General features: G+C 35.0%; 1 protein-coding gene across 2 annotated transcripts; it reads right to left on the bottom strand.

The window, feature by feature from the left end:
* Positions 1 to 6,440: 6,440 nt before the first annotated feature.
* On the bottom strand, positions 6,441 to 48,388 carry LOC140790646 (ABC transporter D family member 1). Of its 2 annotated transcripts, XM_073140808.1 has the most exons (26): positions 48,248 to 48,388; positions 46,123 to 46,319; positions 37,625 to 37,910; positions 34,263 to 34,487; positions 25,181 to 25,378; positions 24,606 to 25,060; positions 22,974 to 23,112; positions 22,808 to 22,886; positions 21,787 to 22,025; positions 21,342 to 21,646; positions 21,146 to 21,257; positions 20,914 to 21,072; positions 17,270 to 17,369; positions 17,081 to 17,189; positions 16,201 to 16,291; positions 14,258 to 14,382; positions 14,005 to 14,154; positions 13,762 to 13,834; positions 12,564 to 12,744; positions 12,320 to 12,478; positions 10,046 to 10,207; positions 9,756 to 9,962; positions 7,586 to 7,740; positions 7,414 to 7,466; positions 7,249 to 7,327; positions 6,441 to 7,150 (listed from the first exon to the last, which is right to left on the bottom strand). In XM_073140808.1, the coding sequence occupies exons 2-26, from the start codon at positions 46,182 to 46,184 to the stop codon at positions 7,064 to 7,066; spliced, it is 3,990 nt and encodes a 1,329-aa protein (XP_072996909.1). In that variant the 5' UTR covers positions 46,185 to 46,319; positions 48,248 to 48,388; the 3' UTR covers positions 6,441 to 7,063. The 2 variants fall into 2 exon arrangements, with proteins under 2 accessions (XP_072996909.1, XP_072996911.1); XM_073140810.1 differs by lacking the exons at positions 6,441 to 7,150; positions 7,249 to 7,327; positions 7,414 to 7,466; positions 7,586 to 7,740 and adding an exon at positions 8,299 to 8,431.
* Positions 48,389 to 63,133: the final 14,745 nt, after the last annotated feature.

Genomic DNA, 63,133 nt, shown 5'->3' with positions numbered 1-63,133 from the left:
GCCCCAATTGGTTTACGCTGCCATATTTAGAGCCTTATGTTTTTGCTCCATCCTCACGGCCTTCTCAAAAGCCTCCTCAAGAGTAGTAAGACATAGAGCACGAACATCCACTTATATCTCCTCTCGCAGCCCTGAAATAAATGTGCTCATCAATGTCTGTTCAAGCCAACGTGGCTCATAACGACTACTAACTCTCTCAAACTCAGCTTGGTACTCCGATACGGTCATCCTCTGAATCATCTTGCTTAATGTGGCAGCAAAATCTTCATATGTCACTGTCCTAAATCTGCGTGTAATCCTCCTACAAAAATTAGCCCATCTAGTAAATCCACCACCATGAAGAATCGATCTATACTAATGCAATGCCGTTCCTTGGAGGTGAAAGCTTGCCATCTAGACTTTTGCATCTTTCGCTGTATCTTGACAATCAAAATATTGTTCAACTTGAAACACCCAATCCGTTGGATCACCACCTTGGAATTTTGGGAAGTCTAAGTGTGCGGTTCTCCCCTGAATAGCATTGTCGGGTTTGCGAAAGATCCTTGGTTCAGGTTTAAACATTTGTGCATGTTGATCACCTTCTCTAAATCCTTGAGCACGTCTATCACCATCTCCATATGATCCTCATAGTGTCATTCCTCCTTATCGACGAAGCGCACCGGTGCCGCACGCCTCTCGGGTTCCACCACCGCCGGTCTTGAGTTTTGCAACAGAGGTGGGGAATGATGTGTAGTCATAGGTAAGAGGGGATCATTGACACTCACATGATGCACCTGGACTTGTGGGGCATCAGTTTGATGAGGTCCCACCGCTAGTCCTTATTGAAACTCTGATCACCGTCGAGGAGATAATGAATCAAATCGGTTCGTGACATATTCCTTGAAATTATTATGATCTTTTTGAATTGAGTCAACTCTATGCATCCATATATGGAACATGCTCCTAAGTTCATCCATATTCACACTCATGGACGTTGGTTGGCTCGGTCCTACCGTGGTCGCTCCAAAGAAATCGGCCTCACGGTTAGGGTTATCGTGGATTGAGTCTTCCATTGTCGGTGTGCTCTCCATAGGTCTCCTTGTTGATGTCATCTTCCTTGTTTCAACCATTAACGGAGGTTTGAGGTTTGCTGGCTCTGATACCAAATGATAGGCTCTAATACTACTCTGATACCAAATGATAGGCTCTGATACCAATGATATGCTCTGAATACTAATGATAATCTCTGATACCAAATTGATAATCTCTGATACCAAATGACCTATGGTGTGCTCTCCATAGGTCTCCTTGTTGATGTCATCTTCCTTGTTTCAACCATTAACGGAGGTTTGAGGTTTGCTGGCTCTGATACCAAATGATAGGCTCTAATACTACTCTGATACCAAATGATAGGCTCTGATGCTAATGATAAGCTCTGAATACTAATGATAATCTCTGATACCAAATTGATAATCCCTGATACCAAATTGATAAGATCTAGACCCAAAGATAGGCTACGTAATGATTCCTTCAAGATTTGGATGTACTATACGAATCAGTCCGCACAACTATAGGAAAATATTCGTTAGATATTCTTCGGTAGTCAAAAAATTACGAAACCAATTGGGTTAGATCCGTAACTTCCTGATCTACAACTTTTGTATTATGCCCTTTGTAGATTCGAACTGTAGCAGTGACAAAAATACGGAATAACATGAGTGATGGTGGTGGTGACGGGTGGAGTGGATGTTAGGGTTATGGATGGATGATGATTATAGGACTGTTAATTCTATTATAGTTTGTGAAATGTTAATTTTTAATGAAGTAAAAAAATTAAGGATATAAATTATTTTAGGTAAGAGGGCATCATTGACACTCACACGATGCACCTGGACCTGTGGGGTATCAGTTCGATGAGGTCCCACTGCCGGTCCTTCTTGAAACTCTAATCGCCGTCGAGGAGATAACGAATCGAATCAGTTCATAACATATTCATTGAAATCATTGCGATCCTTTTAAATTGAGTCAACTTTATGCATCAATGTATGGAACATGCCCCTAAATTCATCCATATTCGCACTCATGGATGTTGGTTGACTCGGTCCTGCCGTGGTTGCTCTGAAGGAATCGGCCTCACGATTAGGGTCATCGTGGATTGAGTCTTCCATTGTCGATGTGCTCTCCATAGGTCTCCTTGTTGATGTCATCTTCCTTATTTTGACCATTAATAGAGGTTTGAGGTTCGCCTGCTCTGATACCACTTGATAAGATTTGAAACCAAAGATAGGCCACGCAATGATTCCTTCAAGATCTGGATGTATTATAGGAATCAGTCCGTGCAATCGTGGGAAACTATTCTTCAAATATTCTTCGGTAGTCAAAAAATTATGAAACTAAGTAAATTAGATTTACGCCCTTCACCTATTCGAACTGCAACTAGGACGAAAATACGGAATAACGTGGGTGATGGCGGTGGTGACAGGTGGAGTGGATGTTAGGGTTATGGATGGGTATGGAGATGAAGGAGGATTGTGGATGTGGTTAAAGGATGTAGACTAAGGGAACGAAGTGGTCACCATCCCAAAGAAGAGGGGTGGCTTGACAGTCGAGGGAGATTAGAAGTTAGGAGAAACCTTGCCAACGGTAGAGGTGGAATGATGGTAAAGAAGGAGAAGGGAAATTATGGTAGATAGATGATAGAGAGGCAAGAAATTAATATTCCAATATGATTATAAAATTTGGCTGCCATCCACATATACATAGAGGCTAGCCAACAAGTCCTAAAATAATAAGTAGCCCTAATTCTAGAGGATTCCCACTGATCGCATTCGAACATGCCCGATCGCATTCGAACGCACAAAAGACGTTCTCTGTATGTGCGAATGCGATGTAGGCGTTCTAACGCACTATATGTGTTCTCTGTATTTGCGAACCTGATACTAGCGTTCGCAAGGGCATTCGAACGCGACTCACCTGCGTTTGAACACAACTTACATGAATTTTATTTTAATAAAAATAAACAACTAATGCAGAAATAAAAGATCCTAACTAAATGTATCATCAGTTCAAAATACCAATCTATATCCAGCAACTATTAACATATAATCAAGAACATCAACATAGCATTATATAACTAATAAAGTTCCAAGTATTTACTAATCCATCATACTAGATCGTAAAAAATACATACACATAATTCAGGTAAATCCACAAAAATACTCTCTATGAACTAGAAAACTACTAAAATCAATCTCCCAAAATATTTAATGCTAATGTGATATGCCAATAAAGCAACTGAAACCAATCAAATCATATGATAGCTAGATATTCAACAATACCACTATATCATGTCCTATTCCAAAACACCTAAACTTGCCCAAATATATCCCTTCTTAGATTAACTACAATCATATAACAACGTAATGCCATAATCACCTTTGATAAATACAATACGACCTATTTAAGTAAGTTATCTTCAACCTACTGAATGTATACTTTAATACCTAAACATGCTCAACGGAACATCTCTCAATACTAACACTAACACTGGGTAGAACGGTAATACATATTATTTAAGAATATTTGAAATACTTAACTCATGTTTCTTTTTCTAAATCAATTATGTCACTAACCTATATATATTCACCATCATTTGATGTCATCATAGAATTTAGGCAACAATATCTCTTATTTAAAAGTGCATTGCTCATATTCTTAAACTATTATATAATTAAGCAAATCAATATAAGAGATTACACCTATTCATATAAGACCACTAAATCACAGTTTTTATCCAACCTCATTAGTATATCTTACCTTTTACCTTATAGATCAATTCACATCCTCAACTTTTCAATTCATTAAGAAATCAAATTTTAATAAACTATAATGGAATTATCAATTATGCAATCATTATCTTTTAATCAGATATATTTATCTAAATTTCAAATGCAAATTCATGGATCACTAAAATTATTTAGATCAACATCATTATCCTAAAAGAAAATCTGCTCAAAAACTTTCTATAATAGCTTAACAACATATCAATGATTATCTAAATTCTAATATACTACATTCTTCAAAATAATATACAATTTATTAAAACCTACCTACCACTATTAATCATATTGTAATATCAAATAAAATTTATACAACTTTCTGATTCTCTACATTATCTTTATTCTTAGCCAGCAATATTTGAATGGTTAAATTCAAACTACCTATAGGAATATACATAATAGAATTTCTAATGATTTTTCCATCAATGGTTCCTCTCCTCTGCATCCAAACTATTTATTCCCCGATTAACATAGTTCCAATCCAATCACAATCGATTCAATTACGTGATGCTTTTTTTTTTTAAATATCAATGCGCATAGTGTTAAAAATTAGAGTGTATATTTTGCATAGGCGATGTATATAAATTACATAAGTGATACTTGACATTTTTTTAAAATCTCAATGAGTATATTGTTGAATATTATAGCATATCTTTTGCGTAAACGATGCGTAGAAATTATATAGGTGATGCGTGATATTTTTTAAATTAGAGTTTACCTTTTGTATGAGCGATGCGTATAAATTACATAGGAGATATATAGTCTTTTTTTCTAAATCTCGCTATGTATATTATTGAAAATTAAAGCGTATATTTTACATAAGCGACACATATATTACATAGGTGATGCATGACGTTTTTATGACACAATAGTCTTTTTAAGATTTGTTAGGGCTAAATCAGTAAAAAAAAAAAAAGGCCCGAAATTGTAATTTGATAATGGGGGGGGGCCTATTTCTGCTATTTAGAAAACTAAAAGAAGTTTTGCTATAAATCGCCCTTCTTTTCAAATAAAAATGAATCACATTGATATCATATAACAACTAAAAGTTATGCCCGAAATACTAGCACATGGTCAGAATAACTTAACTTTTACATTAAAGAGGAAAAGCTTCTCAATTGATAAATTGATAATTACTGTTTTAACTTGTTCAGTATCATGTAAACACATTTATTTGTTATCATCAAAATTAATTAGTAAACCACATAAGGCTAACATTTAATATTTGTAGTAGGACATTGATGTTGATAACTAGTAAATTTTCACTAAAGCAATATAAGCATAGACTAGGCCTATTTAACCCATTTCTTAGAAGGGTTGACTCAATTATCCAACCTTAATGGTGTATTTGTGGTGGGGTGGTGGTGCAAATGGTGGTGGTAATAGTAGAGATGATGAGATTTAGAAGGTAGAGATAGAGGGATTAATGGTGATGATGGTGTGGATAAATCTGTGATTTATAAAAGGAGGAGAGAGGAGAAGGTCGGCCCTAGGGGTCTAGAGCATAGTCAATGAAGGGAGGAGGACAATGACCTTAGTGGGGTGACCTCCTTAGCTTTAGAGAATGAGAAGGAAGGAGAGCACGAGACGAGAAAGAGATGATAGGTAGGAGAACATAAAAAATAATCAATATTCTTCAATGATCTAAAAGTGGCTACCTTCCATGTATGTATTTGGAGGCTAACCCTACTAACATCAAAATTAATTAAGCTGTAAACCAAACAAATAATTGAAATAACCCTAGTTTGGCTGAATTGGCATCTGGGTGTTCAAACACCAGCGTTCAAACATCATTGGCTGAGCATTCAAATACCATTGGCTAGGCGTTCAAGCGCCTCGATGAAAGTTGTTCTTAGGTTTAGGCATTCGAACGTTGTGGTGATCAAATGCCTCAATGAAGACTACTCTCGAATTGGAACGTTTGAACACCATCGACTGGGCATTCAAATACTTTGACGAAGAACATTCAAACACCATTGGTCAAGCATTTGAACGCCTCAATGAAAGTTGCTCTCATGTTCGATCGTCGTTGGTCGACATTCAGCCACCGGAACCCAAGGCTAGAAGTCCTCCAAAAATATTAAACAACTAATCCTAGATAAGCATACTTAACCCAATGACCTAATATCTCCTGTGAGGTAACCGGATCAAGCCTGAATCACATCATATAATCCATAAAAAAACATAAAAAAATCCAATCCGGTGCAGAAACTGAACCCAAATAATGTTAACTAGTTTTGGACTCACTTATACTACCATGGGAACCCCACTTTCTATAATCATTGCATAAATATAGTGTTTTTTTCTTCACTGTTTCCTTTTTGGGCATACTGTTTTCTTCCTATATTCGGTGTTTCTTTCCTTTTTCGTTGATTCCTTTTTTTTTCTTTTTGTTGAGAGAACATTTATCTCTTTTTCCTTTTTAAGAGTAAGAGGGAATGAGGGTACCGAACTCATAATATTGATCTCACTTGAAATAGCCGTAAGATAGCATTATTTAAACAAGCTGAGACACAACTTGTCACTCTGCCTCAAAACATAAATGTTATCTTGTATTGCAAACTATAATATCTTTTTGAATATCTTTAAAGCAGGAAAGGGCTAACAGAGAGACAAAAAACCGAAAAAATTAAGTACATATTATAAGAAAAATATGATCAGGGCAAAGCCTTCACACAATTCAATAAAAACTGTGAAAAGAGAAGAACAGGAAGATTGGAATCTCGATATTTTGCAATTACAGGAGATTTCTCATGCAATACAGATGGCAACTGCTTTAGTTTCATGTGGCCAAATTCGCCAGCTTATTTTATATACTATAACAAGAAATCAATAAGTCGGATTGATGCATGCAAAAAATTGCACAGTAATGTGTATATGAGTTATGTACAACAACACTACTCAGTCTGCCTATAGCTCGGATATTGTGTTCCATTTTTCTTATATAGACTCGTGATTCCACTTCTTGACCCTTCAGTTTAAGCCATTATTGGTTTAACTGTTTTTCTTCTATCCCAAAAATAGAGACGAATAAAGATCTGCCACTGCAACCAAGAATTTTAAACATGAGGATGCTCCTCTCAGCATGCATCTGGAAACATTATGCATCAGGCTTCACCTTGTTGGTTTATTTAAGTCTAATCTCTAGTTGAATCACAGGAATTACTAGCTTCCTGGAGTGTGGAGACAGAATTGCTCCTGTATGGGCCAGAGTAATCGAACTCCACCAGAAGAATTTTAGCATATTACTGATTGATTGCACATAACTCCCACTTGCCTTCACCATCAATAAGTTTCAACTCCAAAGAATGGAAGGGTATGAGCGCCGGCCGCTATAAGCAAGGTAAAAATGAATAAAAACAACAGAAGATCAGAGTGTGATCAGAATTAGTTGGATTATGAAAATATGATATTTTCTGTCTTTACTTACTTGGGATGATGTAATTACTGTTATACCCATTTTGTTCGCCAGTCTGTACAAATGCTCTTCCACATCAACACTTGTCGCACTGTAACAAAGAAGTGTATCAGGAATAAGAATGGTAGTTAATCCAGAAGAACAATAACATTGGCAGTTTTAAAGTTGGCAGCATACTTAGTGCACTCATCAAGGATACCAAATTTAGGGTGGTGGAAAAACAAACGAGCCTGCAATAATACAATCATCCATATTAGCTTTAAGAATATAATATAGGATAGGAATAAGAAGAGTAGAGAGATGGGTTCCTTGATTTACTCAAGATAACACTAAAGAATTATTTACTGACCATGCCAAGCCTTTGCTGTTCTCCTAAAGACAGGACATCTTCCCAATTAGGAGTAGCATCCCATCCTTCCCTTTCGAGAAGATAAACTAACCGAACATTCTCTAGAATAGTCTTCAGGTGAGCATCCAGGAGATGAGAAGCATCAGACCTTTTACCTATATTAGCATGATAATGTAACTATGAAGCGAAATAAATAAAGACATCTCCAGAACTGCAATAAAAGAAAAAACCATTTAATAGAAATACTTGCATTTGAGTAGTTCTCTCAATATTGTCATTTTCAGAATGGATTAGTTTACCTCTTGTTCTCAGTGATCAAAAAACATAAACTACCTCTTTCTGGAAAAGACAAGCATACCCCTCTTCGTGCCCTTTCTACGCTTATCATCTCGATTCCATGCATATACAGCTCATCACCCTCACCCTAATCTCCCATCTCCCTCTCCGTCTCCTACTTCTCTCCCCATCACTTGAATACTCCAGATGATATAATTTATCAAGTAACATGGTCCATCTCATAAGCAAACCAAAACATGTTGAACAATTTATCCTTGCCAGACCTGATCTTTCTTAACAGACACACGAGAATAAGCTCCCTATATAGGCCAAAATTACAATTTCTGGTTCTACCAGTAGGTAAGTGTGTTATTTCAAGTTCCAGCTGCACGATATCTGAATATCTTGATCTAAGGCATTTGTAGAAGTCAAAAGTCATAACATGTTTGGGTCAAAAATCAACTCCTTACCATGAAACTTCTAGAATTTTTCTGTATATCAAAAGGAGAATACAAACATCTTTACCGCATTTGACATTTTCTACAAGATGCAATGCTTTCAATTACTTCACTGCATAAAAGAAAAAAAAAATCATTTTCTGCAGTGCTTACATTTAGGTGAATGCTTAAAAGAAATGAAGATTTGCCAACCACCTAAAAGTTAAAACCAGAAAACAGACAGTAGATCATGCAGAAACTTAAATTGCCCTGATCAAATATTACAAATATAGCAAGAAAAGTTGCACTGCAAACTTGAAGGCATGAGAAGTGAGGGTGAGACAGCCTTGCACCATCCGACACCTTTGTCCCAATGGAGCCACACCAGGGAAGCAGCATAGGGAAAGAAGACAATGGAGGGAGGAGATGCTATGGAGGCAGGAAAAGAGAGGGATAGAAAGGAAGAGAGGGGTCACAGGACAACATTGAGTGTTTCTTAGTGGAAAAGGAACTTTATGGATCAGATTCAAACCTGACCTAGCACCAATCCAACCCTAGATAAGGAGATCATCATATAAGTTATACACATTGCAGTTAGAAACGCATGAACTATTAATAATTACTTTCTTAAAGAAAGCGGACTTAAAAGGCAAACAGACCATCGTTAGACCAAAGGAATATCCAGGACGCAATGACTTATTGTTTTTTCTGAAGTTCAGATCACCAATTGTTAATCATTGAAATCTGGCCAGAAATCTTTGTGGAATATCATAGAGCTAAATCCTTCAACTACTGGGATAAATTATCAATTGAATCACGATTATTGAGTAGTAGTGTAGGATTAAAATTAGACTCATTAATTTTCAGTTGGAGAAGATTTTCTGCATAAAATTTATATAAAGGCACAACAAAAACCTCGATGGCTTGATTTTTACCATCTTGTTGAGAAAAGGGAGAAAAGAGAAACCTAACATGAGCAAAATATCTTTGTTCATTATAAATCACTCCGCCCCTATCCTAAAAGGAGCTGCACCAACTATTGGATATCCGATATGCACAAAGTACTTCCTAAAATTTCTAACTAAAAACTTGGACTTTTTATCAGAGGCATATTAAGCCCATGCATCATAAGAATTAGGCTCATTGCAAATAAATATTATTGCAACAAAAACCCAGAAAAAAAAATCCAACAGAATACAATACTACTATTTTTCTAGAGAAGCACATATAATTGCTATGCGTATCTATTACACATAGCAATTCTTCTTACTGCTAGTGCAGCCGAAAATGGTTAAATGCTTAATGAGCCAAGGGTTTCAGTCACGAGTGAATAACACAAAATGTTACAAATTTTAAACAACAGACAAAAAAAAGAAAGAGCTGTCATGCACACTGAACCAAACACATTTCAAGTTCCCTTTCATAAATCTACAATCAATTAAGCAATTGTCTTTTACCTGTATTGAACAATGAAGGCATTCTTAGCTCGGCCTCTTCACGTGAAAGAGGGTATATGATTTGATCCCTCAGGGTCCCCAGACTAGTATATGGCCGCTGAGGAACATGGAATACCCCTTCAGAGGGCTTGATGAGTCTTCCAGTAGCAATGGGCCATAAATCTCTAAGGACTCTGAAAATTGAACTCTTCCCACTACCATTAGGACCTTCAAGATCATAAACAACAAAGAAAGTACATAAGATTAATGACATCCAAATGAAGGAAAATAAAAGTGACTGAAAAACTTACCAGTAACAAGCAGACTTTTCCCTCGAACAATATCACATGATAATTGCTTAGCCAATAGCTTCTGAGATGGTGTAATGATATCCACCTCACGAAAGGAAATAATATCTTCAGTAGGTACATCTTTCAATTTGGAGGACAGGGAAGTATCAGATAGATTAACTTCTGCATATTCAAATGAAACAAGGTGAATTATTTGTGATTCCATGATTACATCACAAACAGGTTATAAAAATAAGGCTCAATATGCACAGCACATCACATCAAACAAACAAAGCAGGGTTATAGGTATATCATGTATGCACATCGTTTTTCCTTCTTTCCGTTTCATCTTATACTTTTTCCTTCCTTTCTTTTTTACGTCGTCTGTGCTTCAGTTTTTTGGTGCTTGGGGAGGTGTTGATTGATGTGGTTGTGGCATTGAAAGAATGATAATTCTCTGTTGTTACATGGGATCATACCCATGACAGCATAACCACAAATATAAAGCTACTAGGATCAATCTCTCAAATATTCATGCTTTTATGATTTGCCGACAAAGCAACTAAAACCAATTAATTCATATAGATAACAAGACGTCTAAAAATACTAATTATCCAACCTCACTAGTATATCTTCTCTTTTACTTCAGATATTAATTCATTAAAACCTCATTTACTAGAAGAATAAGATCAATTCTATTATAGACATTCCTCTTTGTTATTCCTAAAATAAAGTCTTTATTCTAGGAATAACTATTCTTATGTTCACTTATATTCAGAAATAAAGATGTAATAATTATTTTTGATGTGATACAAAGTGAATGAAAAGATAGGAAATTGGTGTTTTGTTTTGTATGAAACCATTTGATTTGATATAAAATAAGTTGATAAAATAGATATCAAAAGTAAATTAGTAATTGGGTTAATGTGTGGCATAAGATGTAATTTTAATGAATAGTATTTGTATTCTAGAAAAAAGTTATTATGATATCTAGCTGTTATTCTGAAATAAGGAGTTGTATTCCAAAATAAGAAAAAAGTTATTCCTGAAGTGAACAAGGGCTAATAGATTAAATTTTTACATACTATAATAGAATTATCCATCATATATCATTATCTCCTAGTCATATATCTTCACGTTAAACTTCAAATGCAAATTTGTATATACTACTAAAATTATTAAGATCAACATCATTATTCTAAAAGATTTGCTCAAAAACTTCTAGTCATAATTTAACATGTAAGTCAATAGTTATATAAAAGCTAATATAATCATTTTCTATACATTATTATTTGTTTATCATCTACCAATATAACAACATGCTTAAATATACTACTCTAAAGATAGAGTTTTCGTATTCCCTTTATTTATGTCTGATTAAGTAATGAATCCAACTCCCAAATTATCTATTTGTCATGATAAAGGGTCATATCTATATACTTTGTGAATAACTCTATTCAATTACCTGATAAACAACTAAAATGTCAATATACATGGTCTCTCTATTTAATATTTCTGTTAATAATAACACGTCATATATCTAACTTATGATAACTAGTTTACCTAAATCTGACAAAGTTTAGAAATAATAATCTACTTTATCTTCCAAATAAAGTCCACCATATATACCAAATAATTATATCTCATTATATCATCAAAATCTACAACATCATCAATACCATATAATACTCATAAAAGAATAAGAGTCTGCATATTTATAACTAAGATTCAATATTATTCAAAACATACAATTGATATACTTTAAAATTCGTATTCTCTAAATTAATGCCAAAACTAAAATGGTAGTCAAATACATTCACTCGTACAACATAGATCATGGGATATCAATTAAGTCAACAATTATTACACTATATGATTCATCTCATCTTCATTTTTCCATACACATAAAGGGAACAAGACAACATATATATTGTCACAGTCAACTTGTAACAAAAGGAGAAAATAAACATTATATACTACGGTAAGATTATTTTTACCATGTGCGTGAAGAGAATATCTCCTAAAGACACCTTAAAGAAGAGTACCTAGATGTATCCAATAAGAATATAGCGGAATGGTACTTCCAACTGTATATACTGTATCCTAACCACTTGTAGCACCTGGTTCTTATTAGAATGGTACTCCAAGCACATTTCTGATAGCACTTATGTAAAATGACAACAATAAACATGGAAATGGGCAACTAGAGTATAGGTGCGATAACATTCAAGAGTAATAGGTCACAATTTAAGAAGAGCAATATCTAACTGATGCTTATTATCTAATAAGACTAACCACTTTGGGCAACATGCAGAAGCTCCTCAAGCTCAAAGATACGATTAATACCACCAGAAAGTTCGAGGTATTTCTTATGCAACTCAAGAATATCTCCAAATGCTAGGAAGCTTTGCGACACTACAGATGCTAAGAAGCGCAGGGCATGTGCCAACTCCCCTGAAGAAAATATTAACAAACTTGTGAACTAAAATCCAGATAACAAGTGAAATAGCTAAAAAGCCTTCTATCATAATTGTTCAACCTTGTGTAGAAGTCAAAGCGCGATCACCCTTATGCTCCAAAGCATATAATAAACTAAGTCCCCATGTCACATTGTGTGGAAGTTGCTTTGTAACAAAGTCGTCAAGTATACCATACAGCCACTTCCTTTTCAATAGAAGTGCAGAGTGTTCAAGCAATTTCCTGAACTTTGCCTCAACCATCTGTTTAATATTAAAAGAAAAAGTTAAACGAGTGAAAGTTTGAGATGTACTTATCAAACATCTATGCAACATACAATAGGAAAAAGAAAACATGTGTAACACTCTACGATACCTAATAAATATTTTATGGTTTTAAATAACCAGAACAAACCAAACTTTCTTTGTTAGATACCATCAGCAGAAAAATAATAGAAAAATGTATTGTAGTCTGGAAAAATAATTGAAGTTAGATGGTCAATTCAAATATCACTTAAAACATATGCAAGAAGATCTAATGCTGAAAAAGTAAAGGAATCTTTATAATGGCTGTATGGTATACTTGATGACTTTGTTACAAATAAATAATAATACATCATAGAAGCCAATCCTATATGAAATGAAAGAGTTTTTGCATGTCTACCCTTCTAAAATTTCTTATTTGTGTGTCTCATCCCTTAAAACACGTGATTTTTGCAAAAGTACCCCTTAAAACAATTGTTTTTTTTTGCATGGATACTCTTCAAACCTAACAAACCATTAAGATTTCATCAAGTTAGCTACAAAAAACATAAATAACTTTATGCCTGTAAAAAAACGTAACCTGAGGGCATCCACACAAAAAACATGGGTTTTAAAGGGTATATACATAGATATGAAATTTAGAAGGCTATACACGCAAATAAGGAACTTTGGAGGGGTCTACAAAAAAAAACCATATATAAAAGAATGCACAAAAAAGAGTAAACAAATCAACCATTAAAACACCAGAAAGCAAAAGGTACATTAGAAGATGAAGTGAACAAGAAGAACAAATTCATAAAGTGGAAAAGGACAAAGTTATTCACACGTGAGTAAATTGTTAGAGTCAATAGGATTATTGAGCTATTATATTGTTTGCTCAAATTAGTGGAGCTTAATTGAATGAGTTCCACAAGTAAAATCAACATTCTATTCCATAAGATATAATAGTATATAAATTCCATTGACTATAAAAGGAGCTTGCTACATCTCGAATTTGATCTCCAAGGAAAAACTCACAGCTTTCTCCCGGGAGCCACCACCAAAGAAAGCGACAGATTCAGCATGTGTACGTAACCTCGAATGCATAAACCTAGTAGATTACAGTGCATAATTGATATTCAGTAACCTGAGTAAATAAATAATATATATGTATATATATGTGTATATATATATATATATATATATATATATATATATACATCTATTTTCTAGGAAACACATGGGAAAGAGACCTGCAGAACAGACAGAAGGCAATGATACCTAAAGATTCCTTCAAGCTCTTGTTCTTGACTTGCAAGATCACCAAAATCAGGAGAGACATTTCTTAGAAAACCCAAACCCAACAACATATATGCATAAAGTATAGCAACTCCTCTTCGTCCAGTCAAAAGTTTCATTCTCCATGTAAACCTGCAGAGTATCAACACCATCAACATATGCAAACAAAGATGATATATTGTCCAGAGCCCAAAGTACAGAGGCTAGGTGCTATATGAAACCAACGAAGACACACCAAAGAATATCAACAGACGGCTTCACCATTCCAGTGACCAGCCCAGCAAGATCAGTGGTCAACTTGTCCACATCATGTGTTAATCTTTGGTCTGCATCAATTCCTTTACCTGACATGTTGAATACCTGAAACAACAAAACTTCAACTGCTTTGTCCTCAACTATACCAACAATAATATTTGTTGAAAAGAAAACTAGCAAAAAAGTGTGCAGGTAAGCAAACCGAAACACATGGTTTGATATGAAATTTTCATAGAATAGTTGGTTTGATAATTTGAATGTGGTATCTGAAGATGGCCTACGAACTGAGTTCTAATGAGATGAAAAAGAAGAAATAGCATTTCAAGGTTCTACATGTTTGAGTTAAGGAAACCAGCAGGATCTGGAACCACATAAGAGATCCAGCTATAGGCCACCATGGGATGGAGAGCACAAGAATAAAGCCAAATATCTCTATGTTGACTCTTTCTAATTTTCTTCTCTTCATGCACTGTTAAACAAAGATCCACTTGTCAAGCAACACTAACTAGCCAACACATTTTTTTAGATTTTTCCATGCACGTGCACAGAGAGAGAGAGAGAGAGCTTCTTGTGAGCACTAATCATTATGCTCATGGAACTTCCATATGTAATTGACCCTTGAGTGTTTTATGACAACTAGACAAAAGGTCAACCCCATCTGCTATTCACTATAGGACACATTTAAAGTTCATAATGGACATTGCTCACTTTCTGTCTACTGCATGATAAAGATACGAAGAAAAATCTCCTCTCTAACTCCTATAAAAGAAGCCCTCATTCAAATCTTTCGCCTGTCATTTGTCCTACTTTACTATCATCACCCTACATTCTAAGCCATAAATCAACAGGCTAGCCAATTATCAATTAGCCTATTAAGATTTTATTTCAGGTTCTCTAACACTAAAATTTCACATGAACAGGGAATTACCAACATTAATTCCGTGAAGACATCAAAACCTCCAACTACAGAAAGTAAGAAAAGAGGGAGGGATGGATGAGAGAGAGAGAGAGAGAGAGAGAGAGAGAGAGAGAGAGAGATGGGCTATGTGAAATCAAGAAAAAGCTGAAAACAGGAGAGGAACAAAATTATGAGTGTTCTAGGTTAGTCTTAAGTTAAATAATTAAAGCCAATGGGCTTTTGGCCTGCCAAACCAAAATTTAAACCCATTTAACAAACAAGCTGAGAACCTCAAGTCCTCAACTCTCCCCTTCATTCCCCTTCCTCTCTGCTTCATTCTTCGGTTTTCTACTTTTCTCACATTTGGCACCATGTGCATGGTGGAGGTTGGATGGCTTACAAAGGATTGTGGACAAGTTATACATGACACATGCAAAGTCCTGTGGCTGTGAATATAAAGAAAGTCAATGTATATTAAGTGTAGTATGTGTCCTGAGGCTCTGGTGCCTAAGGATTGTCATGTTCTCCCAAAGGTGTTTTAATCCTTTTTTTTGTTAGGGGCTGCGGAGGGAAAGATAAGAGTGAAGTAGACCCCAAAAGTAGTATCTCGAGTAACCCTTAGAGAGTCCTGTGTGTCACTTATTGCATATTGTATGATACCCAATACAGCCGATACTCCTCATGTATCAAACAATACACCACATGCCCGAACAGCCCTAACACACCCCATCAATTAAACCCTTAATGTAGAGTAATATTAGTTTTAAACTAGAAACAAAATTCCATAAAGTCTTAGTTTCAATTTTCAAATGTTGCTTGTGCAACCTTCTTCTAAATAGCTTCATTTTGAGGTATTTTTCATATAGCACAATCAAAACTCAGAAGTGTATTCAAAAGTTCTCGTCTATTGACTTTTAATTGAAAAAAATAGTTTAGGTAGGTAAACTTTCTAAAGTGAAGAATAAAACACTGGATTTAAGTTAATGCTTTAAGCCTGTAAGTGTTTTAGTCAAAAAGAAGGGTACCTTGTAAAAAGCATTTCTTTTCAGATAATGTTGGAGTAGATGGTGAGTCAAACGAATTCTCCATCCAAGGGCAAGCTTAGCTGTGAGGTGCCTGTAAAGTGTAGACGAGAAAGGTTACTGAAGTCATGAGGTCATACTACTTGACATGATTTTCAATGGAAGGCAGGTTAAAGTTTGTATCACATCTCAAACTATAAATGCCAGTTCAAAATTAACTAGAAGCAATTGTCACTATAATATCCCTTTCCACATAATGAATAACCTAGATAATAGGAGATCAAAGAAAGGAAGTAAACAATTAAATAGATAAAATTGTATTCACAGTGCATCTACAGACGTATCTAAGCAACAATCCTTTGAGCCATTAGCTTTTGCATTTAGAATAAACGCAACATCTCTTTCTCTGCTAACATATTAGATCTTAGGATACCTTAATAAGATTCTATATTATCAACAAATCATATTAATGAAGACAACATCAAGTCTCACTTATGTTCCTAGTCCAACTGCACCTTCAAAATTAGTGAAGTTCCTATGCAACTTCTGGAGTCCTAAGATACAGAACTAGAATCTTTATAAACTATTGTGAGGTTGAGCACTTAAAACGTATGAAGAACACTAGTTTACTAGATGTTTACATAACTTCTCTGCGTATTTCTTTCCTCAAGAAGAGGAGGTGAGGAAGTGTGGTTACACCTTGGTGATATCAGAAGACATTCTTTTCAGTAGAGGACTAACTCAATTGTTACTCTGAAGATGCCATATAGATGACAGTACATTTTATCCTTCTTCTCCAACCCAAGGGACTGCTTCTAAGTAATCCGAGCAAGATAGCGGCATTGACAAGTCAAAGATCACCTACTTGGAAGGAAGTACATACCTTAGGGAGGGTGCCACAATAGCATTTGCAGCACTTTGAAGGATACTTATTCCAGTCAGTCGAATGAAAGCTGATTTATCCTGCTCCAAGACATACTTCACACTAGTGCCTGTAAGGGAGCATAAATTATATCAAATGAAGCAGTTCATTTGATGCCTTTCTTAAGAAGTCTTATAAAAATTAACCAACCATTCAAGGAGGCAATGCGATCTGAAATCCAGGTCCTAGAGAAAACAAGTAGAGCAACTGCAAACAATTGTGCTCCCTGCTTGTCAAGCAGTCTTGGAATCTGGAAATATAGATGAATATGAAACATAAGAATTGGATAAACTACTTGATCAATCAGACTATCACATTCTGATATCAGAGCATATCACTAGGTACTGCTACAAGTTGAATTTTAAAAAAGAAATTACTTAAATAGACAAATGTTGATATCTTAACACAAGTTGACCTATATCGTGCTAGTGAGTTACCAACACCGACATAGGTGGAGTATTTTGAATTTTGATACCCTCTCATGGGCACCCATGCTGACCAATGTCACTAAGTATTGAGTATATCTAACTTCAAAGCATGGATGGTCGTGCTGGTCAGCACGCCTCGTGCCGGCCGGCACCTCCCGTGTCAGTAGTGGCACGGCACTTAACACGGGGTGCGCCACTAGCACACCCCCGTGCTAACCCGTGCCGTCCGACACAACATGTGAAACCCTTTTTTTATTTAAAAAATTCTTATTTTTATTAATCATTATCAAATCAATTTAGTTCCTATTCATATTCAATATTCATATCATATCATATAATAAAAGAATTGCAAAATTTCTATTTGTATGAAGACTAATGTGAGACGTTACAACAAGCAATACTATCCGTGAATGAGTTTTCAAGATTATCGACAATATTTAGTGCAACATTCTTATGTTATTTTTCTATAGGTAAATGAAGTCTTTGATCCTTCTCGTTATATTACGTTCAACTAGATATTAGTTTTAATTATTGAACTCTTATCAATTAATATTATGTGTTTAATTATATTATGGAGAATTCAATCATATTATGGAGTGTTCAATCATTAATATTAGTTCTAATAAATATATATTCAATCATATTATGTGTTGGATAATATTTATACTTAACTGTTGCTTTATCTTTAATAAAATAGGTCATTAATAATCTAAAGATAAAATACTATGATGTAGGTTTTAATATATATATTTAAACTAAAAACCAAAGATTGACATACCAAAGACCCAGAAATATTTTTAAATATCCTAAAAATTTATTAAAAATATTATAAATGCGTGCCAGTGAAACGACCATTGTTGCTTTAAAGAGACCTAATTTGAGGCCTCTCTTATCCCTTTTATTACCCATTTAACTTTTATTGCTCAATCTATATAAATTATATTTTAAATTTTAAGAATCAAAGGAACATTTCGGTTTTCCCTAAGTTATTTGACTCAACTTTAAAAATCTGAAAAAAGGGGAAATCATGTTAGAATCCAATTGGTGTATGATTCACCATTTTATATAATAAATTGTATGTGTTACAATAATATCTAGTGCCAAAAGACTTTAACTTAACCCTTAAAACTGATTTTAAGGCTCTAAAAGGGTTTAAAATTTAAAGATTATGGTTTTTGATATTTGTCACATTAAGGCCATCTAGTGTGCTAGCAACATACTAGCTTGGTAAGGCACATGTTGCGATATGTGCCATGCCATGGTCAACACATCCTGTCCCTCTAATACGACAATCCTTGATTGCAACTCTGCAAATATCAGTGAGTGAAGTACAGAAAAAGTTCAAAATGGCATCCAACTAATTCCAGTATCAACCTAAAGAGGAAAAGTTCACTAAGTAATAAGAGAGTTGATACCTATTTAGTGGGCCCAAGGATAGGCCTATAGTCAGATTTAAGTGGAGCTGCCCTGATTATGGCCATCAACCCTTACTACTACTCAAAGTTGTATGTACTCCACCCCTTTTATTATGTCACCCAGTTATTTGTCTCTCCTATACAACTTCCCAAAAGGCTACGTGCACAACTCACTGAACTCCCTTCTCTCTGCCTCTTTATTTAACATGTACTATCCCTCTCTTTGGTGTACAAGTTTCCCTCCCTAGCTCTCCAATTCTATCCCACATCCTTCCTCTCTTTTTCTTTCTTCTCTACACTTCTCAACCACTAATACTTTCCAACAGCTGCTGTCAAATATTCCACTGCTGTCTGAAGGATCCTTGCAATGGATTGAGTCAATTTTGATGCCTGGAGTTGAAGATGGAGAAGTCGCTTCAAGGAATAAGAATTATATAAACCAATTAGGTTAGAACTAACCTTAAATCCTTTATCTCTGGCTAGTCTCCATAGATTCATTCCTAAACAATTACAGCACAATCCTTGGTAGATATTTTTACTCAATGATGGTCGTGCTAGTCGGCATGCCCCGTGCCGATGGTGGCATGGCACCTGGCACACTCTTGTGCTGAGCCGTGTGACTAGCACAGGTGAGTGCTGGACCGCATGGATTGTGTAAAATTCGAAACGAATTTTATTGATCCAGAACTAGGGGTGAAAACGGATCGGATACGGATCGGATAGTGCTCAACCTATATCCGGATCCATATTTTTAGTCCGGATACGGATTCGGATACGGATATTGGACGGATAGCAAAATTTAAAACTATATCCTAACTAAACGGATACAGATAATTTTCGGATAGAGGATCAGATCTTAAACGGATATTGATTGAATTTAAAATAATTATAATATTTTATTTATATATAATTAACACAAAATTATTAAGAGTTTTATGATAAATGATTTTTTTGTATGTCAAATTTATAAAATTAGAGAAATTAATCTCTATAAATAATATATAATGTATTATTAGTAATAATATTAATATTTACTATTTAAATAAGCAAACTAAAAACTGTAAATCATTTAAAAAAATATGCGGATAAACGGATATCCGTATCCGAATCCGAAAAATATATCCGATCCGTATCTGAATCTGTATCCAAATTTTTTTCAAAAATTCTATCCGTATCCGAATCGGATAGAAATTTTTTATCCGAATCCGATCCGAATCGGGTCAGATAGCGGGTCGGGTCGAAGTTAATCCGACCCGTTTTCACCCCTATCCAGAACATATCCATTAGAATGATAAACCTAAAATATCTATAGAGCTTTTTTTTATCATGTGAAACATATTATGTCATGTGGAGCCCAGTTTTTTAACTTATTTCTATTTCAGTCATATAATAGAGTATTCATTCATATTATGTGTTGAATAATATTTTTATTTGGCTATTGCTATATCTTTAATAAAATAGGTTGTCTGTAAAAATAATCTTAAAATAAAATAATGATGAAATTTTTTACTATATATATTCAAACCAAAAAGCAAAATTGGGCATGCCGAAGAACCAAAAACATCTTTAAATACACTAAAAGTTTTATTAAAAATATCTCAAAAGTGTGCCAATGCATGCCAGTGGCACGCAGGGGCATGCTGGTCGATTGGGGATCGACACGGTACGTGCCCTTAGCATGGCCATTGTTGCTTTTACTATTGATCAATAGTAAAATAATTGATCTATCAATTTATCAATAAAAAAAACTTTGTTTTCAAATCTCTTCCATTCTAGGAGTGAATTTTGGAATAAAATCTTAATTTGAAGTACCTACATACGTCTTATTGGTTTGTTCCAGGAATTGACAATTTGTAGACTAATGCTCACTAATTTTCCTTTAAATAACAGACTCCAGGCAGGTTTGCATAAATTAGCCTCCTAGTAAATTGATCCAAACATAAGAGCTTACCAGCACTTTGAACATTGAAGCTGCTCTGAGAGGTAATGCTCTTGGAGAGCATTGTAGTTGTGGGACTGGGGGCTGTGGAGCTTCACGCTCTATTTTAGGAGATGATGCTATCACCTTTGTCGAATAAGAATGCTCCTTGGATTTTAATAATGTATTTCTCTGCAAAATAAAGCCTGTAAAATCTTCTATGAAGAATCTAGTATATGAGGAGATAAATATACAAATTGCAGACCTTTGTACTGGTAATAAAAGCTCTTTGAACAGTTAACGCGTCACTTCCACGATCAGTTTCAGATGATTTCAACAAATCATATGTTGCTTCAGTAAGAAAAGATGAGCCATCCCTACATTATCAAGACAATATAAGTTCAAAAAGTCAGAAGCTTTGAGAAGAATAAAATTAAATCAAACAGTTCATGGACTACAACCTCTTATACTGAACACTCCACCTTCCCTCGCCATCCAAGGACAAAACTATGTCATGAAATGCAACCAATGCTGGGCGATGGGATATTGTAATGCACGATGTACCCATTGCTTGAACCTTAGCACAGAAACGCTCTTCCATATCTGTTGTGACAGCACTGGTACACTCATCTAGAATAGCAAACTTTGGCCTATGATAGAACAACCTGGCCATCCCTAGTCTTTGTTGCTCACCAAGAGAGAGCTCGTCACCCCAGTTAATTTCCTTTTCAAGAGGATAACGTTCCAGCAAGTAGTCAAGATCAACCTGAAAAATGAACAGTTTAGATATATGGAACTATCCACTTGTTGAAAAAGAGGGAAGAAGAAATAAACTTCAATAATAGAAGAGGAAGCAATATTTAGGACAGGAGTTAGAAGAAACATTAATGAGTACGCGAATTTTACATTTCTCAATAGCTCAACCATCCCATTATATGTAAGTGGTTCAGTCTCTTGATCTGCTGTAAGAGGATAGATGAGTTGGTCTCGAAGTGTTCCAACAGCTGTATATGGTCGCTGGGGGACATAGAATATCTCCTTATTAAGATCAGAGCCAACCCCAGGTTTGACAATGTGACCAGATACCAGTGGCCACAGTCCTCCAAGGACTCTAAAAAGGGAGCTTTTCCCACTTCCATTTGGACCTGAACAAAGTATGAACAGAAATCATTTTCCAACTATGAAACTACACATGTACTTAGCAGATAAAAATCAAGACAAAATACCATCATCTGGCATGGTTAACACTTAACAATAATATAAGTATACCACCCTTATGATCCAAGCAATACACCAAAATGACAGAATGAGCTCTGCAAAGGTACACAGTGAAATGTTTGACAGGAAACTTAAATTTCAAAGATGGCACTGTGGAGCTATAAGATCTATAAGACAGTTCATTGATTTGCAGAGGAACAAATATCAAACATTTAACGCCGAGGCTTCCTACAGTATATCCTCTAAATGTTGACCTCACAGTAGAGCCATGATTATCTAAGCAATAAATGTGGGACAAGATGCCAAAAAAATAACAGTATTAATTTTCATTGTAGCAATCACTTTACTAGTAGTGAAATTCTTGAGAAGACCAACTTGTTCAAATTATGTAACTGGGTTTTTAACTTTTTATTTATATACTTCATAAAACAGAGTAAATCTAGAGGTATCTTACTGTGGCACTGCTTGAATCTAAGCAAACTCATCCTTCAGAGATAGCTGGATAAGCGTGGCCACTGGAAACTCACCTCTCAAAAACAATACCAGGTAATTAACTAATGCTTTCTAAAGGTTGCTCAACATTACAAAAATCCTCCAACTGATTAGGAACTTGGGCTTCAATCTAATATTGAATTCAACAGCTTTGAATCCGTTAGTTAAATGCTAGACAAAGTATCAAAATAAAGAAAAGAAAGGTTAAAATAATTACCAGTAATCAAAAGATTAGAACCCGATTCTACTCGGAGACTCAAATCATCCACTAGGACATTTCCGGTTGGTGTAACTACCTGGAAGAATTTAGTATCAGACTAAGAAAGACAAAGATCAAACAAGAAATAGAAAGAAATAATTGCATCCCTGCTAGTACAACATACCTTGACACCTGCGAACTCTATATAACTTGCTTCGCTTATATAATTTCTACTAGCATTCCTTTTAAGTGACAAATTGTCATGGCCAGAAGATAAGTCTCGTGAGACAGCCAGCAACTCATGAATGCGGTCCGCATAACCACTGTAAAATACAATATCTCCAAATAATGAGCATAATAATGTGGAAAATCAGTAGAATAATACATATCTAAGCAATACAAATAAAAACGATGCAAACCAAACATCACCTTAGCAACCATGCCAAGTAAAATGAAGAAACACAACAGTACTTTATATACTTCAGAGACTGACAATTAGCTCACTGATTCCATAGCAAGCTAGAAAGCAGAGATACGTCCACACTCATACCATGTTAAAATGAAAGTATGAGGAGAGAGAGATATGGGGAGAAAGAAAAAGAGGAAGAAAACCTGAGATAAGGATTTTGCTAGCCAGTACAAAAAAAATTGAATTGTTTGAACTTCCAAATTGTTCGAGTTATCTTTTTGTTGCTCTTGCTAAATCAAACACATGGGTTTGCATCTGACCAAAAAAAAGAAGGCTATCCAATTTGCCCCTACTCAAATATCAGATTCTTCTTGCTTTGTGAAAACAGCATGTTAATTCAGCATGCAAGAAAACCAAAAAATATATCGAATGCAAGCATTCACTCTACTGACACGGAGGCCAATCATCTTTCCCTCAACAATCACAAATTTTTTAGATCATGAACTGTAAAACTGAGCTTCAACATGTAAAAGAATACAAGCTGAAATCCATTTGTCTTCTGATTAAACTCCAGCAAACTTTCATCCTAAAATATTCTCAACTACAAAAATTTTGCCATAACCACATAAAATAATTAAGAACTATTTCCTTTCATTCCTACAATTTTACAAAAAAAAAAACTGCATAAATTTCTTACTAGGCACAATTATACCAGAAATTAATTTATATTAAATATATCTACAAATTTATGCATCTCCATTCAATGTACTACAATTACTCAAGTTGTAACTTCAGCTCTAAATGAAAATATAAGTAATATCCAATCATTCCCACTGTAATCAGATGAAATATAGAGCAGGAGATAAACAAACTTTATGATAATCTAGATGCTCCAAGATGAAAGCCTAAGTGGCCAACTGGAAGTAAATGCAAAGAATATATTTATAAGGCAAGCTGCATTAAGTACTCAATTTCCAAGTGAAAAAATCCTCATGGCCTTTGTGCAAGCTGCTTATCTAGATAATATACTACAACTCTATAATACTAATAACTGAGAAAGAAATAAGAGATATATACTCTACTGGATTACATATGATAACATGCATAATATGGCTTTCAATTCAGAAGGGATGAGACTTCACGACATGAACAATATCAATAATATAAGACACAATTGTGCATCAGGTAACCAAGACAAGAGTTGGGTAATGTTATGTATCAAAATTCTGTGTGCAATGAACAGATACTACATGCTGATATGTGAGATTTTACAATCTTGGTCATGAATTCAGGCATATACAAATAACATGTTACAGTCGAAGGAATCTGATATATATTCTCAATATTTTACTAACATGCAAAAATAGTGGCATAACTTCTCCAGTTCATAATGGATCAAGCAATAACCTGAGACGATTCAACCGTCGCGAACTGATAGAAAGAGTCCCAAGGGATTGAAATAGTGATATTATGACACTTGTATGATAACGAAGATTACTCAACATTTCTGCTCTTCCTAAGGTCGAAGAATCAGGTCTAAGATTGCCAGCAAAAAAGGGCTCAATTATCAGGACAACCCCTACTGTTGCACCAAGATACTTCACGAGAAAATCTTGAATCATTCCAAACCACCAATGCTCATGAAGAACAAGATTTAAATGTCTAATAAGAGATCTGAATTGCTGCTGTATATGAGAGGCTTCTCTCTTCTCACCACCATAAAATGCCACACTTTCGGCATGAGTTCTTAACCGTGTGTGGAGCTGTCGATAATCCCCCTCAAGTTGCTGTTCTTTCGACATCAGTTTCCCAAAAGCAGGAGAGAAGTTTCTAATTGTAGCCCCTGCTCCTATTACATATGCCTGAGAACAATAACTTACTAATGAGTATCTTTGTATCAATGGTATCATACAGAAAAATCAAGAACATCCAGAACTTATATTAAGAATAAAAGTATCTTTCCTTTGAGAGGTACACTTTACCAGTATCCAGAGCACATATTTTGGACTTGCATAAGAACAAAGACGCCAAGTGTATATCAGGCCATCAGCAACTGCAGTAAGATCATCCTGTATAAGTTCACTTAGTTCTGAGCTAAATTTCGGTATATCGCTAGCAATCCGTTGCTCTGGGTTGGTGATTCGGTCATCAACATGTGATATTTTGTAGTACACCATATTCTGCACAGAAGAATATGCAATAGAAAATGTTTTGCACATTGCCAAACTATGCAATAGAAAATGCAATCTTAAGTTGAAGTTACTTAACTCAACTCCAAGAATAAGAAGTCAAATGCAATAGTTTTACAAGAAAACCTATGGAACAATTGATAATTATATTCATTTACTTGGTGACAAGAGTATTACGTCCTTTTAAGGGTCAAATGGAAACTGCCGCCAACATGATAAAATAGAACCTATAACATCCTAATGGAGACATTCAAACAGATATCTGGCAGCAACAACTAGGTCTCAAGCTGCCCAAGTGTCTACCGATGTGCCGATTGAGAAACATCACGGACTTCATTACCATTAGGATCAGCCAATAGGGATTGCTGAAGACAAGCCGATCTTATATAACAAGCCCCCCAATGTACCATCACAAGAGCTAGTTCCTGATTGAGCATTTATCCTTTATAATTAGGATTCCCAATTGTTTCCTAGTTGAACAATGAACACTTAAAGCTTCCCCTAGAGTGATAGACTCTTTATTTGGAGGCTAAGTCCAAGGAAAGTTAATATTTAAGTTCTGAACCAGTTCTAAATCCACATCTGCCTAAACCAGGGCCTCAAGTAGTCTGTGAAGGCTCTGGAGCAATAAAGGCCAGAAGACAAAACAGTAGAAAATTCAGATCTGAAAAATAAAGGTTGATTATAATTTATAACTTTCTTCCATCTCCCACCTACATCCAGGTGGGTAATTCTTCTCTCCTTCCATGCCCAGGTAAAATTAATCTTCCCTTCCCCACAAATTGATCTTCTCTTCTTTTCTCCTTTCCCCAATGAACTCCCACAACTTCGGTGAGTATCTTTTCTTCCATCTCTACACAAATTAATCTTCCCTTCCCCACGGGGCGTGCCGGTCGGCACTTGCCAGGCCGACGACGTACCGACATGTGGCATGAGGGTGCCGCACGGCACCGCTCCTAATGCATCGCCACTCACCATTGACCTCGTTGCCGATCGCCGATCGTCACCCGCCCCCCGCTAATCGCTTCGTGCCCTAGCCATCGAGAGATCGAGTGATCGAGAGAGAGAGAAAGAGAGAGAGAGAGATATCCGGATCCAAACCCGCAACTTAAGTTTTTAACCCTCCCGATCTCTCTCTCTCTCTCTCTCTCTCTCAATCTCTCTTCTCTCTCGATAGCTAGGGCATGAAGCGATCGGCGAGCGATGGCAACGGCGACTACAATGGCAAAGGTGAGTATCCTTTACCTCTTTCTCTCATTCTATTACGGCACGTGCCATGCCGTGCTGTGCCAGCCGGTGGTCGGCACGGTCCGTGCCTGTGGCACGACCATCGTTGAGTAAAAGCATATCTGATGTGGGCATCATCTTCAATTTGACCAAAATAGAATTACTCGAGTCCAATTTTGGTCTAATTGTTGATTTTTAATTCAAATAATCAATTGAATTAGTCAATTGACAAATATGGTAGCCTATATGCGGGGGATGTCCGTATTGAGTTATTACCTAAATTGGGTTAGTCAATTTAGGTAAGGTTTAATCAGTTAGGATCCTATTAGGAAATGAATTCCTATTAGAATCTCAATTGATAGTTATGGTAAGCTTATATGTGGAGGATGTCCACATTGATTTATTACCTAAATTGGATCAATCAATTTAGGTAAGAAAATCAATTAGAGTCCTATTAGGAAATAAGTTTCTATTAGAATCAGCTAGAATTAAGGTTGTTAACCTATTTAAGGGTTATTGCATGAGAAACAAGGACAAGTTGGAATAAGATTTATTTGAGATCTCTCACTTTTCTCCCATATGGTCTTCTTCTTCTCTCTCTCTTTCTTTCTCTCCCTTTCTCCTACTCTGTCTTAAGATTCTTCTCTAATCTCTTCCACTTTCTCTCTAAATCTCTCTTCTTCTTCAACCTCTACTTTTTTGTTGGTTATTGCTGCTGTCCAAAAGATTCCAGTAGTGAAAGAGAATCTTTGGGTGCCCGGACGTGAAGAGGAGGACTTGGTTTCAAAGTAAAGCACTACTATTCCATTTATTAGTAAACCTAAACTCTAAAGTCTTTCCTTACACCATATTTTAGGCCTTTCTACTATCAATGTACCTATTTGAGAGTTGAGGAAGCTACTGCCTTATCTGAGTGGTTTTCTCTCCTTCTATCTAGTAGTGATCCTTTTAATCAATTAACTTCTTATCAGTTATTGCTTACTATATTTTACTTTAGTTACTTGTTGAGTCGATTGTTCTCCAAAACATTGCATTCATACTAGATTTGCATCAATATCATATTTTGATTTTATTCATTCTAATACTAGGAACCTACATCTTTACCTTCTACATGTGGACATTTGTATTATGTGAGTTTCATTGATGACTTCTTTAAATTATACTTTAGTTTATCTCATTAGTCATCGATCTGAGATTCCCCAAATTTATCAAATTTTCACTTTTATGATTCACAATCAATTTCACAAATACATTAAGGTTTATAGGTTTGACTGTGCTCGAGAGTACACTTATGCTTCTATGTGTTCCATTTCTCACTCTCATGACAATTTCTTTTCAACATTCTTGTCCCTACACTCATAAGCAAAATACTGTAGTAGAACGAAAACATCATCTTATTTTAGAGATTAATCATGCTCTTATTCTCAGTTCCTGTCCTTTATTCCTTTTATGAAAATGCTTTCTTGACTCCTGTTAATCTTATCAATCTCATGTTTTCTCCTCTCCTACAAAATCGCTCTCCTCATAAGGTTATTTTCTCTGATAAACTAGATTATAGTAATCTTCATGTCTTTGGATGTACTTTCTTTATTCTGATTCCTGATCATGAGTATAACAAGCTGTCAACTTGATATGTGAGATTTGTTATTTTTGGGTATAGTTTTATACATAAAGGCTATCAATGCTATTATCCTTTTGACTTATCGAATGTGGATTGCTCATCATATCTCTTTTCTAAAGGATATTCCTTTATAACTCTCATGACTCTCAGGATCTCACTTTTCTTGAGCCTCTATATTTGGCATCTTCTTCTCAACCTCCTATTGAGACTATGCCTACTTCATATTCTCTTAAGAAGCCTCTTATTGAATGTCCTAGTGATCCTCTCCTTTGTCATCTCATTACTCAAGTGTACTCTCGACGAGTTTGTTACGCACTCGATTCGTAGCAATCTTTGGACTAGTTCTAGGGAAACCTTGCAAGGGCCGAAAGATCTAGACGTTGGAACCTCTTAAAATTTGAATATGTTGTCGCTCTAGAAGAGAGCTTTCTAAAAAATCTAAGATCACAAGGTTTGGCTAGTTAGATATTGAGATATCGACCGTCCGAACCCCTATTCCAACGATCGAAATCTCCACCACTGGCTACCGTCACTTTCTCGTCCTTTCCAACTTTCAACCACTTTTTTATGGTGAATCAAACTGATAGTTAGCTGTGTACCACATACCAATAGTTTTGATTCTACGGTGGTGGATTTGGAAGTGGGTAGCCGATGGTTGTGGTGGTTTGGCTAAATTGAGTAGTGGTTCGACTAAATTGAGCGATGGTGGTGATGCGATAGAGGATGAGGTAGTGTAGCGGGTCAGTATAAAGATCGATAGGAGGACCGTCTCCTAGGGGGCAGGAGGCGCTAGTCGAACAATAAGGTAAGAAAGGCGACCAAGGTGGTTGGCCAAGTTTGGCTAAAGGTAAGAGGAGGAGAGGAAGACAGAAAGAAGAAGACTTGATAAATCTCAATAATCGACTTGGGTGCACACCACAGCTATTTATTGGTGGCTACCCTGACTTGGTCGACCAACATGGTTCCAACTTAGTCTCAACTCAATTGAACACAAGTCTAAATATATTACAATAATCTAGAGTCTTATTTGAAATACGAAAGAAATAGCTAAATCGGACTAGAAAGCAATAAAATAAATTGCAGGGTCTAATCTAAAATACCCTAAGGAACCTCTTGGGCACCGAACCCAATGCCCCCACACCGCTATTGGGCTCATCCAAGGTGAACTGGTAAAGAGTTATTCCTATACCTCTTTCATCTGCGTCTCCTATTGTTTCATCTTCTGTGCCACTATTTGCATTCTCTCCTCCAGTTGCTACTATCTTTGATCTCAGCATGTGCATCGTCCTCCTCAAAGATATGGATTTAATGATGTTGCATACCATTCTTCTATATTTCACACCTTTCTAACAACTCTACATGCAAATCATGAGCCTAGTTCTTATTAGGAGGTTGTAGTTCATCCTAAGTGGCAGCATACTACAAATGAGGAGTTTTAGGCTTTTGCATGCACTCAGACATGAGATGTTCCTCTACCAAGTGGCATTGAACCTCTTAGTTGTAATTGGGTTTACAAAATCAAGAAATGGCTTGATGAATCTATTAAGCAATACAAAGCTCACCTTATTATTAAAGGTTTCACTGAGTATAGCATTGATTATGAGGAGACATTTTCCCTTATGAATCAAATGAATATTGGCATGTCAACTCCCAAGTCCATTGCTTTTTATTGTGACAACATGAATATTATATTGATTGCAAGCATTTCTATATTCCATGAGAAAACAAAACACATTGAGGTGAACTATCATTTTGTTCGACATTAGTTTCTAGCTAGCACTATTAGTCTTCCTTATATATCTGTGGAGTTGATAGCTTATTTCTTCACTAAGTCACATCCTACTCCACGTTTTAAATATATAGTTGGGAAACTCCTTGTGTTTGATCCACCTTAAGTTTAAACAGGGGCGTTAATGTATATATACTCTTAAATTGTACCTGAGGTGAACACGGGTCAAAATAACTCCAAACCGACTCACTACCCAACCCGATCCGAATCGGATTCAGGTCGAAAAATCCTACCTGACCTGGATACAGATATTGGATATCCGTTTACCACATAATTTATAAATTATATACTTAATGTTGTATACCCTACCTACTAAAAATCCTACTCATTTACCAATTACCCCTCTTCTCTTCATCTCATTACTCTCTATTCCTAGCCCTAGCCGTCGTCGAAATCCCAACATCCTTATGGCCTTACCTTCTTCTTCTAGTCCCGAAATGAAATCGAGACATTCTCTTCTCTTCTCTCCTCTCTCTCTCTCTACTAGACCTCCATCGTGTTTCTTGATGCCTCGATCTATTTGATCCTTCTCTTTCTAATCTAGAGTTTCCTACTAATCTCCTCTCTTTGGGTTGGGCGTCCATAGCCTCTTGAAGAAAACAATACAGCAGTAAGCATGTCTTCTGTTTTAGTTTTTCTTTTAATGTCTATTTACATGAATTCATTAACTTCAGATTTTTCTACCCTCTGTACACCACGAATTGAGTACACCAATTTCAGTTTTTAGATGGATATTGAATATTTATCTTCTGCACAAGGTTGGATGGAATTCATAGGTCTTGTTGTTAATTTGGCTGAACAATTATATTTTCTTTGTTAACCAGTCATCTTGCTCAAACTAGTTTCTGAAGTTGCTTGGGGAGTATCTGCCATGATTTTGTAAACATAACCCATTTCTCTAGAATTGCTGACAGGGAAAATAGCTTAATTTATGAAGTTATCTTATTCTATCAGAGTATGGGAGTATGCAAAATTAAGACCTTAAATGCACCTTATAGAAAACAAGTCAGCTTATTGTATTGCCTCTTTGTCAGGTTCACTGTGAGTTCCTCCCCATCTGAGACAGCTGTTGTCTCCAAAGATGAAATCCGGGAACAAAAGAAGAAAGGAGAGAAAACTGTTATTGAGTTATGATCCTATCTTCATTCAGAGGCACTATTAGGTCTGAGATGCTATCATAAACACCATGACAAGTGAAACATTATGCATCTCACTGAAATCAAATCTGTGATTCTTTTGAACATGCCTTGGTTTCCTCTCTCTCTAATATATATATATGAAACATATTAGTTTAATATGCTTTGGTTTCGATCCGTATTCGATCTTTATTCATATCCGTTTAAGATCCAATTCTTATCTGATTTATATCCATTGTTAGGATATGGTTTTAAGTTTTGTTATCCGTCCAATATTCGTATCCGAATTTGTATCTGGACAAAAGATATGGATACGGATATGGTTTGAGTACTCTCTAATATGTATCCAATCTTAGACAGCTGTTGTCCTCTCATTACTATATATAATGTATTTAGAGTAACAATTTTTGTGCAGGCAAGTCGGACCAATGGCACTACCAGCTCTAGGGTGTGTGTTAACTAGCATGCAGACCCGACATTTTTGATTCCATATTGTGCTTCAATGTCTTATGAGAAAAATACTTTGCATCAACAATGGCTGTGGCAATCGCACGTGCCATGTCGTGCCACCATCGACACGACATGGAGCATGCTAAACGGCATGCCTCAACACACATCTGCGTGCCACTGACACGCATTTATAATATTTTTAATAAAAATTTAGAATATTTAGAGATGTTTTTGGGTGCATGTCAATCTTTAGTTTTTTATTTAAATATATGTATTAAAACCTACACTTTAATAGTTTATCTTTTAATTATTTTTATAAATGACCTATTTTATTAAAGATAAAGCAACAATTAAATATAAATATTATCCAACACATAATATGATTAAATAGATTCATTAAAACTAATATTAATGATCCATAATATGATTGAATACTCAATAATATAATTGAACACATAATAATATTCAATACATAATATTAATTGATAATAGTTTAATAATTAAAACTAATATCTAATTGAAAATAGAATGACAAGGAGGATCAAAGACTTCATTTGCCGACACAAAAATAAAACGAGAATGATGCATTAAATACTTTAGATAATCTTTAATAGTCATCCACTGATAGTATTGCTCGTTGTAACGTCTCACATAGTCTTCATATAAATAGAAATTTTACAATTCTCTTATGATATGATATGGATATTAAACATATACGGGAACGACCGGCATAGGCACACCGTAAGCATATACAGATTATGGATATAAAATATAATAAGGGTGTTATAGCTCTGGTGGGTGTGATTGATATGATGGTAATGATGATGAACTCATACCATCACATGAGCGCACTTCTCCTGATGTCCTGCTACCTATAAACTCAAGCATTTCTCTCATCTAGCTATAATTATGTTGAGCTTGAGACAATCCCTTTCCTTTCCTCTGTCACTCATAAATTATGACTTGTGGTTGTCTAGATCTAACCCCATAGCTTTGATCTTAATTAGATGATAATTGATAGAAATAGAAAAAATTAAAAGAAAAAGACTCCACATTAGCATAATGACCTATATGCAACCGTGCCGGACCGACACGAGTCAACGTGGCATGCATGCCGGTTGACATGGCACGAGGGTGTGCCACTGGCACACCCCGTGCCAAGTGTCGTGCCACTATCGGCACAACCATCCTTACTTTGCATCACTCTTGCAAGATGAATCAAAGCCTCCAGATAGGAATCAATAGAAGATTCACTTAAATTGGTATACTCTACCGAGTAAGTAAATAATTGTAATCACTCGGGAAAAAAGGGGCAATACATGAGGAACTGTCTAGGGCATGGTATATATTGTTGGTATCTATCAACTTAAGACTTTTAGCCCCCGTTCACTTGTGAAATAGGAATAGCCTTCTTATAGAATAAACCTCCTTATTCTGATATAGTAACTAAACAATAATTTAGCTTCTTTTGATATATTAATTCATCATTTTCGTCTTCTTATTCCTTACAACCTTTTTAAATCAATTTAATAATAGCTGAAAATTACTATTTTGCTCCTAGATTAGACAACACCTGATTACTACTACTTTGCATCCAATCAAGGGTATTTTAGTTATTTGGTTTAAATGTCATCAATTCCTAATATAAATTCACTATTCTTTATTATTTTAATATTAATTTTATGTCACATCAAATATAATTATTACTCTTTATATTAGTATTCAACTAAACAATAGAATAGCTTATACCAGTATTAGCTCTCTTCTTTGAGTATTAAAAATTAGAATACTTATTTTAGAATTGGCCTTATTCCACAAGTGAACGAAGCCTTAGATAATTGGTCATCTAACACAATAAAAAACAAACTAAAATCAAAATCCTAGAGTCTTGAGTCCCAATCTAGTTTGAGCCTACTTAGACCAATTGAACTATAGTCTTGAATCCCAAGACCAACACATATTGGTGCATATAATTATTGGAGCATTATTATAAAACTTTCTAGCAAAAATCCCTAGCTATTTACAAGTAATAGGTTCCCATATAGGCTTCAATTTCTTTCTTCCATATCTTTTTCTTATATTATATCTAATTAAGGACTTTTGTATTTTCTATTGCGACTACATACATGTTGCATACACACCGACCTATCACAAATGTTATTTTCTATTATGACCACATACATGTTGCATACACATCTGCGACTACATACATGTTGCATACATGTTGCATACACACCGACCTATCACAAATGTTATTTTCTATTATGACCACATACATGTTGCATACACATCGATCTACTACAAATGTGCCTCCTAAGCACTTGTTTATAACATTTGCTATATATTTATCCCTTGATCACCCACATGCCACAGTCACCTTTCCAAATTACGGTTGATAATGTTATGCCAATTATGAGGATGATCTTAGTTTTGCAGAATTTCAACATACAGGTCATACAATGAGGATCCATTCTTCGCTGTTCATCTTTGTCATGTAAAATTACTTCAATACAAATGTATAGGTCATACAATTTTCTATCATGAAACTTTTGAAGTCTCTCAATAAAATCAGAGAAGTGAGTACCTAATAGACAGAAAAACAAGAGTAACCCAACAACCACAATAAGAAAAAAAAACTACTGCTGGGTTTACCTCAAAATAATCAGAATGTATGAGATCCGTCAAAATTTTCTTGAAACGCAACCCTAAGGATCCTGTTAAATATTTTGAGGTGGAATATATTGTAGACTGAAGAAAGCACAAGAGTAGATTTTCCACAATCAGACGAATAAAGTTTGGTACTCGTCGAAGAAAAGCAGCTCGAAACAAGAATCCCTGAACTCTTGCTAATCTGATGCTCAAGGTAGTACGCAGCACCTACAACAGGTTAGATATTTCACATTATTATTCTAACTTTCTTTCAGGGAGTCACTACATCAAATTGATAAAGGAACATAATAGCATATATTGCAGAAAAGGAGTAAAAATGCAGAAATTGAATGTTGAAACAATTCAGAAGAATATTAATAAGAAAAGGAAGACAAAGTGTCATCCTTAAATTGTAAGGTTTTAGGCAAGATCCTTAGGTACCCTTCATGAACCACTACATCAGCATACAAATACTGGTATTTCTTCAGCTCTTCAGCAACAGCAGCTCAATATTTCTTGCACCCAAAGTGGTGTACTAAATAGTGAGGCCTACAAATATCCATAAGTTTAAAAAGTTTGTAGCTTCAACTAAGGACATGACAAATGAAAAACCAGAATATTGTGTTTAGAAAACCCTAGTGGATTAAACAGTATATAACCTATAAGACAGGCAAAGATTCCCATTTAATATGAGAATCACAGAAGACATCAGTTAACGGGCATGTAAAATCATATGCAACATCGAGATTGGAAGTGTATTGATTATCTTGGAATATATTGTATGCTATTGTAAATAATGAAGATTTTTTTTTATTCCGAGTCTCGGACCATCTCCAACTGAAACCTTTGTTAGAGACTTTTTGATGCAGTATCAGGCATTTCCTATTATCATAGGATTCCTAATCCTTATGGTTTCCTATTTCTCATATGAATCTCATTTTCAAATATTACTTAATTCCCATATGATTCCTAATCTCAAAGGATTTCCTGCATAGATTTCTTATTTCGAGTGTCTTTCCTAATTATTTAGTTTCCTAACATTTGTTAGTTTCCGATCTAGATTGGATTCTTAGGAGTTTTAGGAATTTTATTTACTTTAGGATTATTCTCTATTAAAGAAAAGGTATATGGAGAATACAATATTTTTAGGGAATAAATTGTTAATTCTATTTGACTTCTTTCTCTCCTCTCGACTCTTCTACTTTTGTGGCAATATCATAAAATTTCTTAGTAATTTGGTTAATGTCAATTAGTCAAAATAACATCAGAGTGTTAAATAAAAATTATAGAAAAAAAAGAAAGATCGAGTTACAAAATCCTCAAAGACAGAATGTGAATCACAAAATAAGCTCACAAAATAAGCAAAATATAGGGTGTGAATTGTAAAATTTCCTAAAAATAATCATGTATGATATAATATTTACTATATGTAAATTTTATTAGACTAATTTACACTAATTAGATTAAATTATACTATTATAGTAACATGATTCACACTATTCAGCATTGTGATAACTGATAATACGATCTATCTAATCAATTTGATATTGTGATGAGCAGAGGTACGGGAGACTTGCATAGACATAGAGAGAGAAAGAGACTTAAAAGATGAATGTGTTGCCTTTGGGAAAAAAGAGAATGAACCCAGTGGGTGGTGATGGTGTGAGGGGAATGTGTCGACGAGAATGGTGATCGTGGTGTGGTACGAAAGGGGATATGCACAAGAGAGGTGGTGGTGGTGTGGCATGGAAAGGGATATGCAAGGGAGGAAGATGGGAGGTGGTGGACAAGCAATGAACGAAAGATAGAGGAGAGAGAGACTAGGACGAAACGAGAGGAGTCACCACTGTTCATTCGTCGGCAAGCATGAGAGTCACCACCACCATCTGTTCGAAGAAGACGTGATTTAGGGTTAGGGATTTGCATGAAGCTTTAATTATTATTTTAAACACTACCTAAAACTCGATATTTTACCCCAATCATACCCATTCTGCTACTTCTACTGCATTTTGGGCTGCCTTTGCCTTGGTGACCTGCGAAAACCCACCAACATGACCATAAGGCCTATAAAGGGGAGTCCATGGATCACCCCACTAAGGCAGCCGCCATGCCTTTCCATACCATGAACTCAAATCTCAACTGCTAGTTCACAAGTTTTATATACTGAGCTGGTCAAAGATGGAGTAGACTAGTTCAGAAGCCCACCCAAATAATAATAGCATAAGCCAAGGCCGTTGAATCATGAGTGCTCAAGGTTCCAAAACAAATAAATCAAACAAGTCAAAATTCAAACATAATACCTGAACAGTTGTGTGAATAGCTAACTGAGATAACAATAGGAACTCTTTTACCTAATCCTCATTAAAATCAAGCTTCTCTTTTAATATATGGTTAACGCACATACATTTCAGTTTTCAGATAAGCAACAATTCTATTTGTACAATTAAGTTAGCACTTCCAGGGCAACCAGGGCTCCCATTTGGGTCTGGAGAATTCTATAATGTCCAGTTCGGTCTAACTTGACAACTCAACAAAACAAACTTAAAAGATCAAATATATCTTCATCGAACTGCTATTTTCTTGATTCTATATATAATGACTGATGATCTATTCTCCTTTTCATCATGAGTTCATGAATCATGACAACTATAGTTTGTCTACAAGTGTAAAATAAAGAACACTAGACAAATTGTAGGCAATTGACAAGCTTTTAGAGGATGAAAACAAGTATGGGACAGTCATTTCGAACCAGATGCTTAAGAGATTCATTTCAATGTAGACCCTAGAAAATGAAAAGGATCACAAAGAAAGTTCTCAAACATATTCATGGTATATGACTTAAAAAAATATCAGCAAACTATGCAAGCTTGCAAAGTACAACTTTAAAATCCCAAAATTACAAACAAAAAAAGCGGTTTTTCTTATGCATCGGGAGTTACTCATTCTTTGCATTTTTTCTTAACAAACAACAATTAGTCATTCCAAATATTTCTAGAAATGATTGTATGTATGTTTTCTTGTGAGGTTTGCAAATTTTGGATTGCATAAATTGAAATACTTTATAATGCAAAAAAAAAATTAAGTACATCAGTGGAGTAGTGGACCGCTTTGTTAAATGTAATTATTAAAAACATCAATGGACCACTTTGTTAAAATGAGAGAAGTTAGACATATAAACTATAAATTTATTATAACTTCAAAAAACATTTAGGCACCCACAATAGAACTCCGTAAATCTTAAGTATAAATTGTTTGAGATGTTTCTGACACTAGTATACAAGTTCTAGGAAAAGATTAGGATGAGTGGAAGACCAGAAAAATAAAAATAAAAAATATAATGAAACAATGGAGATAAAGAATCTTACTACTGTTGCTCCTAAGGCTACAAGATTACGCATGCCCATTGGACCCATCTGCTTGAGCAAAATGGCAGCTAGAACATGTAGAGATCTCAATCCACCTCTTCTTTGCTTTGTTGTTCTAACTGATTTACCTTCTATACCATTCTGGCTCAAACTCTCTTCCCCATTATCCGTTGCGCGAAGACCATTAGAAGATTCTTGTCTTGCGGATCTTTTATGCTGGCGTGATTGCATGTACGCAATAGTTCCACCAGCCAATAAGGCAGTCGAGACCAGTGCAAATGTTCTCCTGTTAGTACACCAACATTGTATTTAGGTCTGTTTTTTATGTTCCTTTGGGATAAAGAAGAAACTTTCAACAGCACAGGATGTATGACTCGATGGCCATGAAGTGGATAATGAGAACAAGATTCAATACAAAATAGAGAAAGACATACAAAACAAATGCAAGTGATACATTTTAAAGAGACTTACAAACAAGTTGAAGAAGCTCACTAATGTCGGAAAACAAAATTGTGATGACAACCAGGATTTATCGGTTATAAGCAAACAAGTTGACATGTCAATTTTACCCCTTTCAAGATAAACAATGGGCATCTATCAAATAGATTAGGAATCATAGATTTAGCTTTTTTGCAGTTTAAGAAAAAACCAGAGGACCAGTGAAGCTGACTGAAACCAACTAAAACAGCCAGAAACAGGTGATCTTGCAATTCAAAAATTGGCCTTGGCCAGGCTATGGTTGAACCCAATTGGTTTTGGCTGAAAATTCAAACCATGGTTGGAACTCTTTGCTCGTTAATCAAGAGTTCAAGACAGTAGACCTAGCCTATTAAGTGGTATCTATAAAGAATATATCATATGCAACTGCTTCATCAAATCACACCTTCAATGACTAATATCTTCTTCTACATTAAGAGGGCAAGCTTCACAAAGAAAACCTGATTGGTGCAATTTGGAAGCTAGAGCAATCCAATCAATCAATGGACATTATGGATGCTAATGGAAGACATAAAAACCTTAAGATATGACGCTAGTTTACTAATTCAGGAATAATTTAAGTCAATCAAGAAATTGAGGATTTTTGGAACTAATAATTAGACATTTTCATTTTTCAATTTTATAATTCTGTCTGTAGAAATTAATTTAATTTTTAATTATAGCCATAGAAGTAGGATAATCATTGGAAGTTAAGCCATGTCTTAAGGCTATTTACTAGTCTATATGTAGAAGTATAAGGAAATTTTTCTATAAATTATATATAATTGTTGAATAAAATCATAGTGCAGTGTCCCATCTGTTTTCTCTTCTCCGTTTCTAATTACTTTTTCTTTTGTCGTGAATTACAAATAAATGAAATTTCTATACACAAAAAATAAATAAACCTCCTATTTTGCGTTAATTATATTGTTCACACCCTGCCCTTTGGACATCCACAGTTTAATCATGCCTTCAATTTTATCGCCAGAAAACACCCTTGAGTTATTCTGTCTAACTGAAGGTTACCATGTGTATGGGTAAAAAAAGATTACAAATGTAAATGATAAGTGATAACAGATACAAAAGGCAGGATGCTATTTATAGAATTCCATAAACACTGGCAACAAACTTCTCTTATCCCATCTATTGATCAGATTCCAATTAATCCTATTACACTCAAGCCCTAATAGCATTTAATACGTAAGGTCAGAGCAAATTCTAGATATGTATTATAAGATCAAACAATGATAGTTACTATTCTAAAACCATAAAGAGATCGAGAAAGACACTAGAAGAGCTCACTAACACTAAATAATAAAACCATCCTTTGTGCACAAAGTATCCAAACAATCACAAAGTGGTACAAGAGTTATGTCTTATACTTAATTTTGGATGATAGAAAAAATGCGAGCAAGAAAAAGGCATCAGAAAAATGCAACAACGAGAAGTTACCAGAATCCTCCTTACATGGCGACAATCATTGTTGTCAGTTTATAGTGAATGGCCCTAAACTATGAATATGCCATCCTTAGTTCATGAAGAAAGAAAATAGATCCACATCAAGTTACTAACATAACCTCTTGAATCAAATGATCCAACTCAGCTATTTTATATACATGTATACACATGTCAAACATGTGATATTTTCAACTCTTCAATACATTCTAAATTTCTATCAACAAAAGAGTTTATACAAATCCTCATGAATGTATGTGCATACATTTTCTTAGCTTAATTCACTACTAAGTATAGCGATGAAAATTTGAGAAATTATAAAAAAGCTAACAGGTAACTAGTCATAATTAACAGTCTGTGGTGCTTACTGTTTTTGCCTTTGGAGTTCTGATATCAGATAGTGAAGTAACCTCATATAATTTAGCATACTTGAAGAGTATGCCTTGATGACAAACAATGAGAAAATAATTAATGAGATTTAATTTCATATGCAATTGACTACACACCATTACCGTAGTGAAGTTAAACCTTTCCACTAGATCTTTACTAAATAACTAAATAACTAAATAACTAAATATCTAAATATGATATTGTGTTCAACATATCAATGCAATCATTACTCATATTTTCATTTATTTAGATAAGAAAAATATACGTTTACAAATTTTAAGGGGTAATTTGCACCAAAAACACATTAGATTTTTGTCTCTCTCACTCAGGCCAATTTTCAGTTTTCTTTGCAGATGAGGCATTTTTGCTTTTTTTCTTCTAAATTTGCCCTTCTGTCATTTAGTAACTCATTAAGTGCTGATGGGACACTAAGAATAGAAAGAAGTGACCCATAATTTTTTTTCTCCTTCCACTAGAAATAATTCTATACAAGTCACTTATTCATAGGAAATAAGGTGGTGGAGGAGTGAGAGATAGTAGAAGTAAAAGAAAAATAGAGCAATGAATTTTATAAATTAACTGCAAATTTTGTAAAAAATTTGTGAATTATAGTTAGAAAAAGAAGTAGTGTCTCTCTTACTTCTCCCCAATCTCTTTCTTTTATATCTCACTCCACCACCTTCTTTGTCTTCTTTTTCTTCCACTAGAAACAATTCTACACAAGTCTCTATACAGGGGAAATAAGATGGTAGAGTAGTAAGAAAACTAATGTAATATTTCTTTCCATAATAGAATGAAAGGCTTGTATAAAATTGTTTCGAGTAGAAAAAAAGAATAGAAAGAAGGTGGTGAAGGAATGAGAGATAAAAGAAGTAGAAAAAGAACACATTAGCAAAGTATTAATGATTATAAAATGTCTCCAAAAGTTTGAATACGATAGCATTTCTCTTACTTCTCCTTATCTTCCTCTCTCTGCTTATAATTTGCAATTTTTTTCTTTTACCAATTTTGTAGTTAAATTTACAAAATTTATAAATTAATTGTAAAATACGTTCAAAATAAGGAGGATAAGAAAGAGTAAGTGATATATTAATCTATTCAAACTTTTGGATTCATTTCATAATCATTGATACTTTGCTAATTTACTCTTTTTTTATGTTTCTTTTTTTATCTCACTCCACCACTTTCTTTGTCTTTTTCTTCTTCCACTAGAAATAATTCTATACAATCCTCTCATACAAAAAAAAAAATAAGATGGTGAAGGTGCGAGATAGAAGTAAAAAAAAATAGAGTAACAAATTTGTATACTACCTGCAAATTTTGTAAAATAATTACAAATTACAGTCAAAAAATAAAGTAGACGAGAAGTGAGAGAGATACTACTTAATTCAAACTTTTAGAGATATTTCATAATCATTAAAACATTTCTAATATACTCTTCTTCTATTTCCTTCTTTTATCTCTCACTCCACTACTTTCTTTGTCTTCTTCTTCCACTTAAAATAATTCTCTGCAAGGCTCTTATATAAGGAAAATAAGGTAGTGGAGCAATGAGATAAATAAATAAGCAAAAGAAGAGTACATTAGCAAAATATTATTGATTATGAAATGTCTCCAAAAGTTTGAATAGAGTAGTATCTCTTTTTTCCTCATCAACTTTATTTTTTGACTGTAATTCACAGTTTTTTTACAAACTTCACAATTAATTTATAAAATTTATAAATTAATTATAAAAAATGATAAGAAAAGGGAGGATGGGAATGAGTGAGAGCAATACTACCATATTCAAACTTTTGAAAACATTTCATAATCACCAATACTTCACTAATGTACTCTTTTTCAACTTATTTTTTTATCTCTCACTCCTCCGCCACCTTCTTGATAATCACCAATACTTCAACTTTTGAAAATATATTTTCGTTTTCATAAAATTATGATAAATACTTTTTGATTTCATATAAAATAGATTAACAGAATAGATATCAAGGGTAAAATGGTAATTAGATTTGTGCGTGGTATAAAATAGGATGTCCTATGTCCTATCATCTTCTTCCTCCAACTTAATCACAGAAATGTTGAACTTATATCTTCTTTCACCCTGTTTCTCCAACATTTTTTCTTCTAATATAATCCACAAGCAAACTCCATCTCTTCTTTCTTTTCCATTTCTAATATAATTCAAATTCAAAACACGGAAGCTAGTTTTGACCAATCGCGAGTCGGATCAACCAAAATGGATAGGGATCGACCATGGACCGAAACCAATCCAATGACTGGATTTGGCCAGGTATGAGCCTGGCCGATACCAAATCCATATCAAGTCGAGATCGGCCCCGATATAGATGGATTGGTCGAATACGAGTCATATCGGACCTGAGGACATCAATAATGATGTCCTCGTGGCCCCCCTCTCTTTCTCTGTTTTCTTTATTTTCTCTCATTTCTCTCTTTCTCGCTTTTCTCTCCCATTCTCTACTCCCACCCAACCGATCATCGCCCAAGCAGATCCCCGGTGACCTCAACATCTAACGAGCCCTCCGACGAATCCAACGATAAGAGGGAGAGGGAGGAAGAGAGAGAGAGAGAGAAGGAAGAGATCGAGAGAGAAACTAAAAGGAAAAAAATTAGAAAATTTTGGTGCGAAAGAATTTTAGAGTGTGAGAAAAAGAGAAAAAGAGAAGAAAAAAGAAGGCAGAGAAGAAAAAAATCAGAAAAAAAAAAGTGTGAGGGATGAAGATAGAGAGAGGATTTTATTTTTTAAGTTTTAAATTATTTTATTTTTATTTTGATCCTTGTTTACTTGTTTATGTTTATTGACACTAAAAATTAAAATGGCTCTAATAGAAAAGTCACACAATACCGATATTAAGTGGCAACATTACAGTACTCTTGGGTAAGATAAAAGATATGTCAAATGCAACCGATATGAAAAAGAAATGAGTGGTGGTGTCAACCATTTAAACGAACATTTAGCTAGAAAGCAAGAAAATGTAATAATTTACACTCAAGTGACTGTGGAAGTTAGAAATAGATGTTGGCTCATCTAATAAGTAAAAAATAATAATAATCTATACAACAAAGAGAGTCAATGGTTCATAAACAATTAATGCACAACCCTGAAGACAGATAATAATAACAGTGAGCAAAGTGGGAAAAATGATGAGGACAGACAGATAAGGAGAGAAATGAAAGAGAGTAGAAATACGCACAGGAAAAAAGAAAATATGAGAAAAAGCAGCAGTGGTAGTTTTCAGAATTTTAGATCAGTTCATATACAACGAGAAAGAGAATATGGAAACAGCAGTATTACCCGTAAGACTCATGATGTTACAGTAGAATTTAAAAAAATTGGACCAATGGATGCATATCTTTAAAAAAAATTAGTTGTACAGAAACCACAATCAAAACAGCTCTAAAAAGAATTAAAAATATAAAGAAGCATATTTGTAGGACTATCTCTAAATTTTTTTTACAACCATATTCCTTTTAATGTGATTCATAATCCCTATTATCATAATACGGTGGATGCTATACAATTAGTAGGGCATAATGTTCATCCTCATAGTTCAAATAATATTGCTACTAAATATCTTGAGTCAGAGGTAGATGAGCTTCACACATGTATTGAGACATTTAAAAAATATTAGGATAAATTTGGTTGAACACTAATGTGTAATGAGTGGACTACACAAAGAAAAGATAGAAAATGACTAATTGATTTATTTAAATCATATTTTTGATGAATAAAACCCCTTAACTCTAAGACAGATTATTAGATGATAAAGATGATTCATTATTAGATGAGGTATTGGCAGAGACCACAACGAGAGCAGAGATTGGTATGAGTCATTGGCAACAAGAGATAGTACACCTACCAGTACAGTGATAACCCTGATGATCCTGATGATACACCTAGTGGTCAGATCATCCTTTCTATATTTGTTGAAAAAAGTCAAGGAGGGATAGGGATTAAAGATAGAGAAACTAAGGATATATATACATATCAGCGATGTCGTCATAAGAATGTTGCTCCTTATGATTATGATGCATCAATTATTTATTGTTTGGAGCCATCGTAAAATCTATATGCTGATTATTATCCTCAATATCCTCAGACATAAGATCCATATAGTGATTATTATCTTTCTCAAACACAACAAGATTCATATGATATGTTCTAGTATGATGCAATCACTTTTTGGAGCACCAAGTCCTAGACATCATTATTTACAAACTTATGATTATTATGATGATGAAAACCATAGGAATTTACGAAAGCTAGCTCAGTATTGATTAAATTTTTAAATTAATATAATTTTAAAAAATTTAGGCTTTATATGTGAATAATTTTTTCCTTTTTTTCTTTTTTTTTCTAAATTTTTAAAAAATTTCTTGCATTTTTAAATAATATTTAGGATTTGACATAATTAAAAATTAATCCGATTCGATACAAGCAGCCGATAGGTATTGCTTTGCCGGATAGCCAATCCCAATTCTGATACTGAGTTTCGAAACCTTGATTCAAAACTCATACTCCATCTCTTCCATCATATTATTCTACAGACCAAAGTTCCAAAAATAGGTATGGGGATCGGGATCGGCCATTCGGAAAAACGATAAGTATCTGCTATATTGGTCATATCGGCTGTATCAACCACCCGTATCGGATCAAACTATTTTTTAATCATATAAATTCTAAATATTATTTTAAAATATAGGAAAATTTCTAAAAAAGATAAGAAATAATAATTATTCACATATAAAGTCTAAGAATAAAAAATTACATTAACTTATTAAAAATTTTGACGAATACCGAGTTAGCTCTCCCTTCTCTTTCTCCTTCTCTCTCTTTTCCTCCTTTTATTACTTGTCAAGGCAAATTTATTTTTTTCTAATTTTCTTTCGTTTCTTCTCGCTAACTTCTCTCTCTTATTGCCATAAGGAAAATTTTATTTTTTTATTTCTTCCGTCTCCCTCCTCTTTCTCTCTCTCTCTCTCTCAATCTCTCCCTTCCTCCCTCTCTTACTATCGCAAGGTAATTTTTTTTTCTGATTTATTTTTCATTTCTTCTTTCCCTCTCTTTCCCTTTCAATCTCTTCCTCCCCTTCTCTCTCTCTCTCTATTACTCCCTCAATCTCTTCCTCCCTCTCTCTTTATCTACTGCAGTAACAGAAATTAAAAAAGAGAGAGACGAGAGAGAGTGGAGAAAAGAAAGAGAGGCAGACGCTAGAGGCAGAGAGTAGAAAGAAATGAGAGAGATGGGGCACCAGTAAGAGAAGAAATAAAAAAAATAGAGAGAGAAGAGAGATGGAGTGAGAGAAGAGAGAAGGAGAGCCCGTAAACTATGGCCGATCCCAATCCGTCTCAGCCGATCCCACTCGGGATTGGCTGAAACTTGGAACTATGCTACAGACACAATCCACAATTGAAATTGATCTCATTTTTCTTCTATCTCTCTCATCATTTTGTTTATCTCTTTTGCTTCTATCTTCCAACTTTCATATATTTATCAGCCATAGTTTAAAGGTTAACAATGCAATTACGCTACTTTTATTGACAATGTCAAGTTATTATCAATTTTTAATAGTTGGAGGGGTCAGCAATTTGTAGCAAAAAAATCTTGCCGAGTAATAATCTAGGGGGGCAAAGTGTAATTAAGTCTTTAAGAAAACGCATTTTCCTGGAACACTACACCAAACAACCTCAGATTCCTCTCTCAAAAGGATAATCCGACCTAGATATGCCACATGGAAACATAATTACATCATCCTACTAACCTCCTCTTTATCACCTTTGCCTACTTCCACCAAAATAACAATTATATGTACAAGCTGCCATTAAAAATAAAAATGAGAGCATTAAAACAGACAATTGCAACGTAGCATGAAAAGCCAACATAAACATGTAATGGATAAAAACAGATCTTCATGTTAGGACAAAAAGAAATCCATGGTACTATGAGCCATAATGGATAACTCCAGAAACTACATCAGTCCTTTATTAGTTTATTACTAAGCAGCAGTTGCTTGCTAACACTTCAAGAAAGTCACATGTCACATGGAAAGCATATAACATCACAATTTAAGAGAGCAAAATGTCACTGAAATGTATAATAAGGATACAATAGACTCAACTCAAGACTACATATAAAACACAAAATCTATGGTTTAACTCACCTCCTAGAAGCCAGAAGGTTACGGCCATGCTCCGTTAGTGGCAATAATTGCAGAGAGGGCATATTTGCTAGATGGTCCCTCTAAGCAATGTACAACAATCAACAAGAGTTTTCACCTCTCAACATAGCACAAAAGGTAAGTCGATAGAAATGTTGTTACTCCCAAGCAAGGATTGGCCTTGCACTATTAAAATTGACCTGTTATAGTGCAGTATATCAAGAACATCACATAAATAGCAGATGAAATACGAAATCGGAAAAAAAAAATGGAAATAATACCTCACATCAATGAGACCAAACAAATCAGATATCCTAATGATAGAGGTATAGTACAGGACAATCTAGTTGTTTATCAATCGATTTACTAACAAGTTGAGCAAGACTTAAAATTCAAAACTTCAAATGACTAGACTTTATATAACAATGCAAGCATACTTGTGTTGAACCAAATGTTGCAAGACAATCAACATGAATAGTGATAAATGCAAACAGAGCAATTAATCATACATCCATTAACTATTTCAAAGACACTGATTAAATACTTCATGTAAGAAACCAGTAATATTTCATTGTATACATCATTCGTAAAGATCCGCACTTCTGCAGTACTAATCATATGCACATAATGTCATGCCTGTATCTTATATCTGTCTCCACTCTCCACTCTCCATGCTTCATATGTTATGCTAAAGAGTTAAAGCATATTGATAATACCTAATTAGTTTGGATCAGAGATCAAATAAATCATGTTCACATTTGGGACTCAAAAAACTTATCCATCTTTTCCTTTTCTATTCTTTACATTAGCTCAATATTATGTTAATCTAACAATATTTCATTCGCACATCTATTTCCAATTATTGAAAAGAAATATCAAAAGAGGCAACTAGCGAGTTGTCCAGCCATGCTTGTATTCATACGGCAACAATAGCAATAGATAATAGAGATTTTCATTTCCATTATCATTCCTATTGAAAAGTACAATGAAATGGTTTCCATTATCTTATCTAATGACCTATTCTCTCTTCTTTCTCATATCTTTGTTTTCATAGCCTTGACAATTAAGGAGCTCAACTTTTTAGCTCTTTAGTATCATCCTTCTCTCTCTAATAGTCAATTACCATGGGAAAAGGTAAATAATCACCTCTTTCAGTGGCCTGCACAATCTCTGACATATCTAACATACAAGAACCAGTCTGCAATTTTGACCAAGTTCCTCTATAATCTGTTGTTCCTTTCTTGGCTCTCATCAAATCTTTTATCTAATTGAAATGTGAATTTGGTTAGTTGCACTTTAACTTATTCATCACTAGAAGATGTAGCTTGCCCAAATTTTGGCAAAAGAATTTGTTTAGTTTTTATCCTAAAATCGGTCATATCAACAACCCTTTTCATTTTCATAATATGTTCACCGCTAACTTTTGGACAAGCCCTAATTCCATGCCCACTAATTTTAAACAAATGAGCCTTAATCCTATAATATAATCATTTGTAGACTTGTTGCCAATAGTTGCATCTGAAATTATGATTGTCTCCACCTTCTCCCAATTTCTCCATCTTAGTAACATATTTCCACAAAAGAGCATTATCATCCACAGTCATAGAAGATGCAGTATTTTGACTAGACTCTGTATTTTCAATATTCAGTTTTCTTCGAAAGCAATAAAACTACATTAGTAGAAAAATATCTATTAGTCGCATTTCCTTCAATTTAGAAGATTAACAGAGTTTTTACATCACATATCAAAGATGACAATATCATATTAATCATTAAAGCAATATATATTAGTAGCATTTTCTCTATTCAAACATCACAGTATCTTTTGTCAAAAAAGAAATCACATTATCAGTTTATCACACTAAATAGAATTAATATAGACAACAAAAAATTTAAATTTAAGCCCTGCAAGTATCAAAAAAAAAAAGAAGGAACAAAATGAAAGGCTTTAGCGGAGAGGCAGAGAGGAATCATCGATCACTTGGCCAGTGAGGAAGAATAACATTCAATTTTATTCTAAAAATTCCAGCGGAGATCAGAAGAAATGGAAAAAAAATTTGCTCGCACAGAGAGAGAGGTCTCAAAGAAGCTGCTTGCGGGGAGGGAGGGAGATATATATAAATAGAACCTCGCTGCCCAGTCTCAAAGAAGCTCAGCCGTTCGTCGCCCTCGATTTGCTCAGCCGTTCGCCGCGCTCACCGTCGCCGCACTGTCGTCTTCTGCTGAGAGAGATTTAGGGCCGAGAGGTGGGGGTAGGTTTGAGGTTTTCTGATCGGGGATGAATTGACCCCCGATAATAGTATGCCGTGTCCCGCCCGTCTCTACGTGTACTCTTTTTATTTTTCATTTTTTATTTTTTATTTTTCATTTTTTATTTTTTTCAAATGGTGGCCTCTCACAAAAGGAGATAAATTGCAAAAGCACGAGACTGTCAGCTGTTAAATTATGTTGGCATATATGCAAAACCGAGCCATACTTCCAAAACTTAGGTCAGGTAAGTTAGCTTCCATCTTAAGAATATGTAGCTAATATAATACTATTTAGCGAAGATTTCAGCTAAATGCTTAGCAAGAATTATTGAATCTCATTTTAAGTCACTTACTTTATTATATTTTAAGCAAGGTTTTAAAATTCGATATCGGGATTGAAATCAGTCGCTAGAAAAAAATAATATGTATCGGTTGTATTGGTCGTGTCGACAGTCATATCCAATCGAATTATTTTTTAATTATGTAAATTTTTAAATACTATTTAAACATATATTAATTTTTTTTTAAATTTAGAAAAATAAGAAAATAAAAATTACTCACATATGATCCTACAAACTAAAAAAAATACTAACGCAAAACCATGATGAATGTCAAGCTAAATTTAATAAATTTATATGCTTATATTTAACTGCTACAAAAGTAAGATGAAGAGAGTTTCTCTTCTCTTCACTCGTGTTATAAAATAATAAGAAAAGATAGTTAAAAAGTGTGCAAGAAGGAGAGAAGAGAAATTAAGAAATAAATAAATAAATATAAAAATAAAAAATAATCACCCAAGTTCACTAGAATGTGAAGCAAATGGAGAGGCTCACTAGATGAGTAAAGTGTGAGAGATAGAGTAAAAACTAAAAAATTAAAAAGAATGCAATTAGAAATATCAACTACTAATGTTTTCTAAATCAGATATGTTTTAAATTCGATTTGAATCTTTAAAAAAAAATTAGTTTTAGCTGATCTGGCCTAGATGGGTGAAACTAGCCAATCCCAAACCAAAACTAGTCGCTACACTAGTTTCGAAATGGGATCGGCCGATTTTGGGAACCATGCTTTTAAGTTCATTGATCCTTCTCTAGCACCAACATTAAGGTAAAAAAACAAAGTAGTAACGCCCTTGCCCGGCAACCGACACGTGCACACGATAGAACATACGAGTTTATCACGTATAGATACATATATACTTAACATAATCCATCTCAAAAATAAATCATAGTATCAACCAAATCAACACATTAATATATAAATATTCAAGTCCAAAATAAATATATACTGATAAAGCGCACATAAGCTACGACAAATCATCAATATACAACTAATATAATACTGTCCAATATATACAATATTTCCTATTATACAAAACACATTTTAATATAATAGAATACAAAAATATATGACATCGATTATAACAATCCAACCTTAATAAAATAAAGAAAAACAAAAATTATGGGCATGACGTGAGCCGGCCACTTTTGTCACACTCCCACCACTACTATCGCAGCCAACTAGCTATGGCCAACTGACCATGGTAGGCCTGTCGCCTCTGCAACCCCCGTCGCCACCACAACCCCCCATAGCCTCTCTTTCTCTTCATTGAAAATAAAATTAAAATTGAAATCTCTCCATGATGCTGGGCCAAGCCCAGTATTGATGCAAATAGGGGAAGGAGAAGAAACGAGGAAGAAGAAGAAGAAGAAATAAGGAAAGAAGGGAGGAGCTCACCACCGAGGATTAGTAGGCGGTGACGGTGAGGCTCCATGGTGGTCGACATTGACAAATACGCGCATGTGAGAGAGAGAGAGAGAGAGAGAGAGAGAGAGAGAGAGAGAGAGTTTGAGGAGAGGGAAGGAGATAGAGTTTGACAGGGAGGTGGGGATGAGAAAGACAGAGAAGAGATAGAGAGAGGAGAAGAGAGGTGGTGGGGGAGTCGGTGGGGGTTGCGATGGTTGCTAAGCAGCGGGGCCCACCATAGCCAGTTGGATGCAACAATGACGATGGGACCATGGCACCGACCCCCATGCATCATGCCTCATTCATTGGCACAAGGACGACCACTTTGTGGCTGACTCATGTCGGTTGGGTTGTTACAAAAGCATTGTTACTTTATATAATTTGTACAAAATACCGACCACACTTTTTCTCTGCATAAGTAAGCTTGAGGAAGTTATGATTAATATAAATACTAAATAAGTTATATGATTATGACTGATGTATTAGTTATTTGATACCACTAAAAATAAAAGGAACAAAACTTATCTTCTCCGTTATCTAGGCTTGGGTTCTATCATTCCCTTCTTTATGTAACCTACTATCTAGTTATCCTTCTCTTCTCTCTATTTATTCTTTCTAATTAGTTAATGTTCCACAAGTTTAATTGCTTTCATTACTTATGTCTCTTCTATTTTTGTTACAAACCAAATCTGGACCGATTTGGATGTAAGAAAATTATAAAAATTTTAGTGGTGATAGTCTCATGAGTTAGAGTTTCTAATGACCTTTATTTCATCTAAATCGAAGGTCAGGATGAAAAAATGTAAATAAAAGAGTAGAGCAAAATCAGAACAGGGCAGAACAATAAATATCTGAAGTTGCGGCAGTGATTAAAAGATGGCGAACAACCAAAGGTGGTGGTGGACGGCTGTAAAGTAGGGTGGCTGCTAAGGAATATGGTGACTAGGGTTTGGAAGCTTGAAATGTTCTACGGCTATGATCTGCTCATAGAAAGATAAAAACGATCTAACGACTACGGTGAAAAAAAAAGACGAAATAATAAAATAAATTAACTTAAATAATAAATACCATGATTCATAATAATCAACACATGACTACTCCTATTTATAGGAGTAAAAATTCTTACGGATCAAATCCATATGTGGATTATCCGATTTATTTAAATTTAAAATAATAATAAAAAGCTAACTAACTAAATTAATTTAACTCGACTCGACTAGACTAACTCAATTGACTCTGACTCCCATGGTTGGATCATAACAATTTTATAGCTGGAGATTGACCTTTTGTTATAAAATAATGAGTTCCCATCCCAAAACCTAGTTCTATCCTGCAATTATATATCAATAGTATATCCTGAACAAATGAATTTGTAAGAAAATAATTTAGCATTTATATTTTTTGGAGCATAACACAAATTTTAATTCAACTGAATAGTACTGTAATAAAGTAAGAATAAACTCTGTCAAATTTATACCGAAACAAAAAGGCAGGAGGGTAAAATCTTTTACTTTTTATAGAGTTTTTAGGAGTTAGAATTTGAAACATAAAACTAAATGAATCAAGGAAAAGAAGATCCTCATATCACTGGACTTGTCTTCGTGAAATAATCATGTCAAATCCAATCAAACTGACAGAACTTAGTTATTTCTGGAACTCTGGCTCGAAACCAAATCATTTAGTTAAAGTCGGTCAGACTTTAAATTCTTTGAAAGTTGTTATGGAGTTTGATTGCTCAATAAAGAAGATTCTACCAACACAGCAATTAATGACGCAACGACACCCACTTGATCGATTAGAACTCTTGGACGACTCTACATCTTTCTGATAAGAGCTTTGTAATGTGTGCCCAATTTCCCTAAACTGAGAACCTGATAAATCCGATAAACCTTCCAAGCGGATCTATGTTGATCTAAATATGATCCGATTCGATTATATATATTAGGATGTCCGTCTTTGATAGTGTTCTAATAACTAAGCCATTAATAACTTTTTTATTATTATTTCAGAATAATAGCTAAATATCGTAACAGTCGTATTTAAGAATATTACTATTCAATAAATATATATTAACTTAATTATTAATTTACTGTTGATATTTATCTTATAAATTTATTTTATATTAAATCAAAAAATAATTATAATAATTTTATAAAAGATATATTTTTTTGTTCACTTTATATCATATCAAAAGTAATTATTCCTATGAATAGTTATTTTATAAAATAAATCTCTTATTTTCTCAATCCTATTCCACATAATCCTATTCCACATGTGAATGAGATTGATCCAAAACCTTATATATATAATATCTGTAATATTGACTAACATAGTGAAATAAAAATAAGGTAGAACATGTTTTCGAATTTATTATTATTTTTTGCTCATATAAATTGTTCTTCTATTTTTTTTAATATTTATTCATTATATTATATATCCTAATTCAACAAAAAATAAGCAATTTTATTATTGATCCAGATAAAAAAGGTTTTTTATGTGTATATCTTTGAAAAATCTCAATAATTTTATGTTATGTTAGTTAAATCTCAATAATTTAATAGAAAAAAGAAAAAAATGTATGAAAACTAGACTAAAAAAATAGTTTTGTCTATTTATGTCTAAATTATTCAAATTTTAGCGGTTAATTAACTTTTAAAGTTTTGTCTACTCATACAAAAAACTAGAGTTTTAAAGAATATATATATATATATATAATTGGTGTGTTTCAAAAGGTATACTTATGTAAGTATTAGATTTATAGGGGTATATAAGTAAATATGGAATTTTTCAAAAGTATGTATGTGAAAAAAACCGACGACCAAAAATAGATATCGTTTTGCTACTATCCGATCACCATCCAATCTGGTCTCTTTTTCCAAGATCGACCCAAATGCAAGGTGCAATCAGAGTTTTAATAGATCACGCCTTCTTCGATTCTTGTCTCTCAAAAATAAATAAGTAAATAAGTAAATAAAATCACGATCTCAACTAGAATTGCCCTGTCAAACATGGCTCCAACTTATTCCCCAATCAGACTTAAAAAATACTTCCTCTTGTCCTCGATAATATGATAACTACGATTATCCTGTCAGATGTCAAAGGCTTCCTCAGTTGCCTCCAACTTACTCTTTCTTTGCACCATTGGGAATTATATATATATGAGGTAAGTTTGCTAATGCATAGAGTATGATAGCCAGTGAAAGTTCAGTTGATATATGAATGGATTTCTCTAATCAATTTGATGAAGCTTACATGAAGTTAAGATATAAGATGTGTATCATGGTGGGCTGCGCCTTATTATCCAGCTTATAGCCTAGTCTATATGATAGAATTAATTTCGTAGACCTCGATCTTCAGAGGTAATATGATATTTGAACTGGAACATCTCTAGATTGTACTAAAATATGAGCAATTTTGGTTTGACAGTCTAGATAGAGATGTAACCGGAGTAGGGACGCATGCCTCAGAATATATTTACTAGAATATTGATTGATCAATATAAGATGTTTGTTAGGTGCCGTTTTAGTTTTAAGAAATATGATAGTTGGAGTCACACGATGTGGTTGGTGAATGGTGATACAACATCCTAGGTCAATTTAATGTAACCATTTTCGAACAGAAAGGTATTAACAAAAAATTATTATATTTAATACACAAATAATAAAAAAGAAGAAGACTAAGAAGAAGATCATGTGTATGATGTGTGACATATAGTGCCAATCTACTTTTCCAATTTAACAGTTTCGTCCTAAATTAAGTTTTCTGAACACCTACTTCGCCTCTCACACTCAGCATGATCCCTCTCTAACTATTCCGTGAACCACTTAATTGGGAGACTATTTAATACTACAACCAATTCAGCAGCTCCTTTCCCTGAGCACCAGATTTTTGTTCCTTGTCTGAAAATTGCTCAAGTTCATTGGATTGAAATTGATCTGATAGTTATCTAATATATTGATACGACTCGATCGAATTGGATCCACTCGTAGCATTAGGCTCATTGGGATGAGTTTATTTATCTAGTTTATGTTTGCTTGAGAGAATAAAGTCTTTTGCTAGGGGGCGTTCGAACGCGACCGTTCGAATGTCTGCACGCGTTCGCATGTGATTAGGCGCATTCGAATGTGATCGGGCGCGTTCAAATGCGCCGCGGTAAAAATTATTGGTTTGTTAAGATTGTTTAATTTAGTTGATGAGTCTCTAGGATGAGCCTCTATAAATATATGGAGAAAATTCTAATTGAAGTTGAATCTAATAATTGAAAATGATATTGTGCCTTTATCTCATTCTCTCTTGCTCTAACTATTAATACCTTCTCTCACCTTCTTCCTTCCATCACCCAAGTCTTTTGTCTGCTTCTTCTAACTCCTAATCCCCCTCTTCTACAACAACTTCTCCCTCTTCACACTAAGGAATTAACTTAGCACATGTCTAGCCATTAAAGGGCTATCAAGCTAGGGTTTATCCGACCTTTGGTCATTGTTCGGCCGATATCTCAAGATTTAGCCATCCAAACCCTGCGATCTTAGATTTGTTGGAAATCTCTTTTCAAGGGCGACAACATTCAGAAAGATATATCGGTTAGATTATCTGCAGCTTCCTTCGAAATTCACGTCCTCAATCTAGTCCAGAACCGTTACGAATCGGATCAAACCAGTTCATAACATATATATATATATATATGCATATCGAATACGAATCCGAGTATTTTAAATAAGATTGAGTTTAATATAATCTGGTTTGGAACATAGACTTTAATATAATCTGGTTGGGTATTCATATTTATTATCTCAATCTGTTTATTTATTATGATGTATCAATATATTTATAAAATAATAACCAGTTTATAGATATTAAATTATTTATGAAACAATAACTTGATTACAAACTGAATAATCTATCTAGCTTTTGACAAATCTGTTTATAATACAAATAAATTCAACTATAGATTTGTTCGTAACCTGAATGATTCGTGTTATTCAATAACATAACATATTTAATTAATGAACAAATCGTGTTTATGTTTAATATTCCAACTCATTTAATAAATGGGTTATGTTTTTGGCTTGAATCGGATCCGATGGACCTGACTTTGACCTGATCGCCACCTCTAATTTCTATTCTTTTTAATTTCACAAGTATATAGAAACTAAAATATATTAATTTAGCAATATACTTGTTTATGTAAGACAGATTGTAAAACCAAAAACAAAAAAAAAAAATCTCCCATGCAAAAACCTTATTGGATGTACTGGTAGTCTGGTACCCATTTTATTTTTATTTTCTGTACATCAAAAGGAGAATACAAACAACTTTACTTCACTGCATAAAAGAAAATAAAGAAATGAAGATTTGGCAACCACCTAAAAGTTAAAACCAGAAAACTGACAGTAGATGATGCAAAAACTTGAGTTGCACTGCAAACTTGAAGGCACGAGAAGTGAGGGCGAGGGCGAGGGCGAGACAGCCTTGCACCCTCGACACCTTTTGTCCCAATGGAGCCACACCAGGGAAGCAGCACAGGGAAAGAAGACAATGGAGGGAGGAGAGGCGATGGAGGTAGGAAGAGAGAGGGATAGGAAGGAAGAGAGAGGGGTCACAGGAAAACATCTGAGGGTTTCTCTTAGTGGAAAAGGAACTTTATGGATCAGATTCAAACCTGATCTAGGACCAATCCGACCTATAAAAGGAGATCATCATGTAAGTCATACACATTGCAGTTAGAAATGCATGAACTATTAATAATTACTTTTCTTAAAGAAAGTGGACTTGAAAGGGCAAACAAGCCGTGTCTGAGGTCCATAATAACACAGTTTCTGGTGAAGAACTCCACTTTAAAGCACCACAATTTGTTTTCTTTTTAATACTATCAATTGGTTACTCCAGTTAACTAGAGAGAAAAGATAGATTAACGGAGGACCAAAGGAATATTCAGGAACCCAATGACTCGATTGTTTTTTCTGAAGTTCAAATCACCAACTTTTAATTATTGGAATCTGGCCAGAAATCTTTATGGAATGTCATGGAGCTAAATCCTTCGACTGCTGGGATAAATTATCAATTCAATCACGATTATTGAGTATTAGTGTAGGATTAAAATTAGACTCATTATTTTCAGTTGGAGAAGATTTTCTGCATCAATTTATGTAAAGGCACAACAAAAACCTCGATGGCTTGATTTTTATGATCTCTTCGAGAAAAGGAAGAAAAGAGAAGCCTAATATGAACTAAATTTCTTTGTTCATTATAAATCACTCCGCCCCTATCCTAAAAGTGCTGCACCAACTGTTGGATACGTCATACCACAAAGGCACAAACTACTTCCTAAAATTTGAAACTAAAACCTCATTTTTTTATCAGAGGTTGTTTCGAACTAGATCTAGACCGATTTGGATGTAAGAAAATTATGAAAATTTATATGGTAGTAGACTCGGAAGTTAATGTTCTAATGATTGTAGTTTCACATAAATTAAAGGTCAGAATAAAAAGATATAAATAAAATAATAAAAGAAGATTAGAAAAGGATAGATTGGTAAACATTCAATGTTGTAATGATTATCGGAGGGTGGCGAACGACCAATGATGGTGGTGGATGGTCATATAATAGGGTGGCTCATGGTGGAGGATGGTGGCTAGGGTTTTTTACTTGAATAGGTTCTACGGTTACGATATACTCTTATAAAAATAAAGACGATCTAATAGCTATGATAAAACAATAACTGCAATAATAAAATAACTAAACTTAATTATTTCTTAATGCTTGGATATTGAACAAAGAAATCTAGCCCTTTTATATATATATATCAGGTACAATGAGTCCTACTCAGACTAACCCTAAATGCTTATATGACTCGTATTAGAACTTGTCTTTAGAGGCTTATATGACTTAATTAGACTTGTCTTAGTGGCTTACATTATAAATTAATTAGAAGATAAATAGACTCGATCCATCGAGTCTAATATTCCCGTGATTCGATCTGATCAGACTTGGATCGTATCAATCCACCATGCTTCCAACACCTTGTCATCAAGGTGACTAATCTCTAATGTCCTTGTACTCATATAACTGATCGTGCAAATTAGTGGACTCAGGTTCATCCTCTTCGTGACTACCTAAGAACATGACAAGGGCTGGCTAACACTTGGATTTATGATCGGGGGTAAATCGGCACTGACTTCCCCCTTCCCTTTTTCGTAACAACAAAAATCAAAAGTACGACCAAATCAAGAGTTAGCAAACACAAGCGTTTCCTTCTGTGCTCATCCAAGTCATTGGATACAAAATGGCGCGAGATCATCTAGCAGTTGGGTTGAGCCGTCTACGCGGGCTGAGTTGAGGTAGATGAGGTTTCTTGTGCGCCATGAGCTTGGGCCATTTTTCTTCTCTCCTCTTTGTGAATCTGATTCAATTGATCCAACTTGGACTCCATCAAAACAGCTAAGAAGAAGGCCTCATCAGAAGTGGTGGGCCTTAAAGCCTTGACCTCAACTTGGATATCAGGCCTGAGCCCACTAATGAAGGTACTCTTCAGAGTTGAGTTAGACCAATTAGTGACTCAGTTGTAGATCTGTTCAAACTCTTCCTAGTAAGCTCAAACTATTTTTGATTGAGTCAGCTTAGTCAACATGGTCTGAAAGACCTCACACTGGGTTGGACCAAAGCGAACACAAATCACATCTGCAAAGTCTTGCCAAGACTTGAATGGTTGAGTCTGCTCGGTTGACTAGTACCACCTAATCGCCATGCCTTCCAAGTGGAATAATACTAGCTAGACCTTTTGGTGGTCAGATGTGCCATGGTATGTGAATTTTTTCACAAGATACGTCTAGTCTAGCGAGTCTCCTCTAGAGACTTTTAAAAATTTAAGCTTGACGGTCTGAGCTTGGATTCCAAAATGTAGACTATGATTAATATGACCTCGTGGTCGAGGCTGGTCACGTGGGTGATAGGCCCACGGGTTCGATAATGCAAATCGGGTCAAATCAGATCACATCAAAGGGAGATTGAGCTCAATGGATTGAGTCTAATGATCTTATTTGGTTATTTGGTTTAGTTAGAGTCTTAATAGGTTAGAATTTTATTTAATTAGCTAAATCCAGCTCTTTGTAGTTTCAGAAAAAATATTCACAAAATATTTACAGATATCCGAATAATATCAAACTAGTTGGATAAGATTGCTAACCTCTAGATCTACAACTTTGGTATTCACGACATCTCTAGATTCAGAATCTATCTACAGCAAAATGAAGGGTTAATCCAAAAAAATAACAAAGACCAAGTCTTTAGTCGGCCTCTTCCAGCTTCTAATCACCCTCTTCTACATCAACTTCTCCCCCTTCACACCAAGGAGTAAACCTAGCATCCATCTAGCCATTGGAGGGTTACCAAAATAGGATCTAATTGACTTTTAGCAACTATTTGGTCAATATTTTAAGATCTAACCGTCCGAATCCCATGATCTTAGATTCTATGAAAAGCTCTCTATAAGAACAACAATATATCCAAAATTCAGGAGGATCCGTTAGTTAAATTATTCGCAGATCTCCTTCGAAATTACATGCTTCATCAAGTCTAAAACTATTACGGATCAGATTAAGCCGGTTCGTAACAATTGGTATCAGAGCCAACGTTCCTCGGACAGTCATGGCTACAACAAGATCAAAGATGGCTAAGAAAGTAAGCGATTAAGGCTTAGAAACGAACCACATGGCTATGTCAAGATCTCCCTCCCCCCAAAAGTTCAAGAGGAAGGATAGAGGGCCTCCTGATCTCGCGCAAACCCTGGCGCTTATGGCGCAAATATTATTGGAGATGAAGGCCACCCTTGCTGACATGAATCATCGTCTTAGGCGTACCACTAAGCAACATCGAAGACATGAAGAACACCTCTTACCTAGAGAGGGGAATCGAAGAGGATCGATCCCAGAGGCACCATGGCAACAGCGCGATGAACCTGCACCGAGGGCACCTCCACAACATGACGAAGGATCACCGAGGTATACATTACCATCAAAGGAGACATTGTTTCCCACATCGACAGTTAGGAATCCCAAAGCGGTCGTTAGCCATCACCAATCGCTACTCGAGTAGCTAATTGAGGGCATTGAAGCTTTGAAAGATATCGAGGATCTGATACCTCGACGGCCCGATCCTATGGTCGTGGTGCCCATCAAGTTCCTTATAGATCTAAAGGACAACCTCCTCAGCCCATAAGAAATGTGCCAAAGCCTAAATAGATTAGCCCTTGCACGAGGCCTAGACTAGACTCGAGCCTACATTAGATTATGGGTGAGTTAAATCTTAGCCTTGGACTAATTGGTCGAGCACAAATCAGCAGGCTACATTGTGTTACACTTGGCCGAGCCATGGCCTCCTCCACAAGTCTTGTGCTCTTGGACTCGGCTCTGATATTGGTGGGAACGATTCAGCAAATATGGAAGGTTTGGAAACCACCGTGAACACCTTGAGGACAAGGTGGTCGGAAGCGTGGTGAATTGATAGGAACTGGGTTAGATTGGCTCACATCAAAGAGAGAATGGGCTTAATGGATTAAGTCTAATTATCTTATTTGGTTATTTGATTTAGTTAGAGTCTTAGTAGGTCATGATTTTATTTAATTAGCTAAATCTAACTCTTCGTAGTTTTGAAAAAAATATTCATAGAATATTTTACAGATATCTGAATAATATCAAACTAATTGAATAAGATTGCCAACCTCTAGATCTACAACTTTGGTATTAATGATATCTCTAGATTCAAAATCTATCTACAGCAAACTGAAGGGTTAATATGAGAAGATAAGGAATACTGGTTTAGTTGGTTTGCTAGGGTTTTAACTTGGTTGTTTGGGTCCCTAGGGTGAACCTCTATAAATATGTAGAAGAAACTCTAATTGGAGAATAATCTTGATAATTGAATTGGCTTTGGCCTTTATCTCCTTCTTTATTTTTTCCTAGCCATTGGCACCCTATCCCACCTCCCTTCTTCCATCGTCCAAGTCTTTGATCGGTCTCTTCCAGTTTCTAACCACCCTCTTTTACATCAACTGCTCCCCCTTCACACCAAGGAGTAAAGCTAGCATCCATCTAGCCATTGAAGGGCTACCAAGCTAGGATCTAATTAATATTCGACCGCTGTTTGGTCGATATCTTGAGATCTAATCATCTGAATCCATGATCTTAGATTCGTTGGAAAGCTCTCTACAAGAGCAACAACATATCTAAAATTCAAGAGGATTCGTTGGATAGATTATTCACAGATCCCATTGGAAGTTATGTGCTTTATCAAGTCCAGAACCGTTGTGGATTGGATTAGGCCAGTTTGTAACATTCGACTCATGTCGTGCTCGGTTTGCATGCTAGTCCAGTTCAATCTTATGCTCCGGGTCATGCACATATGTCTCAAACTAGTTTGCACAAGGTCCTTGAATTGGTTCGCCAAAGCTGGCCCTGCCTCGGAAATTGTGCACTTCATCACCTCCATGCAATTTGTCCTAGGGGTGCCGCCATGGGCCGCTGTAGCCTCTATGGCGGTTGGGTAGGGTGGTTGGCTGCCGACAGTTGCCATGCAACAGATCCTCGCGGTGACGGATGGCGGTGGATGGCCAAATTTGAGTTTGATCTATTGCGATTCCAACCATGGCACGTCGCTTGTGGGTCCACCGTTTCTATACAACTACGGAAGAGACCCATGGCCCCATTGCATGGGAGCGATGGCGGTAGGAAACCCTGTCCCTTGTGGCTGCTGCAAGCTTGGATCAATTGCGGGGGTCTCGTGGAAGGGACCGGCCATGGAGTTCGATGCCAATGGGGGCTGGATTGCCGCCGGTAGAATGCTAGAGCTTTTGGTCCTAGTTTCCACCGTGGGTGGGGAAGATGACCCTGCAGTCATTGGTATGGTCAGCTCCGACATGGCAGCGACATTTGGGAGGGTTTGTAGGACCAGAGGAGTCAATATCACGACAAGAGGAGGGGTTAAGGTCACTATTTGGATCGACTTATCCCCACCCTCATGAGTTGGTATTGATGTCCGCGACTAGCCAATTTCTGCAGTGGCCAGTGATGCTGGCGGTGCTGGCCGTCGGGGTGGTCGTGCTGAGTCAGGATGGCTGCTGCCAAGGCTTGAATAGCCTTTTCCTTCCTCTCAGCGCTCTTCTTGATGAATCTAGCTACCTCGTTAGAAAATTCTTTAAAAAATGCCTTCGCCTACACTGGTGGCTCATCGTCGATGGTTGATGGTGGTGGAGGGAGCGTTGAAGAAACTCCCACAGGAATAGAGATGAGATCCTGGTCCTCCATAACCGCCCTTCCTCGTTCTTCTCGCGTGATAGCAATTGTCTAAGGAGTGTCGACTTTGATACCATAGTTACGAACTAGATTTGGATCGATCTGGATGTAAAAAAATTACAAAAATATATATAGTAGGGTGGCTCGTAATGGAGTATGGTGGCTAGAGTTTGAGTGCTTGGCTGGGTTCTATGGTTATGATATACTCCTATAAAAATTATGACGATCTGACAAGTACGATAAAATGATAAATGCGATAATAAAATAATTAAACTCAATTATTTTTCAATGCTTGGATAATTAAACAAACAAGTCCAACCCCTTTATATATAAATGTCGGGTACAATGAGTCTTAGTTAGACGAGCCCTAAAGGCTTATACGACTCAAACTAGAACTTGACTTAATTAAACTTACCTTAGTGACTTACTTGATTTAACTAGACTTACTGTAAGGGCTTATATCATGAATTATTAAAAGATAAATAGACTCAATCCATCGAGTCCAATGTCCCCATGATTTGATCCGATCAGACTCGAATCATATCAAATGCATACCTGGGTCCATGCAAAAAGAACTTGAAAAAAATTATGAATAAGGATATGGTTTTGCAACTATCTGATCACTATCCAATGTGCTCTATTTTCAACATCCGACCCAAATGCAAGGTGCAATCAGAGTTTTAATAGATCACGCCTTCTTCAGTTCTTCTCTCTCAAAATTAAATAAGTAAATAAGTAAATAAATAAATAAATAAAATAAGGGCTGCAACTGAATAAGAAAGACGGATAGAATTGCTCTGTCAAACATGGCTCCAACTTATTCCCCAATCACACTTTAAAAAATAGTTCCTCTTGTCCTCAATAATATTATGATAACTGTGATCATCCTGTGAGATATCAAGGCTTCCTCAGTTGCCTCCAACTTGCTCTTTCTTTGCACCATTGGGCTTTACATATATATGAGGTAGGTTGGCCAATACATAGAATATGATAGCTAGTGAAAGTTTCAGTTGATATATGAATGGATTTCTCTTATCATTTGTTTCCCCAACTTGGTCAATTTGATGAAGTTTACGTGAAGTTAGAATATAAGATGTATATATTCTGAGAGGGTTGCGTCTTATTATCCAGTCTATAGCCTGTGTGCTAGGAATTAAAAAAAAGAAAAGAAAATATTATAGTTTGGGTTTCTGATCTTCAATCTTTATAAAATATTTGAGGGACTTCAGAGGTAATATGATATGTGGAGCCTACATAATTGTACTAAAATATAACCAATTTTGGGTTTGACAGTCTAGAGAGAGATGTCCCCGGAGTTGGGACGCATTCCCTAGAGTTTATTTACTAGAATATTGATCAATATAAGATGCTTGTTAGGTGCCGTTCTAGTTTTAAGAAAATATGTTAGTAGGAGTCACACAATGTGGTTGGTGATACCAATTTCCTTTTTTTTTATTTTAATAAACAACTTTTCAACCCCACAATTAGTTGTATGATTAGGAGATAATTCACAAACTACTCAATATTTATTAGATATTTTGATTAGTGGTGAGATAATTAAGGTTAGTTAAATGACCAAAAGCATGACTATGTATTATTATTTATTTTTATATAAATTGTAATAATAAAATATATAAATTCTACGATGTGTATAGAAAAAACAACGAAAATTATTATTATATTTGTGAAAGTTGTTAATATATTTTCTTCTCTTTCTTCTTTTTTTCTATTAT

This window comes from Typha latifolia, chromosome 6 (genome assembly GCF_019914945.1).
Source record: "Typha latifolia isolate L0001 chromosome 6, TyphaL0001v2, whole genome shotgun sequence".
Lineage (NCBI taxonomy): Eukaryota > Viridiplantae > Streptophyta > Magnoliopsida > Poales > Typhaceae > Typha > Typha latifolia.
The sequence above is the reverse complement of the archived record's forward strand: the minus strand, read 5'-3'. Positions and strand labels throughout refer to the sequence as shown.

Coding starts and splice junctions, on each gene's coding strand:
- LOC140790646 (XM_073140808.1), bottom strand. CDS start 46,184: ATGCCCTCTCTGCAATTATTGCCACTAACGGAGCATGGCCGTAACCTT. Junction 23,113..24,605: donor CGACGGTTGAATCGTCTCAG/GTTATTGCTTGA, acceptor TGTATTTTACAG/TGGTTATGCGGACCGCATTC. Junction 9,963..10,045: donor GAAAAGTCTGCTTGTTACTG/GTAAGTTTTTCA, acceptor ATGATCTTGAAG/GTCCTAATGGTAGTGGGAAG.